At 41.1% G+C, this 71,174-nt stretch overlaps 1 long non-coding RNA gene and 19 other non-coding genes across 41 annotated transcripts; all 20 read right to left on the bottom strand.

Moving 5' to 3' along the window:
* Window positions 1-43,639: 43,639 nt before the first annotated feature.
* LOC134608810 (uncharacterized) lies at window positions 43,640-50,551 on the bottom strand. 22 transcript variants are annotated; one of them, XR_010090763.1, is made up of 14 exons: window positions 50,504-50,551; window positions 49,519-49,582; window positions 48,527-48,587; window positions 48,200-48,275; window positions 47,902-47,963; window positions 47,258-47,328; window positions 46,961-47,021; window positions 46,641-46,709; window positions 46,343-46,403; window positions 46,024-46,091; window positions 45,395-45,455; window positions 45,076-45,143; window positions 44,446-44,506; window positions 43,951-44,195 (listed from the first exon to the last, which is right to left on the bottom strand). It is a non-coding gene; the product is annotated as an uncharacterized LOC134608810 (long non-coding RNA). The 22 variants fall into 22 exon arrangements; XR_010090760.1 differs by having other exon boundaries at window positions 47,909-47,963; XR_010090755.1 differs by lacking the exon at window positions 47,258-47,328 and adding an exon at window positions 47,590-47,657 and having other exon boundaries at window positions 47,909-47,969; window positions 48,207-48,275.
* On the bottom strand, window positions 43,672-43,739 carry LOC134609541 (small nucleolar RNA SNORD123). Its single transcript, XR_010090822.1, has one exon. It is a non-coding gene; the product is annotated as a small nucleolar RNA SNORD123 (small nucleolar RNA).
* LOC134609553 (small nucleolar RNA SNORD123) lies at window positions 43,972-44,039 on the bottom strand. Its single transcript, XR_010090833.1, has one exon. It is a non-coding gene; the product is annotated as a small nucleolar RNA SNORD123 (small nucleolar RNA).
* Window positions 44,266-44,333, bottom strand: LOC134609550 (small nucleolar RNA SNORD123). Its single transcript, XR_010090831.1, has one exon. It is a non-coding gene; the product is annotated as a small nucleolar RNA SNORD123 (small nucleolar RNA).
* Window positions 44,585-44,652, bottom strand: LOC134609538 (small nucleolar RNA SNORD123). Its single transcript, XR_010090820.1, has one exon. It is a non-coding gene; the product is annotated as a small nucleolar RNA SNORD123 (small nucleolar RNA).
* On the bottom strand, window positions 44,884-44,951 carry LOC134609549 (small nucleolar RNA SNORD123). The gene has a single exon (XR_010090830.1). It is a non-coding gene; the product is annotated as a small nucleolar RNA SNORD123 (small nucleolar RNA).
* Window positions 45,215-45,282, bottom strand: LOC134609537 (small nucleolar RNA SNORD123). Its single transcript, XR_010090819.1, has one exon. It is a non-coding gene; the product is annotated as a small nucleolar RNA SNORD123 (small nucleolar RNA).
* On the bottom strand, window positions 45,530-45,600 carry LOC134609548 (small nucleolar RNA SNORD123). Its single transcript, XR_010090829.1, has one exon. It is a non-coding gene; the product is annotated as a small nucleolar RNA SNORD123 (small nucleolar RNA).
* Window positions 45,834-45,901, bottom strand: LOC134609545 (small nucleolar RNA SNORD123). The gene has a single exon (XR_010090826.1). It is a non-coding gene; the product is annotated as a small nucleolar RNA SNORD123 (small nucleolar RNA).
* Window positions 46,163-46,230, bottom strand: LOC134609536 (small nucleolar RNA SNORD123). The gene has a single exon (XR_010090818.1). It is a non-coding gene; the product is annotated as a small nucleolar RNA SNORD123 (small nucleolar RNA).
* Window positions 46,482-46,549, bottom strand: LOC134609543 (small nucleolar RNA SNORD123). Its single transcript, XR_010090824.1, has one exon. It is a non-coding gene; the product is annotated as a small nucleolar RNA SNORD123 (small nucleolar RNA).
* Window positions 46,781-46,848, bottom strand: LOC134609535 (small nucleolar RNA SNORD123). Its single transcript, XR_010090817.1, has one exon. It is a non-coding gene; the product is annotated as a small nucleolar RNA SNORD123 (small nucleolar RNA).
* On the bottom strand, window positions 47,096-47,166 carry LOC134609547 (small nucleolar RNA SNORD123). Its single transcript, XR_010090828.1, has one exon. It is a non-coding gene; the product is annotated as a small nucleolar RNA SNORD123 (small nucleolar RNA).
* On the bottom strand, window positions 47,400-47,467 carry LOC134609544 (small nucleolar RNA SNORD123). The gene has a single exon (XR_010090825.1). It is a non-coding gene; the product is annotated as a small nucleolar RNA SNORD123 (small nucleolar RNA).
* On the bottom strand, window positions 47,729-47,796 carry LOC134609534 (small nucleolar RNA SNORD123). Its single transcript, XR_010090816.1, has one exon. It is a non-coding gene; the product is annotated as a small nucleolar RNA SNORD123 (small nucleolar RNA).
* LOC134609542 (small nucleolar RNA SNORD123) lies at window positions 48,048-48,115 on the bottom strand. The gene has a single exon (XR_010090823.1). It is a non-coding gene; the product is annotated as a small nucleolar RNA SNORD123 (small nucleolar RNA).
* On the bottom strand, window positions 48,347-48,414 carry LOC134609533 (small nucleolar RNA SNORD123). Its single transcript, XR_010090815.1, has one exon. It is a non-coding gene; the product is annotated as a small nucleolar RNA SNORD123 (small nucleolar RNA).
* On the bottom strand, window positions 48,666-48,733 carry LOC134609539 (small nucleolar RNA SNORD123). The gene has a single exon (XR_010090821.1). It is a non-coding gene; the product is annotated as a small nucleolar RNA SNORD123 (small nucleolar RNA).
* LOC134609552 (small nucleolar RNA SNORD123) lies at window positions 49,331-49,398 on the bottom strand. Its single transcript, XR_010090832.1, has one exon. It is a non-coding gene; the product is annotated as a small nucleolar RNA SNORD123 (small nucleolar RNA).
* Window positions 49,664-49,732, bottom strand: LOC134609546 (small nucleolar RNA SNORD123). The gene has a single exon (XR_010090827.1). It is a non-coding gene; the product is annotated as a small nucleolar RNA SNORD123 (small nucleolar RNA).
* Window positions 50,552-71,174: the final 20,623 nt, after the last annotated feature.

Here is a 71,174-nt window from a genome sequence, read left to right as displayed (position 1 = left end):
TACAATTTTTATTCAGGTCCCTACCCACTGCCAGAGGGTGGAGGCCAGGGAATGGCCACTGGGCCTTTCCCCCTTGAATACTATATTTAGGGCTTCCAGACACCAACAATGATTGAATAATATTAATAGTGTCCCCCACCTATAGGTTAGTAATTCTAAAGGTTTTGAAGAAATGCCCTACATGCTGCAAGGCAATTGAGAGCATAAGGAGGATTTAAACCTCCTTTATAGTAATATGGGGGTCTTATTGACTCCGATTGGGTTTTTATTAAGGGTTCTTGCATAGCAAGACCACTTAATGTTATCTCACATATATATTATTCTTATTATAGCCAAATTTACCACCCTAACTCCTCCCACAGTTTTTACACTACATAGACATAATATACCGAAACGTGCGGATTGTTCCCGATTGGATTGCTATTACTTTGTGGAACAATTCGCCGAATGGTTCACGGAATATCGTCGTTCTTGTGGCGAAATTGGTCCCATAGGAATGAATGGCAAAATGTTCAAAACTAGAGTGGGAGCTGGCAAAAGCAGAAAAACAGGACATGATTTCTAAACTGCCACCACTCCCTCATTTTCAAGCTCACCTACACAAATCTTATATCAGAACGTTCAGCTATCCCTGCTGCCATTACACATGTCCATGGCTAAGCCATAGTCCTGATAGTTTTCACAATATGACCATGTGTTTGCAACTCACGCCGTCCATTGACATTCATTGAAACTCCACTCTAGCCAGCTCAAACCTGAAGGGCAATTTCCAAACTGCGACTGTGCCTTCAATTTTAATACTTCAGAGACATTATATGCATCAAAATGTAGGTCTGGGTCTTGTGATTCTCACAATATAAAGCTCTTTGCGGATGTATATTTTTTAAAGTACGACCGTTTGAAGATGGCAACCGTCAAAATACTCTGACCTGTGCCGGCTGGAGCAGCAAGTGATGTCATAGACAGGGCCTTTTGTACACCTGCTATTGTTTTTATAAATGCATGTTTTAATGTAACTGTGAAGCACTTTGGGCAACAACGTTGCAATTAAATGTGCTATATAAATAAATAATAACAGTTCCTCCGCCCACTCCAGGTGTAGATTACTGGTGGAGGCAAGAACACTTCACACAATTTCCCCAGAAATTGTAGCTTTTCTAGTTTACATTGTTTTACTTTTTTAATTTGGCAGCTGCCTAGCAAGTGCTTGCCAGCCATTGCACAATTAAAGGGACACTATAGTCACCCAGACCACTTCAGCTCAATGAAGTGGTCTGGGTGCCAGGTCCCTGTAGGGTTAACCCTGCCTGCTGTAAACTTAGCAGTTTCAGAGAAACTGCTATGTTTACATTTGGGGTTAAGCCAGCCACTAGAGGCGCATCTGCGACGCTGGAGGCATATTATGCCTCCATCACGCAGAGCGTCCATAGGAAATCATTGAAAAATGCTTTCCTATGGACACTTTGAATGTGCATTCCGCTCCACTGACGTCAGACGGGGGAGCTGATGTCGGCGGGGGAGGAGAGGTAAGGGAGCCCGGCGGTGGAAGAAGGTGAGTAACCGAAAGGGTTTTATCCCCTTCAGTCAGAGGCGTATTAGCCGCAAGGCAAACAAGGCATTTGCCTTCCGCGGCATTTTCCAGGGGGCGGCAAAAAAAGCCGCCCCCAAATGCCCAAGGCAAATGTCTTGTTAGCCTTGTGGCTAACAGACATGCTGGGCTGCCGGCGGGCTGCTGGGCAGTCAGGTGGCGCTGGTGGGCGGCCAGCGAGGGAGCACTTCCTCTGTGCTGTCTGCTCAGCTCCCTCGCGCGCCGCAGAGTGAGGCTGGGAGCCGGAACATGAGCGCGAGGGAGCTGAGCAGGCAGCTCAGAGGAAGTGCTCCCTCGCCAGCCGCCCGCCCACCCGCCAGCCAGTGCCACTCGCCCAGCAGCTACTGGACCACAGGTAAGGAGGCTGGGGGGTGGGTGTTTAAATAAATTTCAAAAATGTGTTAATGTGGGTGGGTGAGTGTGTGTGTGTGTGTCTGTTAGTGTGTGTGTCTGTGTCTGTTTAGTGTGTGTCTGTTAGTGTGTGTGTCTGTGTCTGTTGAGTGTGTGTCTGTTAGTGTGTGTCTGTGTCTGTTAGTGTGTGTCTGTTAGTGTGTGTGTCTGTGTCTGTTAGTGTGTTTCTGTTAGTGTGTGTCTGTAAGTGTGTGTCTGTTAGTGTGTGTGTCTGTTAGTGTGTGTGTCTGTTAGTGTGTGTATATGTTAGTGTGTGTGTCTGTTAGTGTGTTTGCCTGTGAGTGTGTGTGTCTGTTAGTGAGTGTGTGTGTGTCTGTTAGTGTGTGTGTCTGACTGTGTGTGTCTGTTAGTGTGTGTGTTTACCTGTGAGTGTGTGTGTGTATGTTAGTGAGTGTGTGTGTCTGCTAGCTTGTGTCTGCTAGTGAGTGAGTGTGTGTCTGTTAGTGAGTGTGTTTGTTAGTGAGTGTGAGTGTGTCTGTTAGTGTGTGTGTGTGTTTCTGTTAGCGAGTGTGTGTTTCTGTTAGCTAGTGTATGCGTATCTGTCAGTGAATGTGTGTGTGTGTATTTAGAATGCGGGGCGGGGGAAAGGTTGGGTGGGGGTGGCGCCGGGGGGGGGGGGTGCCTAAGTTTTGTCCTGCCTAGGGCAGCACAAAACCAGGATACACCACTGCCTTCAGCACCACGGGAGGGGACCCTGAGGGTGGGGGCACCCTCAGGGTACTATAGTGTTGCGGCTTGCGGCTAACAGACATGCTGGGCTGCCGGCGGGCTGCTGGGCTGCCGGCGGGCTGCTGGGCGGTCAGGTGGCGCTGGTGGGCTGCCAGCGAGGGAGCACTTCCTCTGTGCTGTCTGCTCAGCTCCCTCGCGCGCCGCAGAGTGAGGCTGGGAGCCGGAACATGAGCGCGAGGGAGCTGAGCAGGCAGCTCAGAGGAAGTGCTCCCTCGCCAGCCGCCCGCCCACCCACCAGCCAGTGCCACTCGCCCAGCAGCTACTGGACCACAGGTAAGGAGGCTGGGGGGTGGGTGTTTAAATAAATTTTACAAATGTGTTAATGTGGGTGGGTGAGTGTGTGTGTGTGTGTGTGTGTGTGTCTGTTAGTGTGTGTGTCTGTGTCTGTTTAGTGTGTGTCTGTTAGTGTGTGTGTCTGTGTCTGTTGAGTGTGTGTCTGTTAGTGTGTGTCTGTGTCTGTTAGTGTGTGTCTGTTAGTGTGTGTGTCTGTGTCTGTTAGTGTGTTTCTGTTAGTGTGTGTGTCTGTAAGTGTGTGTCTGTTAGTGTGTGTGTCTGTTAGTGTGTGTATATGTTAGTGTGTGTGTCTGTTAGTGTGTTTCTGTTAGTGTGTTTGCCTGTGAGTGTGTGTGTCTGTTAGTGAGTGTGTGTGTGTCTGTTAGTGTGTGTGTCTGACTGTGTGTGTCTGTTAGTGTGTGTGTTTACCTGTGAGTGTATGTGTGTATGTTAGTGAGTGTGTGTGTCTGCTAGTTTGTGTCTGCTAGTGAGTGAGTGTGTGTCTGTTAGTGAGTGTGTTTGTTACTGAGTGTGAGTGTGTCTGTTAGTGTGTGTGTGTGTGTTTCTGTTAGCGAGTGTGTGTTTCTGTTAGCTAGTGTATGCGTATCTGTCAGTGAATGTGTGTGTGTATTTAGAATGCGGGGCGGGGGAAAGGTTGGGTGGGGGTGGCGCGGGGGGGGAGGGGTGCCTAAGTTTTTTCCTGCCTAGGGCAGCACAAAACCAGGATACACCACTGCCTTCAGCACCACGGGAGGGGACCCTGAGGGTGGGGGCACCCTCAGGGTACTATAGTGTTGCGGCTTGCGGCTAACAGACATGCTGGGCTGCCGGCGGGCTGCTGGGCTGCCGGCGGGCTGCTGGGCGGTCAGGTGGCGCTGGTGGGCGGCCAGCGAGGGAGCACTTCCTCTGTGCTGTCTGCTCAGCTCCCTCGCGCGCCGCAGAGTGAGGCTGGGAGCCGGAACATGAGCGCGAGGGAGCTGAGCAGGCAGCTCAGAGGAAGTGCTCCCTCGCCAGCCGCCCGCCCACCCGCCAGCCAGTGCCACTCGCCCAGCAGCTACTGGACCACAGGTAAGGAGGCTGGGGGGTGGGTGTTTAAATAAATTTTACAAATGTGTTAATGTGGGTGGGTGAGTGTGTGTGTGTGTGTGTCTGTTAGTGTGTGTGTCTGTGTCTGTTTAGTGTGTGTCTGTTAGTGTGTGTGTCTGTGTCTGTTGAGTGTGTGTCTGTTAGTGTGTGTCTGTGTCTGTTAGTGTGTGTCTGTTAGTGTGTGTGTCTGTGTCTGTTAGTGTGTTTCTGTATGTGTGTGTGTCTGTAAGTGTGTGTCTGTTAGTGTGTGTATATGTTAGTGTGTGTCTGTTAGTGTGTTTCTGTTAGTGTGTTTGCCTGTGAGTGTGTGTGTCTGTTAGTGAGTGTGTGTGTGTCTGTTAGTGTGTGTGTCTGACTGTGTGTGTCTGTTAGTGTGTGTGTTTACCTGTGAGTGTGTGTCTGCTAGTTTGTGTCTGCTAGTGAGTGAGTGTGTGTCTGTTAGTGAGTGTGTTTGTTACTGAGTGTGAGTGTGTCTGTTAGTGTGTGTGTGTTTCTGTTAGTGAGTGTGTGTTTCTGTTAGCTAGTGTATGCGTATCTGTCAGTGAATGTGTGTGTGTGTATTTAGAATGCGGGGCGGGGGAAAGGTTGGGTGGGGGTGGCGCGGGGGGGAAGGGGGGTGCCTAAGTTTTGTCCTGCCTAGGGCAGCACAAAACCAGGATACACCACTGCCTTCAGCACCACGGGAGGGGACCCTGAGGGTGGGGGCACCCTCAGGGTACTATAGTGTCACGAAAACCGATTTGTTTTCCTGACACTATAGTGATCCTTTAATGCTCTCATTGCTAAGGGTTATTTAACTACAAATAGAAAATTTGCAAATGTACATCCTACTGCATGTAATCGATTTTGAATTCTTGTAAAAATGGCGTTTTGTAATTCTTCCAAAACCTATACTGTGACAGAAGCTCTCCTGCCATGGCCTTTTGGAAAGGCTTGAATTGCAGCCTCTTGTCCATGTACTATGGGCTTGGTTTGAAGAATCTCGGAAAGAGGCTTATGACGGTAGCAACTGATATACATATTATGCATTGTTAGTTTGATAACTCTGCACCACCTTCTACTGACTAAATAGAAATGTGCATATTTACATTATACTAGTATGCAAATTAGGGCTCCCAAATAAGTAGTAAAATGTATATATTGCCTTTTATTGTGCTTGAAAATGTTACTTGTGTGGAGTATGGATCATTATTTAATGTGCAGTTTGCAATATATATGTATATATATTTAATACTAATGTACAATAGGTGTATGAAATATTGCAGGCCCTTTTGCTTAGATTTGAAAACGTTACACTTTCAATGACATTTCCACAAGGTTAAAGTTAAATTAGAACAAACACATGTACTGTCAGTCAAATGTATACAAAACTCGTCGTAAGCTAATTGTAGATTATGCTAGCTTTAGTGTACTGATAATCTTAATTTTATTAATGACAGGAGGCGAGTATTTGCTTAAGACTTTCTTTACTTAAGCTTCACAGCAGCACTTTTTTACTTAGTAACAGGATAACCAATCAGAAAAATTTAACATGGTATAAAAGTCCCTCCCTGTGACGTCACTTCCTCTTTCTGGCTGCGAACAAAAGGAACGGGAAAACTGTAAAGGGAACCGATGAGAAATCCGGAAAAGCCAGACGAGAAAGTTGATGCTTGAGAGGGAACAGGAACGAAAACATGACTTCTAGTAGAGCTGAGATGAAGCTTGAGATGAGACAGCAGCTAGACTTGTCCTCTTGAGGGGCTTTACGCTGAAACGAGAGAGCAGAGTCGAAACCAAGGATTAATCCGAGAATTGGACTTCTAAAATTATGGTGTCCAGTAATTAGAAAAAATCATATATAATAGACCACCTCCCCTAAAGTGTTAATTTATATAACCATGGAGAAAAATCCTTAGCCCCCCCCTGGTAGAATATACATAGCGTGTTACTCATATCTTAGATAAACTTACCTAAAGAGGTAACCTAAGGGGGGGAAGAAACGAAGGTGAATGGGTGGGAAATACTCGCCTCCTGTCATTAATAAAATTAAGATTATCAGTACACTAAAGCTAGCATAATCTACAATTTTATAACATGACAGGAGGCTTCGTATTTGCTGTTTTAACGCTCCCCCAGGAGGGCTAAGGAAGCGTGCACAGCTGGACGAAAGTAGAAGTTGCGGAACGTCTGTTCCCTGGACCAGTCTGCTGAGTGAAGGATGTCCCGAAGAGAGGCTCCAGCGTTGAATGCTCCTGATGCCGCCGCACCCCTGATGGAGTGGGCTCCGAAGGAAGTTTCAATCCCGGCTAGGGAGAGCAACCACCTAAGCCATCTGGCAAGGGTTGTGGTTGATACGGGATGATGGGGTCGGACGTATGAGATCAATAGTTGGCTGGAGGAGGTTGAACGTAGGGAGGAGGTGACTGATAAATAACGAGAGAGAAGAGAGACCACACACAATTTTGGATGGTTAGGAAAATAAGGGTAAAAAACTGAAGAGGAGTTTGATTTTGTCCGTCTGGATACGGAAAAGGTGACACCTTCTGGGGAGAAGTTGATAGCGTTATGGTCGAATGCTCGAACGTCTGATACTCTTCGGAAGGAGATGAGGCAAAGTAACAGAGTGAATTTTGCTGAGAGTTGACGTAGGGTTAGATCCTCGTTGTTCGGCCAAGTTTCAAGGAAGCGAATCATGACATTAACGTCCCATAGGTGGGAGTATTTCGGTGTTGGGGGGCGAGCTAGTTTAATGCCCCGCAATAGTCTACAAACCAAAGGGTCCTGGCCAACCGGAGCTCCCTCTAAAGGCACGTGGGCCGCTGAAATTGCTGACCGGGCAACGTTGATGGAACGGTATGAGCGGCCTAAGTCGAATAGATGTGAGAGGAAATTCAAAATGAACTGTCTAGGGGCTGTAAGGGGATCGGTATTCCGTTCCAGGCACCAATTGCACCAAGCACCCCAGGAGGAAAGGTAGCATCTTCTGGTTCCAGGTGCCCAAGAATCCCAGAGGAGTTCCTTAGTTCTCTGCGATAATTCTCCGAAATTCCAGGATCCCCTGAAAGAGTCCAAGCCACTAGTTGGAGGTGGCCCTGAATTATCATCGGATGAGGGTTTCCTTGGGGGTCCTCTAGCAGGTTGGGCCATGGAGGTAGAAGGAGGGGATGTTGGCAGGATAGGTCCAGGAGATCTGGGAACCATGCTTGGCCCTGCCAGAGCGGGGTGAGCAGTACCAGCGTGACTTGTTGTCTGCGGATCTGGAGGAGGACTCTCGGGATCATTGCGAAGGGAGGGAAGGCGTAGGCTCCCGTTGTCGGCCACTTTTGAAGGAAGGCATCTACCGCCAAGCATTCTGGGTCTGGTAGCCAGCTGAAGAAATGTGGGACTTGAAAATTCGTTCGGGAGGCGAAAAGGTCCAGAGTAAACGGTCCTCGGAGTTTGGAGATGTGGAAGAAAACTGATTCGTGCAGGCGCCAGTCGCTGACGTCCCTCCAATGCCGGGAGAACCAATCCGCAGTAATGTTCGTTTCTCCCGGGAGATATTCTGCTCGAATTGTTATGTTGCGTTGGAAGCAAAAATTGTAGATGTCCTTTGTCACTTCGGATAGGGTACGTGATCTGGCCCCTCCCAGTTTGTTGATGTATTGGACAGCTGAGATATTGTCCATTCGAAGGAGGATACAGCAGTCTGAGAGGTGGTTGGCCAGACTGCGGATTGCGAATGAACCTGCAATTAACTCCAGACAGTTGATGTGGAGAGAGTGTTCTGCCGCGGTCCATGGTCCCCCGGTGGAAGTTGCATGACAAGTTGCGCCCCAGCCTTGGAGGCTCGCGTCTGATTCCACCACGAAGTCTGGAGTGGGGCCGAAAATTGCTTTGCCATTCCAGGCAGACATGTGGCGGAGCCACCAGTTGAGTTCCTCCCTCACCTCGGTAGTGATCGGGACCCTCTGGTCGTATGATGGATGGGTCTGGAGGAACTGAGCCTTCAGACGTTGCATGGCCCGATAGTGGAGGGGACCTGGGTAGATCGCCTGAATGGAAGCCGAAAGTAGGCCTACAATCCGAGCTAAACCTCGGAGGGGGATATCCACTTGTCGAAGCGTCTTGCGTAGTTCCTTCCTGATCGCAGTTAGTTTGGCTTGAGGTAGGCGGAGAACACAGGTAGAGGAGTCGATCTCGAAGCCGAGAAATTGAATAATTTGGGATGGAGTCAGTGAGGATTTCGCCTTGTTGATGACGAATCCCAAGGATTCGATCAATGAAGATGCGTAGTTCGTTTGTGACTGTAGACTGGATGCGTCGTCGCAGAGTAGTAAGAGGTCGTCGAGGTAGATTAGGCAGCGAATGCCTCTTGCTCGAAGATGCGCGGTAACTGGTTTGAGTAGTTTGGTGAAGCACCATGGAGCGGAACTCAGGCCGAATGGAAGGCAGGTGAATTGGAAGACCCGGTGGTGCCAAAGAAAGCGGAGGAAACGTCGGCTGGATGTATGTACCGGTACGGAGAGGTAGGCATCCTTGAGGTCGAGTCTGGTGAACCAATCTCCTGGTCGGAGGATGTCCCTGAGTAGATGAATCCCTTCCATTTTGAAATGCCTGTATATCACGAAAGTATATTGATTTCTTCTTGACTAGGAAGATGGAACTTAGGAAGCCTTTGTCGTGTGGAGCTGGTTGAATAGCTCCTTTTGTTAGTAAGGAGCGTAGTTCCGAATCGAGGAGGGTGGTTTGAGCTCTTGACATTATCGGGTAATGGGGAAAGCCTGTTTGAGTAGGAAGAGAATAAAATTCTATCAAATAACCCCGGACTGTGTTTAGAACCCAGGTATCTGAAGACAGCGTCTTCCACATATCTAGACAATGTAATAACCTGCCCGCATGATAAATCGTAGTAAGATGAAAGGTAGGAAGTCTCACCTGTAGGGTATCTGTTGCGTCCACGGGCTCTGCTTCCTCTTCCCCTGTCTGCTCTTTGGGTGTAGAAACCCCTTGACTGGTAGTTGGGGAAGAAGGATGAGGTGGGGGGTCGCTGGCGTTGGCCTGAGGCCCAGAAGCGGCTGACTGTACGACCCCTTGAACGGCCAGCCCTTCCAAAAACCCGAGAGGGTTGTTGGTGGAATACTCTTTTCATGGATGATTGTGCTTTGTTCAAAGTAGTGTATAAGTTTACATGCTTGTGTAACTCTTTGATATAGGGTTCTCCAAATAATAGACCCTTAGCCTTGGGGCCCAATTCTTTGGTGCCCAGATCAGTTAATTTGGCATCCATACGCAGCAGCACTGCTTTTCTACGCTCCGTACATAGGGAAGTATTTGCATTGCCCAGCAGGCAAATGGAGCGTAGTGCCCATTCTCTTATGACCGATGGGTCTAAGGGGCCCTCGTTAGTGAGGGCTTCATCAGCCAATAGTAGAATTCTTGCCAGGGGCCCCAGGACATCCAACATCTTGTCCTGGGTGAGGCGTAGGCTGCGCTCAATGCCCTTTTTAGGGTCACGGCCAGTTCTGGCTAGGTATGTGCAGAGCATTGGATCGAACTCCGGGGTCATGGCTACCTTGTCCGGCAAGGTCGGCCTAGGGCATTCCGCTCTTAGGCGCTTGCGGACCTCTCGGTCTAGTGGTCTCCTGATCCAGAAATGGATATATTGGGAGAGATGAAATGGGAGTGACCATTCCGAAGACCGAGGATATCTGATATGCCGTGGGTCAAATAGGGGTTGACCCAGTGTATCCATAAAGGTTTCGGCGTCTTCCGAAGGGTTCTGTTCGGGTACAGAATCCGCTGTTGTGAGATCTCTATTAAAATCTTGAGGGAAAGGTGCCCCTTTAAAAGAAGCCACAGGCCAGTCTTCTTCATCTTCAGAAGAGTGGTCGGCTTGCCACTCATCTAGGATGGCCAAGGGGTGTAAATCAAAGGAGTCGTCCTCTTCCTCTGACAGAGTAGGTTGCACGGGATGTTTAGTTTTGGTGTCAGTCTGTTTCGGGCGTTTTGCCGGTTCTTTCCCCTTGCGTTTGAGGGGTTCTGGCCCATCCCCTTTCCAATATCTTTTATTGGGTTTGGAAGGGTTCCTTCTTGTGGAATCTGAATCATCCGCCTCTTCCTCAGAAGGCGGGGGCTCAGAAGTTTTTGGGTCTTTAGGCTCAATGGGCAGCACCCGAGCCAGGGCCTTTTCCAGTGAAGCGGCAACAGCCGCATTTATAACAGCTTGTAAGTTTTGGTCTTGGATTGAAGCCTCCATAGCAATAGTGATGATACCTATGGGGCAGAATAGGCCAGCATTAGAATGTATTTGAGGCCGTCCGAAATAACACAAAACTTTATTAAAATGTTTTAAAACAGTGCAAGCTGTAGCTGGGGGTCACCCAGACTTAATAACCTCAGGGAGTAATATTTCAAACCCGTATAGAGGTATAGCGGCACAGACAAAGCGGGCCAATCATGGGCTGTATATCATAACAGCAATCATAAATATATTTAGGGATTTAACCTTACAATAAATCAGTATAAATGTGATGAAAAACTCAGGTTGAATGGTAATGGGGTAATCCCAACAGTAATGAGATGTTGAATATAAAACCGAAATATAAATATTTGGTTCCAAGTAGTACTTTCAATTCACCGCCAGGGGGAGTAGTATGAGCTAGTAACTCATCAAATTGAAATTACAGAGTGAGGTATTTCCAAGGGGAGTGAAATCAAGCCTACTCTGAGGTAATATTATTATTATCTGAAAAATAGTAGTGTAAAATATATATATATCTTTATCCAGGTGTTAGAAATAAAGGAACTGCTGAAGTGCAGTTAAAATGGCCGCCGTGCGGCTATTTGGGCTCCGATCGCGGCTCCAAGAAAATGGCCGCCGCGATCGTGCTCATGCGCACAAGGAAGAGAAGCGGCCGTTTGGATCTCGCAGAGGTGTGCGAGATCCAAGATGGCCGCCGTGCGCGCTCGGGGCCGCTGGAGGCGTTCTCCACGGCCCAGAAAGCCCGGGAAAACGGGGCAAAATATGCCGACCGCAACCCGGACTGTTAAAAACGGTATATTTGAAAATTTAAATATAATACATTCGATAGATATACAAAACAGAAATGTAACTGTAAGAATGAGAAAAGAAAAATAAGGTGGTAATAAGAACTAAGTTAAGAGAAACTTAGGGAAAAAATAAGATAGGGTAGGAAACAAACGCCTAGGAATAAAAACCATATATAAAGTGAAATTATGACAGAAACGGATAGGTAAAAAATAAAGAATAAAGAATAAAGAATAAACCACAGAACCCACAGAAAAGTAGGAGACAGTGGCACTCTGACCTGTACTGGTGTGAAGCAGCAAAGAAAGAGGAAGTGACGTCACAGGGAGGGACTTTTATACCATGTTAAATTTTTCTGATTGGTTATCCTGTTACTAAGTAAAAAAGTGCTGCTGTGAAGCTTAAGTAAAGAAAGTCTTAAGCAAATACGAAGCCTCCTGTCATGTTATAAAATTACAGGCAAGAGCCTTCTAGAGAATATTCCAAAACACATGTGCTGTCAGTTAAATGTATACAAAAACACTTCGTAAGCTAATTACAAGCTCGAGCCATTTAGGGAATATCCCAAACTTAGATATGAAATACATTACATCATGTAACAAGTTAGAAAACCTTTTTGGGAAAATCACACAGGTGGGGGCTGCTTTATAGAGGACAAAATGCCTATTTAACTGAAGGAGAAAGGATAGGATGTTGTCATTCAAACATTATTCCATTCTCACTTGCACGCAGAGCATCATACACAAGGACATATGCTGTAATACTTTGGTAAGATTAATTATTTACTGACTATTTTTGCATTCTGTTACATTCATCCAATACACTTTTATCTTATATTTATTTGAGTCATTGTTTCATTTATTACAATATTATTACAGTGCCTTTTGGGTCTGCAGACACTGAATTATTTTAGTGATAAATCAAAAATTATCATCTAGAATGGTTAAGGAAAACAGTATTTATAAGTAATTTGGGAATGGAAGGGTCTACTCCGTATATAGCTATAGATTGCATAAAGACACGCTAAGCTTAGAATGACCCGGAGTGACCTTTTGTCGGTAAAGGTCCACATCATACCTGAAGCGAGCCATAACTATCAAAATTGAAGTATCACCGAAACCGACATTCTGGGGGCCTCGTCCTTGGGAGGTTTAGTCGTGTCTTTTGCAGTGGAGAACACGGTGTACTCAGTTGCCGGGAGGATTCTCGTTTTGTAAGTATGTCTTTCTTTAAGTTTCCAAATAGGATAGGTAATCTTGAAACTAGTTCAAGTGACCCTATTGATTTAAATACTGAACACAGATCCGTTGATTCCCCTGTTTTGTTTTCTTTCCCTTCTGTGTTTCAAGAATTTATAAAATGTTGGATTAAAAAATATGGAGGTCCATTTAAGTTGGGCGAAAATATAAGTGATGCACTGTTTCTAGAGGACATTTTTCAAGTATTACCCTCATTAATGCAGCTTAAAGATGACAAAGTAAAAAAGGGTAGAAGTTTGCAAGCTTTACTAGATATGCTATTAATGTCCCTTCAAATGATTGAACAGTTGCAAGTGAGTTTTAATCTGCAAGCTTCTCTTATTAATACGCTGCATGTACAAATAGAAGATTACCGCACCCAGGCACAAAATGCAGCTCACACTGCTGGATTCTTACAAGATAAAGTTCATAAGTTAGAATCCAAAAATATAATTCTTGATCAAGCTGTAGACACCTTACAATGCCTGCGTACTAAGCACTCTCCTTCTTTAAAACTAGGAGGTAAAGCACGGGGAAGTGCTATATTTAAAAAATCCCCTGTTGCTCATGAAAACAAATGGTATCAGATTGCCACCTTGTCAGTCGATCTTCCTTCTGCTTTAATTAATGAAGACGACAATGCAATATGGATGGAGCATAAAAATGAAAATATTGAGTTTCCTTCACAAGTAACTTCTGTCCCCACTGCTCCTCCCACGTATACACATTTGTATCCAGAATTGCCAATTGAACATTCTAAAACTGATCTTGTTCCTTGTAATCCTATAACACGTGGTCCTCAATTAGAGGCTAACGAAGTGTTATCAGATGACAAATTGAAGGAAATTTCTGCACATCATGCTAGAATAGAAAAAGAATATAATGATATGGAAATGACTTTACATAATGTAAAACAATCGTTTTCGCAAGAAAACCAGCAGAGACGAAACTTAGAAGCAGAGTTGTCTGAGGCTGCACGACTATTAAATGAGACTAAAACTAACCTTGAACGTTTTAGGCTTGACAATGACGAGTTACAACGTGTAAATGACAAACTTAAGGCTACTACTAGAAAACAGGAAAAAACTGCTAGCATATTGCATGATACTACGCAAGACCTTAAGTCTACTAACAAACAGCTGCAAAGTGACCTTAACGAGGCTAAATCTAAACGACATGTTGTGATTTCTGATCCCGTTAACGTACACATGTCCCCTACTACATCTATCAAAGCTACGGAAGCCAGAGCTGTTTTATCTGAGATCGGACAAGCTCCTGTAAATAAGGGTACTGTTGAGGATTTCAATAGATTCACACATTGGATCGGAAAACTCCTTCGCTGGGGTTCTTCGGATTCACAATTAATAGAGATTTTTCTAAAAGGTCTGGGATCCTGTTCAGCTGTTATAGAAGGTTTTGCACAAACTTTTCCTCAGCTGTTAGAACGGTGTTGCCATAAGCTATTTCATTTGTCTAGTCCGTTCCAGATTAACAAAGCTTTTATCTCACTTCCTAATGAGTCAATCACAGAAACTGCTAACAGAGTAATTGTTTCCTGGCTGCTCTTACTAATGGGGCTACTTCTTCAGAAAAACGTTCTGAAATACAAGCTGACCTTAAATTGGATCCAGCAGTGCGGGAGTTAATTTTCACTCTTGTACCAAGTAACATTTCTCATGTTATGACCATCTGTTACAGTGACATGAGGAATGTGGACTTTAATTCATGGCTTGACCGTTTGCAAATTGAAATGGATAGATATTTTAAACCCTCTCCGATTTCTGAAATAACATATCAGGCTCAAAGATCTTGGAGAGATGGACAGCAATTAAATAATGCCTCTAATACTTGGCAGACTGAAGGTCCACAGTACCGTGGACGGGGTGGCTTTAGAGGTAGATTTAATACTACAAGACGTGGCATAGGAAAAGATGGTGAGTGGATTCCCTTGAGGGATATTATTGCCTCTCAGAAAGCGTTACAACATTCTGTTGAGCTACTTAGAAAACAAGTAGAGCAAGCTAATTTAACGCCTGTTGCAGCTCTAACACCTTCCCTTCCCCCCCTGTCCTCCTGCTAGGGATGTGTTTTCTCCTCTCCTCTTTGTCTCGACTGGCCTCTGAATCTAGATAAATGGGGACGACCAATGTGTACTATATTGGTAGATGGGGAGAAAATTAACACTCTAATCGATACAGGGGCAGCTGCTACACTAATATCTGGTACACCTAAAACTGACAAATTTACTACTGCTTGCATTGTGGGGGTTACTAGAATGCCAAAAACAGTGTATGTTGAACCTAGGACATTGACGATTGGCTCTAAGACTATACGTTCTGATGTGTTTTTGGAAAAAGATGCGTTATCTCTGTTGGGAGCTCCGGATATTGTAAAGTTTGGGTTTATCATTGATTTAATAAATCACATGCTTTGGAATATTGTAGAGAGTCCTAGCCCTTCTGAGCATACTCTGATCGGTTTAGACTCCAATTTGCCTCCTGTGCATGTTGTCTATCCACATGAGGATGTTGGGGCCGTAAAGGGTATTAAAATCAAACACCCTCCTGCTCCTCCTGTGGATACAGAATCTTGGTGGCATGAATATGCCGATGTATGGGCTAAAGATAGTCTGGATTGTGGTAAATCACAATTAATGGTTTCTTTGGATGGTTCACACCACCCATATGTTAAACAGTATCCAATTCCACGTGAGGCAGAAAAAGATTTAGAGGTTATCATTGACCAATTGCTACAGAGAGGGTTAATTCGACCATGCCAAACTGCAGGATCGAGTCCTGTGTGGCCTATTCGTAAAAAAGACAACACTTGGCGTTTAACCATTGACTACAGACGACTAAATGAGACAGTTTTTAGAACAGCACCTGTTGTGGCCTCTTACCCTGAACTGATTGCTAAATTAACTCCTGAAATGCAGTATTATACCGTGTTAGATCTTGCAAATGGGTTTTATAGTGTACAAGTCACTCCTGAAACTCAGTATCGTACTGCATTTTCTTTTCAATCTAAACAGTATTGCTGGACAGTTCTTCCTCAAGGTTACTGTGATAGCCCTGCAATTTTTCACAGCATGTTAGCACAAGCTCTAAAGTCTCATAATTTGCATAACAAAGTTGTTCAGTATGTTGATGACTTGTTAATCGCAAATGATACCCGAGAAAGCAACATTCATCTGTTAAAAAAGGTTTTGGACTGCCTTAGAAAGCATGGCTTGAAACTTAACCCTGACAAGTGTCAGCTGGTCCAACAGAAGGTTAATTACCTTGGATTGGAACTTAGTCCAACAGGCAGAAGTATTCTTGAGGATAGGGTTAAACATATTCTCTCCCTACCAAGACCAGTAGATGTGAAATCTTTACAGCAGTTTCTTGGGCTTACCGGATTCTGCAGAGAATTTGTTGCTAATTATGCTTTGCTTGCAGAACCATTATATGACCTACTGAAACAAAACAAATTTGAATGGAATGATTCTCACACACAGACATTTTCGTCTCTCAAATCTGCATTAGCTAGTGCACCCGTTTTGGGCACTCCAGCATCAGACAAACCATTTTATTTATACTCTAGTGTGTCTGATACAACACTTGGTGCAGTAGTGGCCCAATACCATGGTGATATACTAGCCCCTATTGCATACTTGAGTCGCAAAATGACACCACCTGAACTGAAATTTGGTCCTTGTGAAAAAATTGCCCTAGCTACATACTGGACCATACAAAGACTGAGATATCTTCTCAGCGGTCAGCACATTGTGATTCGTTCACATCATAATCCCCTGCTTTTGCTGAAAAAACATAATTTGGCTTTAAGTGACATTCGGAATGAACGTGTGGTGAGATGGATGACTACGCTGCTCACTGAACACATTACAGTGGAACCATTAAAGGAACCTTCTGTACATGTGTTGGGTGTTCTTATTCAAGGTCAGGATCATGTATGTCATCCTATGCTTGCTCCTAAAGCACATTCTGTTTTTAAAGAAGGCAGCCCTGCTGATGTGGGAAATAACCCTGTTTGGTACATTGATGCTAGTTCATCAGTCATCGATGGTAAGCGCATGACAGGTTTTGCAGGTGTACTTCTTGAAGGTAGAACAATTCTTGATATGTTTCAGTATGCTTGTAAAAGGGCAGGAGCACAGTTTGCTGAATTAGCTGCACTACTGACTTTGATCAGAGACAAAATTGGGAAAGGTGGTACACACTTTGTAGTCACTGACTCTATGTATGTTTTCAGAGGTGCTTTGATTCTTCTTACATTTTGGGTCAACAATAAATGGCAGTCCACTGATGGCAGTATAGTACAGCACAAAGGCTTATGGGAACGCATACAGGATTTGTCTAAAGATCATATAGGCTTTATCAAACTCATCAAGGTAAAGGCACATAGATCTAAGGGCCCATTGGCATACGGGAATAGTCTTGCAGATAAATTTGCAAAAGAGGCTGCATGTCTTCCTGATATTCCACTATGGGAAGAGGAAGATGCATTGTATCATACACCACTTGCACCAGTACAGTTGTATGCCCCTGACGATGATAGCACACAATGGTCTGTACTTAGAGAACATCAAGAGTACGATTTAGTACTCGCTCCTCTTTTTGATGACCCTGCACCTAAGTTAGGTAAAGAAAAATTGTACATTCTGCATGACATTTTAGTCAAAGACACTGAACATGGTCCTGTCTGGGTTATTCCCTCTCATTTGGTAAAATGTTTGCTAGCATGGGTACATGGTTCCATTGCAGGGGGACATCCCAAATTACAAGAATGTATGGATAGGATGTCTAAACTGGGATGGTGGCCTACTATGAGAAGAGATATTCAAGATCACATTGACAGATGTATTGTTTGTGCACACCAAGACCCAGCAAGACAACTAACACGTGGAGCACTAATGCGACATGCTCCTACTGGACCTTGGGACAGACTGCAGGTTGACTATGTAGGTACACTGCCATTGACAGCCCGTAAAAATCGTTACATATTGGTTGTCATTGACTCGTTTAGTCGATGGATTGAAGCTTTTGCTACCCCTAACAAAACAGCTGGCACAACTGCCAAAATCCTAGTGCAAAATGTTTTCTGTCACTTTGGGATTCCAAAACAAATGGATTCAGATAATGGCGGTGAATTTGTCAATACTATCCTGAAAGAGATCACAAGTTGGTTAGATCTCCCTTGGGATTTCCATATTGCTTATCACCCTCAAAGCGGAGGCATGGTTGAAAGGATGAATGGCCAGATAAAAAAGGAACTTAGTAAAATCTGTAATGCCAATGGTAAAAATTGGGATATTTTACTGCCTTTTGTCCTTGCTCGGATGAGATCTAGAGTTAACAGGCATATCCAGATGTCTCCTTATGAAGTTCTTTTTGGACGCAGTATGCCTTCCTGGGAACGCCTTTTGCTTCCTATGGATTTATCTACCTCGGTAGCATTATGCAATGAAGAATGGGCCAAAGAACATTCTCTATGGCTCACCACTGTACAAGGACAGGCTCTGCACACAGATGCGGTGTCCGCCTTAAAAAGTAAAAGTGATTTTGATAAAAAATCTGACCTCACTGAATACCAAGTGGGAGATTCTGTGTGCATGCTTAAACAAGGACAGAAACACCCTAGGAAATTTCCTAAAGATTGCTGGGAAGGTCCATATCTTATTGTGGACAAAGTGGGACCCTCAGTTTATCTTATTCAAAAATCAGATGGTTTAAATGTCTACAAGCATGCAATGCAGCTTAAATTGTTTAAGGGCTCTTAAAGCCCTGTGTTTGTTATTCTATATTTACTTTGTTTTTCAGAAAGTGTACAAAGGGACTGAGACTCTAGAACGGCTGTTCCAGACTCTACTGTTCATTATGAATGATCGGCGCCTTTACATCTAATCTTCATATGGACAAAGAAAAATAAAAACAGTCCTACCGGATGTACAAAACTAGCTTTGGTTAGACTACTTTCTGCACGTGTTGCATGTTAGCATGGTGTGATACTTTTATGTATTTACTAATAATAAATAGTAACGTTGTGTAATAATCTCCTTATCCATATTTTTCATGTTATATTTGAAGTTTGGTGTCCGTAACTTACAGTTTGATCATAACTAATTATTTTATTGGTTTTCATAACCTACAAATTAGACTATGGCATCTTGGACATGTTGCTTGATGGGATGCGTTACAGTGATATGTTTGCTCTATACCTTTACTAACATTTGGCATCCAGATAATCATAATCTGCAGAAGCGTCTTGTCACTTCTTCTGAAGTACTTGCTCCTTTTAAACCTATATATTTAGTCTCACACCCTACTACCAGCATTGACCTTATCTTTTCCTTATTGTCTAACTTTCAGCGTAATAGTGTTAAATCTAACCGTCCCATATATCATATTTCTCATAGTTCTGCATCCCCACAATTTGTTGCACTTTTTATTGCAAGTGTTCCAAAATTTGACTATGCTCAGCTATGGTTTATTAATAAAACACATCTTCTGATTCCAGAATATGGTGCACTTCCGCATCTTGATAAAAATATTTGTTTGATATGCAGTATTGATTTGCAATCTACTACTTCTGGCATTTTTCATAATTCTAACCGCCGCCCTATGGCTAACATGGATAATATTAATACCTGTGGAAGTCCAGAAGTCCAGGACTCTACTTCGGTTGCAATGCCTGCGACTATTTTGGTTGATACTTCCAACCCCTCTGATTCTGTAGGTGAATGGCAATGTACAGACAATGGTATTCCACAGTTTATAGTTAGAATTGATGAAATAGCTCAACCTTCTACTCCTATAGCTTCTGTATCTCCCTCTACTCCTATACCAGAATCTACCACACCTCCATTTAAGGAAGGTGACCCTATTCAAGTTCGTTTAGACTCTGCTACACAAGTAGCATATGATGTTTCATATCGTTTGGTTACCTGGCACTTACAATTAAATAAATGGTTGGTTTCCACACAATATTCCAATTGTACGCCATTCGTATCAGTACAGGAAAGAGCTTTTCAGTGGTGGTTTCATGAAAGCATGTTATATAATGTATCACTTCGATCACACCATCGCTCTAGACGAGATATTTTAGCTACTGGGTTAGGTACATATGGTAGTGTCGTGGGATCAGCTGCACAAATTAATTCAGAAATTCTAAGATATAAACTTGCTTCTTTAGCCTCTCATACTTCTACAGGTCTGGATACCCAATATGGTATTAATACTAATATTGTTAAGCTTCAACAGCATCAAACTCATGTTATGGTAGATACAACTGAGATTATTTCTGATAAGTTTCACACTCTGGTCGACTCAGTTTACAATGTTACGCATGATACTGCATGGGCAATGCTATGTTCACAGGTTCAGGCTGATCTGTCTGCCGATCTTAAACTTCAGTTGCAAAGTTTATGGTCTGGTAGATGGCCTGCTTCGTTGAGTCTTGCTGCTTCAAAATCTGTGACTGACTTTGCGATGACTCATCTTTTGTGGTGGGAAGTTCTTCTATCTGACTGCTCACTTGAAAGATGTGCCATTCAAACATTAATACCATGGGCAGGCAAAGATGCTATTATTTATCGTTTAGCTACAATTGGCCTACCATCTAATGGTTCATTATTGTTGCCTGAACTTTCACATCAATGGGTAGCCCAGGGTACGGATAGTTCCAACTGGACCCTTGTAGACATTTCCTTGTGTCACTCGAATGCTAATTCTTATATATGTTCTCCATCCCAATATAAAACTACTACTGAAACATGTTGGGTTAATCAGGATGAATGTAGTTTTCATGGTCAATTTAATGTTACAAATCCTGTCTACTACTTGGGGTTAGATCGTGTTTGTTTTCACTTATTTCAGCCTGATCAAATTATTTTTAAAACAATGGATGAATCCCTTCTCAGCACTCACTTATTGCCTGGCACGTGGTGTAATTCCATTCCTGTGTCTTATATTGCTTCTTCAGTATGGAACTTCACTATGCCTCAACTTACTAACATAAGTTTGGATTTATCATGGGAACGTATTGTTGATTTTTCCATGTCAGATTTGCCCTTGGGTATGGGTTCTGAGATGAAAAAATGGTTAACTGACTCAACATCAATTACGACATTGCTTAATTCATTAAAGAGTGTTTCGCACCAAGCTCAAATTACTGTCACACATAAACAAGGGATTCTTAAACAGGTCTCTGCTGCTGTTAAACAAGATGGTCAGACCTCATGGTGGGAATCTGTTTTGGGATACAGTAATACTGCTACACATTTTTTTAATATAATGTTGCATCCAGTTGTAGTTATTTCTCTCTTACAACTGATTTTATTTTTATTCATCTGTATCAGTGGTTGCTATTTCAAACGTTTACATCGTAATCTGTGTAGAAAGGTGGCTGTGTTGGAGGACTTAGAGTCTAAGCATAAACGTCTTCTCCCATTATATACACTAAATGGTTATTCTGTATCTTTGGATCCCTCTCAGCTTCCCACTCCTCATTGATTTTGAATTTTATTCTGTGTCTATGTTCTTACATTATTTTTGTTTTCTTTTAGATCTCCATTTTGCTTTTCTTCTATGACATGACTGGTTCCTTACTTTTATTTTTAAACAGCACTTGGGCGTTTCTGTATCTTTAAGTTAAATACTAAGTGGTACATTCTGATGACAGGTTTACCAGCTACACTCTATTATCAGTAACTTTCTCTGTCAACGTACATCCAGCTGCTTTTATTACACTTATCTGTGAAGAATTTCTATTTCTAAGAAGAATTCCTACTGACTGCTATACTGTCTATGGGTACGATCGGTACTAGGATGAAGACTTTGCATACTACCTCGGACGGAGATTTCCTAAACTTTGCATACACCTAAGGAGTTGAGGAGCTATCATGGTTATCCTACTTCTCAAACTTCCTGTTTGGTTGCTGTGAATGTCTATTGTTGCTATTTTATGGGTGAATCTCATGCTGCAAATTGCCATTTCATTCTGCGGCCTGGACTCTAATTCTGAACTCTCCATGAACTATATTTCTTGCTACGTCGCTGATATTCCTTCTATTGGACTTCCAGATTTGATACTGGTATTTGACATCTTCAATCAAATCTCTAAAGAACTTTAATGTAGCTTTAACACAGTTTACTACGCCACTCTGTGTTATATTTATTATTCCTGTGTTTCTGCTGGTACCACTTGTATGCAATTTATTTTTCTCTTTCTCTCTTTCTCTTCTCTTTGGCACAAGTGTTGTTTTGTTTTAGATTTTTCACAGTTTTTCTCTTGTTTTTTCTTTTTGGTTTTGTCATAGAAGAAAAACAAGTGGGGGAGTGTGGAGTATGGATCATTATTTAATGTGCAGTTTGCAATATATATGTATATATATTTAATACTAATGTACAATAGGTGTATGAAATATTGCAGGCCCTTTTGCTTAGATTTGAAAACGTTACACTTTCAATGACATTTCCACAAGGTTAAAGTTAAATTAGAACAAACACATGTACTGTCAGTCAAATGTATACAAAACTCGTCGTAAGCTAATTACAGGCAAGAGCCTTCTAGAGAATATTCCAAAACACATGTGCTGTCAGTTAAATGTATACAAAAACACTTCGTAAGCTAATTACAAGCTCGAGCCATTTAGGGAATATCCCAAACTTAGATATGAAATACATTACATCATGTAACAAGTTAGAAAACCTTTTTGGGAAAATCACACAGGTGGGGGCTGCTTTATAGAGGACAAAATGCCTATTTAACTGAAGGAGAAAGGATAGGATGTTGTCATTCAAACATTATTCCATTCTCACTTGCACGCAGAGCATCATACACAAGGACATATGCTGTAATACTTTGGTAAGATTAATTATTTACTGACTATTTTTGCATTCTGTTACATTCATCCAATACACTTTTATCTTATATTTATTTGAGTCATTGTTTCATTTATTACAATATTATTACAGTGCCTTTTGGGTCTGCAGACACTGAATTATTTTAGTGATAAATCAAAAATTATCATCTAGAATGGTTAAGGAAAACAGTATTTATAAGTAATTTGGGAACGGAAGGGTCTACTCCGTATATAGCTATAGATTGCATAAAGACACGCTAAGCTTAGAATGACCCGGAGTGACCTTTTGTCGGTAAAGGTCCACATCATACCTGAAGCGAGCCATAACTATCAAAATTGAAGTATCACCGAAACCGACAACTTGTATTAAACAGTTTATTCATTCAGTTATAATTGCTCGTTCTCCAAAGTTCTCTATATTTGTATTTTGCATGCTGTTCACCACATGTTTAACCCCTGAAGGACACATGGATGGGGGACCTATCATGCCACAATCTGAAAACAAGGGATAAACGTACCCAGAGAGAGAAAATTACATTCAAATCTCAGAGACTGAGAGCAAGTTACAAGGCTCTGCAGGTATTGTAGATTATGCTAGCTTTAGTGTACCTATAATCTTAATTTTATTAATGACAGGAGGCGAGTATTTGCTTAAGTCTCTCTTTACTAGAACTCCACAGCAGCACAGAAAAACAACCAATCAGAAAAAAGTTAGGTACTATAAAATTCCCCTCACCATGCATCATTTCCTCTTTCGAGCTGCGACAAAACAGAACAAAAGACAGAAAAAATAATGGGGAAGAAACACAGTCCTAGATATAATGAATATGACAATGTCCACCATCCAAGAAACTGCCAAACCAGATAGTGTTGATGGACTGTAAACTGAAGCAAGAGAAAAAACAGAATCGAACAGGTTGGTTAGCCAATGAATTGTACTCTGAACAAACATGTAGGTACCCAAAGTAGCAACCAAAATTACCGTAACCTGCATAGATCCCAACCCTACTACTACTACCCTACTTATGAAAAACAGACATAAGAACAAGTGACAGGTAGCAGAGACAACAAGCAGAGTTGCATACGACCTGATGAATTCAAATGATAAATTTAAACAAGGGAGGGATAAGAATGGGTGGGAAATACTCGCCTCCTGTCATTAATAAAATTAAGATTATAGGTACACTAAAGCTAGCATAATCTACAATTTTATAACATGACAGGAGGCTTTGTATTTTCTGTTTTAACGCTAAGCCAACAAATCCAACGCTGTTTGTTTCGCTGGTACCCATTCCGTGCGATATTACAGCAATCCTAAATGCACCTTCCAACTGCAAGAAGTGACAGTAAACGGATCGATGAAGATGCCAGCTGACGAAGCATCCCAAATACGGAAAAACACCATCCGCAGATAGATCTATTGTACGTGGGGTTTTGACCTGTTTCCTAGCAGCCGGTCCATGAGCTGCCAAGCTGACCTATTAGCCATTTTCCTGTAGGTGTAAACTGCCGAAGGTCATTTGCGGACTTAGGGCCGTGAGAAAAAAACGCCACCATGTCTCAACTCTTGATGTGGAAGGTGACTCCTCTGATCGTACCAGGATCACCACGCGATGTGGCCTTGCAGCCAAACTCCAACCTCAAGGAATGTGCCTAAGTCCACCACAAATTCCATAATAGAACCGAGTAGGGTCTTTTCGTTCCCTCATGACCTACCCGGTGAGTTGTCTCATCCGAGAATAAATTTATTATGCAGGCAAGCGTGTGGTCAAAACTAGACGTATCCTAAGTGATTCCAGTATTCCAAATGGACTGTGTAATCTGCGGCTGCGGTATAGCAAGGACTCCCAAAGGACATACTGAACTTGTGTGGTGAAAACGGTAGTCGATTATTCTGGGAATTGTGAATCCCAGAAATATTCAAAAGGATGGGAACGTAAACCGGGTTGAGATTTCCATTCAGATATATCATCGTCTAAGATTGATAAGATGTCCGGATCCAATGGTGATTGGGACCTGTATAACAAAGAAGAGTCCTCACGTGTTGTAGTGAGAGAGTGAAATAATCCGATCACTTGTTTGTACGATCCTGTTCCATGCCCAACCTATCAAAATTTGTGTAGGGGTTCCTGGTCTACACACCACCTACAAGATAAGGTAAAATATAGTGGGACCCTTAGATCCCTGTACCCCTGACTATCCGGGCACGTATCTACCAGAGTAGGCCCTAGGTCAAAGGACCCAGGAATGAGAATTCGAGAACGGAAGTCAAGGCCTCCCTGAAGAGGAATACCTCCCTTCTTAGCTTGGAGTCCCGCAAACACCTAGCATTCTCTAATATGCAGGCAAGATGTAAAGTCCCTTCACTCACGACAGGTGACTACAGAGAGTAGATTTAATGAAAAAACAAGGGTGAAGTTTCAACCATCCTAAACAGGTGTAGTCTCATTTGAGAACGTCGACAGCCCTATCTGAGCCCGCTACACATCCTAAACAGTACTCCAATGGTAGGTTGCGTTCCGACTTGTGACGTCTGTGTAGGAGCTGGGATACACAGGGTTACTCCATAGAGTCCAATTGCACGCGACGACCCGAGCGATAGGCAGGGCCGGTGCAAGGATTTTTGCCGCCCTAGGCAAAAAAAAATTTGCCGCCCCCCCATATGTCCAGCCCACCATGTGACATCACAATGCCCCGCCCATATGCTCTGCCATATGGGCCAACGCCAGTCTTCACAAAGTGTCTTATCTGAAAAGACAGTGTGTTTACATTAAAAAGCCTACAGGCACAGGCTATAGACACCAGAACCACTACATTATGCTGTAGTGCTTCTGGTGACTATAGTATCCATTTAATAATATATTGGATTGCCTACTTACCACCAGATGAGGACAAGAGGCTGATGATGGGCTCAGTCTGGCTCCACAGGTCTGGTGTAGAAGAGGCTCTCTGGAGACTGTTTTTAACAGTGCTCACAACAATTAACGAACAGGAAGCAGCTCCATTTTTTAGGGTCCCTTACACAGCTCAAGGTCTGGGCCCCCAGGGGGCATACGCCTACAATGCCCACCCATAAATCCACCTACATGGCCCATCCATGAGTTGGGGATGTTTTATGTGTGCAATTTGTGTAAGGGATGTAGTGTGTTTATAGGGGATGTAGTGTGTGTTTGCGTGTAAGGAATGCATTGTATGTTTCTGGGTGTGTGTGTGTGTGTGTGTGAGTAGGAATGCATTGTATGTAATTGAATGCAGTGTGTGTCTGTAAGGGGTGCATTAATTATGTAAGAGAACGTAAGGGATGCATTGTGTGTTTCGGGTGTGTCTGTGTGTGAGTAGGAATGCATTGTATGTTTCTGTGTGGGGGGGGTGCATTGTGTATGTGTGTAGTGTAAAAGAGAGGGTTTGTGGGGTAGGATAGAGACTGGGAGGGGAACAGCTCTTTCTTTTTTTTAAAAAATTCATAGTGCTCTCCCCTCAATTATTGATTTCCCCTTCCCTTCTGTCCCTCCGTGTTCTCCCCTTCTGTCACTTAGTGCTCTCCCTTGGCCCCCTGTCCCTCTGCAGTCCCCCTTGGTGGTCTTCTCACTCCCCCCTCCTTAGTGGTCCTCCCTCTCCCAAACCCCTTAGTGGTCCTCCCTCTCTCAAACCCCTTAGTAGACCTTCCCCTACTCCCCCCACCCCCTTAGTGGTAATCACCCTCCTCCCCTCTCCTTAGTAGTCCTCCCTCCTTACCCCCCTTTGGTGGTCCTTCCCCCCCTTAGTGGCCCTTATCCCCCCTCCCCTACTGGTCCTTATCCCCCTCCCCTAGTGGTCCTTATCCCCCCTCCCCTAGTGGTCCTTATCCCCCCCAACCTCCCATAGTGGTCCTTATCCCCCCTCCCTCCCTCCCCTAGTGGTCCTTATCCCCCCTTCCCTCCCATAGGGGTCCTTATCCCCCCCCTCCCTCCCATAGTGGTCCTTATCCCCCCCTCCCCTAGTGGTCCTTATCCCCCCCAACCTCCCATAGTGGTCCTTATCCCCCCTCCCTCCCATAGTGGTCCTTATCCCCCCTCCCTCCCATAGTGGTCCTTATCCCCCCCCTCCCTCCCATAGTGGTCCTTATCCCCCCCTCCCTCCCATAGTGGTCCTTATCCCCCCCCCTCCCTCCCATAGTGGTCCTTATCCCCCCCCTCCCTCCCATAGTGGTCCTTATCCCCCCTCCCTCCCATAGTGGTCCTTATCCCCCCCCTCCCTCCCATAGTGGTCCTTATCCCCCCCTCCCTCCCATAGTGGTCCTTATCCCCCCTCCCTCCCATAGTGGTCCTTATCCCCCCCTCCCTCCCATAGTGGTCCTTATCCCCCCCTCCCTCCCATAGTGGTCCTTATCCCCCCCTCCCTCCCATAGTGGTCCTTATGCCCCCCCTCCCTCCCATAGTGGTCCTTATCCCCCCCCTCCCTCCCATAGTGGTCCTTATCCCCCCTCCCTCCCATAGTGGTCCTTATCCCCCCCTCCCTCCCATAGTGGTCCTTATCCCCCCCTCCCTCCCATAGTGGTCCTTATCCCCCCCTCCCTCCCATAGTGGTCCTTATCCCCCCCATCACTCCCCTAGTGGTCCTTATACCCCCCCTCCCTTAGTGGTCCTTATACCCCCCCTCCCTTAGTGGTCCTTATACCCCACCTCCCCCTTAGTGGTCCTTATACCCCCCTCCCCCTTAGTGGTCCTTATACCCCCCCACTTAGTGGTCCTTACAACCCCCCCCCTTCTTAGTGGTCCTTACAAACCCCCCCCCCTTAGTGGTCCTTACAACCCCCCCCCCCCCTTAGTGGTCCTTACCCTTCCCTCCTGCCCATGTAGCGTGGCCGGGCGGCGCGGAACGCGGGACAGGAACCTCTGTTTCCTGTACCCGGTATCAGTGAGCACTTCCTGTCATTCCGCCGGCGGCCGGGTACAGGAAACAAAGGTTCCTGTCCCGCGTTCCGCGCCGCCCGGCCACGCTACATGGAGAGACCGGCAGGAGGGAGCGCTCTGCGCTTCCCTCCTGCCGGTCACTCAAACCCGGCCGCCCTCCGTGCAGCAGTGCTGCGCTGCCTGGGGCTTGTTAAAGCGCTCAGGCGGCGCAGCATGAGGAGGCGCAGCGGGGACAGGGATCCGGCGCCCCCTGGTAAGTTGCGCCCTAGGCGGCTGCCTAGGTCGCCTTACAGGTGGCTCCGGCCCTGGCGATAGGACAATAGAAAGGTACAAAAACAAGAAATGACAATGTAGATAAAGGAAAATACGTACCTCGGAGAGATGTTAAATAGCCGATCGGAAAAGCAAGTCAAGTAAACCCAACTGAAGGGGTCAGGAGCTAACATGACGTAGGAAATAACTACCAATACCTAAGATGAATACCGGAAAAGTAGCTAAAGTGTTAGTTGCTGAAGGCAATGAAAACGTTCTCCCCTGTTGTCGTCTGAGCACTGGTCCCTGTTTGTGCTAAATTCCCCTTGAAGATGATCCGCCGCCGGGTTGGTGTAAACCGTGGTTGCATACCTGGGAATCTTCATAAAAGCTTTGCCCCTCAGGGCATGAGGTGTAGGGCCTTCACCTTTCCAATCAGATTTAGGTGCCCGTATCCTGGTGTCCTCTTGGATAGTATGGCAGCAGTGCTTGTCTGGACACCCACCTATCTCCATGTAAATAATGGGTACTGAGCTTACCTCAGTGATATTTCCCCAGGCCTGCGGCCAAAAGGGGGGTTCAGGCACAAATAGATCAGGCCACCAATGGACTCAGGTAGATCAGGCCAGACAGAAAGGCACAGACATAGCAGGCCAATCAAATGGGCACAGACATAGCAGGCCAATCAATGGGGCACAGACATAGAAGGCCAATTAATGGGGCACAGACATAGCAGGCCAATCAGTGGGGCACAGACATAGCAGGCCAATCAATGGGGCACAGACATAGCAGGCCAATCCTGGGTTGTGTATAAAATGAGTAATGGGGACCCTTGAGCTTGGGCAGAGTCCCCAAATATCTGAAAATCTTCAGGGTCTCCTGTGACATAGGACCTCTAGACACCAACCCTTTTAGACAGTGTAATACTGTGTGAATAAACCCAAACCGGGACTGGCAGTCCCTAAATGCCCAGCAGGCAAAAGGTGGTATTTCAGCTGTATTGGGTATAAGTTGAAGTTGATCCAGTGATTATAGTGTCAATTAAATCAACATATACTGAGCGAAACAGTCCTTAGACTGAATGGGTATGCACCTGCACATACAGATCTGTTTGAGAATTCTTATCTTTATATGGATCGTCAACATCATATCACCTGAAGAGTCTTGTACCCATGGTCTCTTTCAGGAGTAGGGCTAAACAATAGCCAACCTAATGAATCTCCATATAGAATAGTATCAGCATAGACTGGTCTCCCATACCAGTTTGAGCCAGAGCCAGGTCTGCTTAGCTTTTAACCTATGCCATGGACAGTGAATTCATACCAGAGTAGTCTCATCTCAGACTCCATAGCTGGACCAGCATATATCTACTTTGAAGCACATCAATCCGAGTTAACTAGCACATTGACTCTGCATACACCCTGTACAGAGCCTGTATAACTGCGTTCATATATACTAGTTACTCACAGTAATCTGAGATATACACTGTCAGTAGAAATTGAGAGAAAGCTGTGATATACACTGAAAAAAAAACCTCACTGCAAGTTGTGATATATATATATATATACACTGTCCTTGAAAACTCACAGATACCTGGGATATAAACTGTATATCTATAGCTAAACTACAGAAAACCTGTAAAATCAGCCGGTGAATCCCTGCAGGGCAACCTTGACGAGATCCGACCACCGTGGGTGGAGGAGGGGCCACGAGCAGGCGCGCCTTTCTCCCGCTGGCCAGACGCCCGCGGCTCTGAGAAGAAGCCGGTTGCGGTGAGGCGGCCATGTGCGCAAGCGGATCCGGCCGCTTGGTAATCGCGTCCGACCGCGAGTACCTCTGATGCCAGTATGCATAAAACGGCTAGCCACCTGAAACGGCTAGTCACCGGGAACCTGACAAAAGGGCGGGAAACTGACAGAAAGCCCTGTACGTAAGGAACACATATCGAAACACAAGAATATAATGTGCATATACTGCGTGTCTCCTGTGTGTATGAAATAGGGATAGTTCCATGGCACACTCCCAGAAAAACACGTCAAAGACAACCAACACACTCAATAAAGGTGATTTCTAAAATGGATATTATTCTAATAACAAATAAACATATATAGACAGACTGAAAAAGGGGACAATAGTATGACAAATCTGGAGATTCCAGCAATGAGTTATTTTAAAATAACAGATCTTTAGCACATGGATTTCTGCAAAGTTAGAATCTTATTAGAAACACACTGCAACTTAAATAACAGTAATCAAGAGCCTAAAACAGGGGGAAATTACAGGGGAAGCAAACTGAAAAGGAATCCCCAGGACCAAAAAGACAGATAATCCCAAATAAACTAAATATAAGTAATATAAATCATAAATAAATCCCAAAGCCACCAACTAGAAGCAGGAGGCAGTGGTACTCTGACATGTACTGTCTGCAGAGCAGCAAAGAAAGAGGAAATAATGCATGGGGAGGGGAGTTTTATAGTACCTAACTTTTTTTCTGATTGGTTGTTTTTTCTATGCTGCTGTGGAGTTCTAGTAAAGAGAGACTTAAGCAAATACGAAGCCTCCTGTCAAGTTATAAAATTTCTACCCGAGCTTACAAACCCATCGGTGCAAATACACACAGACAACAGAGCAGTGGCATCTTATGTGAATCACCAAGAAGAAACACAAATCAAGAATCTCTTGAAACAATTGTTTCCACTAATAACATTTTCTCAGATTAATCTTCAGGGTCTGAAAGCAGTATATCTACCACATTCAGAGAACTTATTTGCAGATTATCTCAGAAGATTGGAGATTCACCCATGAGAGGGGAAGTTACATCCAGAAGTATTTCAAACAATATCTCTACGGTGGGGAACACCAAAATTTTTGCCTCCATCCAAAATACCCAAGTTCTTGTTTATTTCTCACTTCGACCAGATCCTCTGTCATCAGGACAGGATGCTTTATCTCAAACATGGGAATTTGATCTGGGTTATGCGTTCCCTCCACTACACTGGCTGCTTCCACAAAGACCAGATTTACTTATACAAAGGCCAGCAGTTCATCCCGTTCCCAGCCAGCTGCACTTGGGGGCCTGGCTCTTGAAAGGGCAAGGTACCTAAACCAATGGTGGTTTAAAGCATATGTAGACACTATAGAAATAAATTTACATCTGCCTGATATCCTGGGCTAAGGATAAATATATCCTATGGACTTCCTTCAACCTAATCAATCTAATATATTGTTTTTCCTTCATGCAGGCCTGGAAAATGGATTGAGCCATAGTACTTTACAAGTACAAACTTCGGCTTTATATGCCTTATGTAATGTCTTCAGATCTCCTTATATTGAGATTTTTCAAGACTGCCATGCATATATGACCTTCTATGAGGAACTATATGCCTACTTGAAATCTTTCTATGGTTCTAGGTGTGCTGACTCATCCCCTCTTTACTCCATTAGAAGAGATGGGCATACTTTTATTGACCTACAAAACTCTGTTTCTGGTGGTGGTCACTTCAGCAAAGTGCATATCTGAAAGGCAGGCTTTCTGCATTTCACAACACAGTATATCATGACAGAGTGGTTTTTAGACCTAAGCAGGAATTTTTACCAAAGGTGGTGTCAAATGTCCACCTTCTTTTACAACTAAAAGATAAACTCCATCAATTGCTTATCCTTCTGATGGGCACTAGGAAAAGGGAAGCGGCATCAGCTTCCATGCTAAGTCATTTTATCTCTAAAGTTATATCAAACGCTTATCAAGCTCCCCATTGGCATATTGGGCAAAGCTCCATCTGATGATATCTTCAGGGCAGCCACTTAGTTCTTTCCTATGACCTTAATCAGCTCTTTTAACTGAATTTGACTTTATCTACTACTTATTTAGAAGAGATGTTTGTCTTCTGTTACCTCTCACAATTAAAATTGTGTTTGCAGCATTATTCTTGCTACACATTTCATCTCCACTCTATTTTTGTTAGTCAGACTTATAGCTTGGGTACTTCCTATAAGTGATTTTGCCATGATTAGCCATGAATAGGGAAAATGTATATCATACTTTCTGTATTTTTGTTTTCCTGGCTATGACTCATGGCAGCATCAGCAACCCACCTAATTTTGATGTCTTCTCAACGTTTTATACTAGACTGTGGAAAAGAAGGAGAAGGGACCTTTTATACCTAAAACCTCTCTCTAATTATTATTTGTTTCCTGTCCTGTTCCTGCTGGGGCGGAGGTGCCGTGTAAGTGAAACTGTCATGAGTAACAGCCAGGAAAAAAATATCACGGTAAGTATGATATACATTTACCTATTTCTTAACAAAAAGTGCTTAGTGGGCTAGGAGTTAAATAGAAAAAGGTGTCTGTCTATTATATTGATATATCTCCGTTTTTTTTTTTTTTTTATGGAGATTAAATTGCAAAACAGTTTTTTTCACCCTTGTTTTTTTTCAACCTTGTTTGATTGCTCAGTTGAGACTTAACAACACTCTTTAAAGCTGTTTCTCATTTTTTTTCTAAGACTGCTCCCCATTTATTGTATTTGTTAGTGGGATTTTCAGTAATGGTTGAGGTATACTAATGCATGTCCTATCCAAACAGAGTTTAACATATGACAAGCATTATGGTATTTCCTATAATTATTAACTTTTATAAAGAGCTAAATGCTAGTAGCTATGTGCTTTTATGTACATATAATTGCACAGTGAGATGAAATGTCGGCAAGCATTCCATCTGTGTTGCAGTGTTTTACTAATGCGTATATACCCAACCAAATCGATTAACTCATTTAAGAGCTCATTAGAGTTGAAAATGTATTTTACCCTTGAATGCCAGATAGAATTTCTTCAGAATATTATTACTATATTTTGTGCAATATCTTGAGATTAGCACTGTGTTAAATTTGTGAATTGTTATATGTCACCATGTTTTCATCACAGCAATTACAGCTTTATTATTTTAATTGTGTTTTACTTTGTAGAGATTATGAAAAAATAAACCATCATTAAATATATTTGTATGCATTATTTCTCTTTGAACGCTCATATTTTCATTGAATGTATTGAATGTAAATAAATCTTGAAATTTTATTGTGCAATTATACTCCGAAAATGTGTCGACGTTTCAGTCCTCTATGGGACTTTTCTCATATATACACTATCTCACAAAAGTGAGTACAACCCTCACATTTTTGTAAATATTTTATTATATCTTTTTGTGACAACACTGAAGAAATGACACTCTGCTACAATGTAAAGTAGTAAGTGTACAGCCTGTATAACAGTGTGAATTTGCTATACCCTCAAAACAACTCAACACACAGCCATTATAGGGACACTTCATGCACCCAGACCACTTCTGCCCATTGGAGTGGTCTGGGTGCCAACTCCCACTACCCTTATTTTCATAAACTGCAATAATTACCTTGCAGGGTTAACTCCACCTACTAGACAGCCACTAGAGGGCACTTCCTGCTTCATAGCAAAGATTTTCTTTGCTAGAGCGTCGCTGTGTGAGGACCTCCAGCGTCGCTCAATTCCCCATAGGTTTCCTCAGCTGGCGGGCGGGATCAGTCTCGCCCACCGGCTGACGTAATTACTGGGAGGAGCAAGGCCGACCCGAAACCACCACCAAGGGACATCGGGTGTTTTCACCCCTTCAGCTATCTGGGATGGGAGGTGGGAGGGAGAGGGTACCTGCAATGCCAGGAAAATTGATTGTTTTCCAGGCACTGGAGTTTCCCTTTAATGTCTAAACCATTGGCAACAAAAGTGAGTACACCCCTAAGTGGAAATGTCCAAATTGAAACCAAAGTGTCAATATTTTGTGTGGCCACCATTGTTTTCCAGCACTGCCTTAACCCTCATGTGCATGGAGTTCACCAGAGCTTCACAGGTTGCCACTGGAGTCCTCTTCCACTCCTCCATGACGACATCACAGAGCTGGTGGATGTTAGAGACTTTGCACTGCCCCACCTTCCATTTGGGGATGTCCAACAGATGCTCAATAGGGTTTAGGTCTGGAGACATGCTTGGCTAGTCCATCACCTTTACCTTCAGCTTCTTTAGCAAGGCAGTGGCTATCTTGGAGGTGTGTTTGTGGTCATTGTCATGTTGGATTACTGCCCTGTGGCCCTGTCTCCGAATGGAGGGGCTCATGCTCTGCTTCAGTATGTCACAGTACATGTTGGCATTCATGGTTCTCTCAATGAACTGTAGCTCCTCAGTGCCGGCAGCACTCATGCAGGCCCACACCATGACACTCCCACCACCATGCTTGACTCTAGGCAAGACACACTTGCTTTCAAATCTCTGGTTGCTGGTTCTTGCTTTCAAATCTCTGCATAATGCTTCTCCCACCTATCTATCCTCCTCAATACAAAAGTATTTCCCATCTAAGCCCTATGCTCTGCCAAAGACCTACGTCTATCCTCTGATCGTACTCCCACCTCTGATGCTCACCTTCAAGACTTCTCTAGGGCTGGACCGTTCCTGTGGAACTCCTTTCCCTTTTCTGTTAGACGCTCAGCCAGTCTCCACTCCTTCAAAAAAATCAATAAAAACTAATTTTTTCACAAAAGCATATCAATTTAACTGTTAATGTCTTCCAACTGATTCATCTCCTACAACTTTAATTTAAAATATTTTTTAAACCACATTAAGCCTTAAGTGAATACTATTCTACCAATTTACTTCCCTAATGCTTCCCTTACCTTTTGTGTCACTTTACCCCACTCCCTTTAGCATGTAAGATCCTTGAGCAGGACCCTCAACCCCTCTGTTCCTGTGCGTCCAACTTGTCTGGTTACATTTACATGTTTGTTAGTCCACCCATTGTAAAACGCTATGGAATTTGTTGGCGCTATAAAAATTTTATAATAATAATAATAATAATAATAAAATAATAATAATAATAATAATAATTCGAGTTTTAGAGGAACAGAGAGAATTATAGTGTAAGGGGGCAGAGTATACTATAGAATCCCTTTAACATCAATAATATAGCTAAAAAAAGTTCTCCAATCATCCACTTTTCCTATTATGTACTATGTCATAGTCAGTTGTGTGGTTACCGCAATTCAGTGAAAAGACCTCCATATGCTGGAAAAAAACAGAATAATCAATAAAACAAAAGTTTTGTGAGAAACATAGCATAGTTCATTATTTATTTAACTTTAAGAGCTTTACTATGTGTTATCGAAAACACAGAATATAACCTCCATTAGGATAGCAAAGTGAATTGTACATGAATGATTTATTAGCCTCTATTGATGAAACATTAGCGCAATGTTCCTCAGAGTCACTGAATTTTTTTTTTCAAATTAATAAAGCATTATTGGAAATCTTAATAATGCCCAATGTCCCCAAGTGGTCAAAACATTTTTGCAGGACTAATTTTCTTCTTGGATGTAAATCTCTTTCACCTTTTTGCCCTGTGAATATCCTTGTACTCTTCCCCATTTGCTCACATGTGATTTATTAAACCACTTGAAGGGACACTACAGTCACCTAAACAACTTTAGCTTAATTAAGCAGTTTTCGTGTATAGATTATTGCGGAGTCTTGCTGCTTATTTTTCTGCCATTTAGGAGTTACATTGACACACCTCCCCTGCCCGTGACTGACACAGCCTGCATATCAAATGGTTTAATTTTCAATCAAGCTATTGACAGAGCAGGAAATAAGAAATTCTAAATTAAACAGAATATGCAATAAAAGTGTTAACATTAGATCTCACTTTACAGGAAGTGTTTAGGAAGGCTGTGCAAGTCACAGACAAGGAGGTGTGAATTGGGTGCATAAACAAAGTGATTTGACTCCTAAATGGCAAATAAATTGAGCAGTGAGACTACAGGGGCATGATCTATACACCAAAACTGCTTCATTAAGCGAAAGTTGTTTTGGTGACTATAATGTCTCTTTAAGTAGTTATACCTTACTCCTTTTGTCTGTTAATTCATATTTGTTGAGGCTGGCATCTATAGTGTTTGTTTGGTATTCTGCCTTTGTATGTATATTCTATTATTAGCCCGTATTTTCCTAACCTGTCTAATACTGAATGTTTTCTAGTCTGTTTTCCTTTTTACTGGTGTGGCTCAAACATTCATTTTATTTTACTTTTTTCTGTGCAACTTATACTTTTCGTTCCTTACAATTTTACTTTACCCAGCTTAAGTATAAGTTCCTTTTTGAATTGATAATGTAAGAATTCTACTGTGTGTCTTGCTGTTTTTTTTTTTCATTTCAGTTTTGAGCACTCCGTTGTCCATTTCAAGGTTCCTTCTATTTTATTTGTATCTCTCTTTATCAAATGTTTCCACTAATGCAACTTGAATCCAGATAGTTACTCTATAAAGACATGACAGTTATAGAAAACAGGGAAAACAAGCAATGGGATGTGCAGCTGGAAAAACATCCACTCCAGTATCTACAAGCAATTGTAGCATTCAGATTATTCAGCCAAACCATATATAAGCAATCCCCTATAACTTTTTTTTTTTACTATTATTATATTACTTAACACACATATGTTTGATGAATATAAAAAATCAAACAAACAAGTTAATCCCCAAAAACAGGGTTTTTATGGATGCACTATTTGTTTGGTGTTTTGCCTTCTTTCTTTTGTCAAAGTGGAATGGAAAGGACATCATGTTCTGTCTTATATTAATCTTTGTATTTCTTTAACCCCTTAAGGACACATGACATGTGTGACATGTCATGATTCCCTTTTATTCAAGATGTTTGGTCCTTAAGGGGTTAAAGACAGAAGCTGTCTTTGAAAATAAGGAAAGCCTTAGAGATTTGTTTTGAACCGAACTGCAATTTGGACAAATTTGAGTTGAATGGGTAATTAACTGATTGACTGAAATCCCTGTTTGAACTGCCAAATGCCAGGATCTCAGGGGTACCGACTTGCACAAGCCTGAACATTTTCACTTTGGTTCTTGATTTAGAGTGCCTTTCCTGCCACCAGAAAAAAGGGGGATGGGATGGAGAAGAGGCTGTTTTTGGGAGGATGCAATAAGCAGCCTAAATTGCTATAATGGACAATAGGTCTGTCCAATCATGTGGGTTGGATATCCTCTCAAATCAAAAGGTAACAAAGAAATCGATAACAAAGAAAATGCTCCTATTGCTTTCTGAGGGCTCCTAGCACTCCACCAGACACCATAAGCACTGTAGACCCCACTTTCAGCGATGCAGCTGCGCTGGGGTCTTGTCGGCATCCACCCACCCTGGACCCAAGACCAAGATCCAGCTCCCGGTGGGCAGACCTCTCCTACTAAGGAGAGCATAGCAATAACAAGCTCTTATAAGAACTAGTGATTATACCTTGGATAGTATAGTGATAATAGCAATCCCCAAAGTGTAGCTTTCCAATCCCCCAAACATGAAACATGACTTCATGAAGGGGTATAGCAGGTCTGTTTAATGCAAGCCAGCACTTACAATTAATACACACATTTAAACCCCCAACAGCCTCACTTATATACAGTAGGTTACAAAGAGCACTATAGTCCAAGGAAGGGTGGGGTCAGACAATAGCAAGGGCTGATGGGAGATTGAGGAGGGACAAAGCAGCCAGTTTAAACTGGTCAAGCAGTGTCCCTGGGACAACACCCTGCTGGGGAAACAATGGGACAGGAAAAAGGGGGAGGGGGAGGGGAAGAGGCACAGACAAGCAATACATTCAACATACTCCTCCTCTGTGTCTGAGAAATAATTATTAACTTCAGGTACAAAAAAACACACAATTTACAAACACCCCAAAAGTACCCCCAAGATCCATGAAAACCCCACAAGAGTCACATTCTCGGATAGCCCGGATCTGGGTGACCAACATATCCAAAAATCACCCAGATCGGTTCAGTGGTTTGGTTTTTCCATGGAAGTCACTTTTTAACATGTCTTTTTGCAGGGCCCATAATCCTGGGGCAAGAGGCTGGAAAGCAGGCCCCCCAAAGTACCAGTGGCGAGGTTACTTTCGCCACACCGCTACACTAAGTAAACAAGGATACATGGTCATTTAGCACTTTGTGTTTTTTCATTGTTAATTTTTTATTTCTTACACACACAGAAAAAACAACACAAGCCATAAACAACACAAAACACAATAACATAAAACTAAATAAAATAAAAATAAAAATACATAACAAAATAAATTCAATTTTACTTTTCTTTGCTATTACCTTGATTTAATTTACAATCCTTATATTCAACTTATACCAGTATGCAAAGTAAAAATAATTGACATTGACAATTAGTTCTTACTCACAAGCGGAATGCTCAGCATATTCGTCCTGTTTTAACAGTTTTAATACTATTTTACCTAAATCTTTCAGCTTTGCAGTCATACCCTATCAATTATTCATTAATATGCAATAATGTACATGCTTTAACCTCATATCTGTTTTAGGCTATTCCTCCTTTTGCTATAACCTCTATTTATACCTTACACCTATATGCTAACCAATCTTGCCATGTTTTTTCATGGCCACCTTCTCTTCCTTTCTTTTATTTACTATTCTCTCATATTCATACGTCTTGTCTACTCTTTCCTGCACTTCCAAAATATATGGTGGGATTGTTTTTTTCCAATTTTGAGCAATGCTTATTTTTGCAGCGATTAATATATGAATAATAACTACCTTATTTTTTATTCGACTCCACTCTTGGTATATATGTAAAAGATAGAACTCAGGGAAATTTGGTATCACTGTATCCATTAAAATTTGAATTACTAATTTAACATCGTTCCAAAACTGTACAAGACGAGAGCATCCCCAAAAAATATGTAATAAAGTTCCCTTCTCCCTTTGACACCTCCAGCACCTGTCAGAGGCAGCTTCATACATTCGAGACACTTTTGCGGGAACTAAGTACCAACGCATTAATATTTTGCTATAAGCTTCCCAATATGTAAGGCTGTGAGATATTTGTTTAGTAATTTTTATAGTTTGATACCAATGGGATAGATCAAAGGTTTTTGATAGGTCTCGTTCCCATAATATCATATAAGGCAACTTTTCTTCCCCATTTACATATAAAAGGCTTTTGTAGCATATTGAAAGAGGTTTACTCTCCATATTAGGGTTCAAACAGAATTTACCCAACCAAGTCACTAAGGCCATATCTAATTTTAACAGCTTATTTTCTAACAAAAAATTCTTGATCCTTAAATACGAAAATACCTCTTTATTCGGAAGGGCAAACTCTGCCTGCAAACTAGGATATGATTTGAGCCCTGCCTCATTATATAACATATGCACTTTACTAATGCCATTAGTTTCCCAAGTATTCAAATTTAAATCTTGTATAAAGTACTTTATTACATATAATGGTGCTAAGACTAATAGCTTTACACCTTTTAGCAATTTAGGAGTCCATTTTGACCAATGATAGAGCATTAATTTTGTCGTAGAAAGCATGTTTTTGCCTATTGACCCATTCATTAAGGTCTCCCATAAGAGCTTTTCTATTAAATAGGGTTTAGCGCAAGCTTGTTCCAGTTTTAACCATACTGGTGAATTTAAACGGAAAAGTACTGCCAAAGCATAGGACAACATAGATGCCTGATAATATTTAATAATGTTAGGAATACCCAATCCGCCTTGTAGATATGGAAGCTCTGTAAGCCTAGCTGCCACCCTTGGCGGTTTTTTTTTCCATATGTATGAGTTAAACATAAGTTGAAATTTTTTTAATAAATTTTTTGGCACAGCCATAGGAATAGTTCGAAAAAGATACAATATATGGGGTAAGGCCATCATTTTAATTGTGTGTACACGCCCTAACCAAGATGTCTCCAAAGTCCCCCAATTTTCTAACTGATCTTTTAATTTATGTAATACAGGAATATGATTATGCTTAATTAAAAGAGAGCTCGTTTTAGTAAGTTTTATGCCCAGGTATGTTAGAAAATCTTTGCGCCAATCGAACGAGTAAGTACCTGCTAATTGATTTATCTCCGTTTTAGGTACACCCAACGGTAACGCCTGTTTTTTTTTAACATTATTTTTATAATAGGAGATCATACTAAATCTTTCCAACAGTTTAACTAAATACGGTAATGATTCTTTAGGTTTTGATACAAATAAAAGTGCATCATCAGCAAAAAGAGCTAATTTTTGTTCCCCAACCGGGGTAGTTAACCCACATATACCAGCATGTTGTTTTATGTGTCTAATCAAGGGCTCTAAGGTTATTATAAAAATTATTGGGGAAAGTGGGCACCCCTGGCGTGTTCCATTTGAGATCTCAAATTTAGAGGATATAAAGCCAGTATTCATAACCTTCGCTGATGGTTTTGAGTATAATGCCATAATATTGTTCACAAAGGATTGTGGAAAATTGTATTTCTGGAGGACATGCTCCATATAACCCCAATTCAAACGATCAAACGCTTTTTCAGCGTCCAAAGCAAGCAAAATCCCCTGATAATTATTAATACTTGCCCATTCTATAAGATTAATATAATGTCTTGTATTGTCCTCTACTTGTCTACCTGAAACAAAACCAGCTTGCTCCTCTGAACTAAGCCCCAATAGGATCGGTTTTATTCTAGATGCCAATACTTTAGCATATATTTTTATATCTACATTTAAGAGTGAAATGGGCCTGAGGTTAGCGCATTCTGTTGGTGGTTTACCAGGCTTAGGAAGGGTTACTATAAATGCCTCTAACATTTCCGGCGGTATCGCATTTGGTGTTTTAAAGCTATTAAAAAGCTTCGTAATAAATGGTGTCAAGATCGGTTCCATTTTGATATAATAATAGTTAGAAAAACCATCTGGCCCTGGTGCTTTATGTTTGGGAAGAGCCAATATAGCTTTGCTTATTTCATCTTCTATAAATGGTTCCACCAACATCTGTTGTTGACTCACTGAAATTTTAGGAAGATCTATTTCCTCCAAAAATTTCTCTATTTCAGAGCCAGAAGGCTGTAATATATTTGAGTCTTCCGTTAAATTATACAGTTTCCTATAATAACCTGCTAATTCAGCTACAATATCTTTTGGGTTAAATAATTTACAATTATTCGTCGAGATCATATAGGGGATTTTTGTTTGAAGATACTTTGTTTTTAGCATATTAGCTAACATTTTTCCTGCTTTATTGCCATGAATATAAAATTTCAATTTTAATGCTCTCATATATTTTTCTGTTTCTGCTAATGCCAATACATCGAGTTCCTTTCTTACTTTAGCTATTTGACTACCATACAATCTATTTGGTTTAATTTTATTTTCCTCTTCCAATTTGGATAGTACCTGAAGTAATCTTAAACGTTCAGCATCCATTTTCTTTTTACTACTAGCCCCTGATTTTATAAAAAAAGCCCCTCATTACAGCCTTTTGTGCCAACCATAACGAGGAGGCTGCTATATCATCCTTGTCATTTTCCTGAAAATATTTAATGAGAGCCTCCTTAGCTTCTAAAAAAAATTTTTCATCGTCCAACACTGCCTCATTCATTCTCCACGACCCCATTCCCCGTCCCGGGTATTTAGCTTGAAATGTAACTATAACCGGTGAATGGTCTGACCAAGTTCTAAGGCCGATGTGCACTTCTAATATATTATTCAAAGTAGGTTTATCTACTATGCACATATCTAACCTTGAGTATGTCATATGTGCAGAAGAATAAAACGTATAATCTTTACCCGATGGATACAGACATCGCCAGGTGTCATATAGGTCGTAATTATTGATCAATTTCCTTAATTTCTCACTATTACTAACGGCCAAGGGATGAGGGCTTTTTTCTTCTGTTCTAGAGATATCCAGTGTTGGATCAAGGGTTGTGTTATAATCGCCACATATTATCAAATGGCCCACACGCAACTCCAAAATTTTTTTTAATGCTGCCTTTATAAATTTTATCTGGAAAGTATTTGGGGCATATAAAGAAACCAATGTAATTTCAATCCCGTTCAAGGAGCCTACTAATATTAATAACCGTCCCGCCTCATCTGTATATTGTATATTCACTTGAAAACCCCAATCTGCATGAACTAAAATTGCTACTCCTTTAGTTTTATTGGCTGAATATGCATGAAATTCCTGTGGGTATTGTCTTATTTTTAATCTAAAGGCCTCTTGAGATCTGAAGTGTGTTTCCTGTAAACATATTACAGCTGCCTTAGATTTCCTCAATTCCTGATTCACCAACCGTCTCTTATGTGGACTAAAGCACTTTGTGTTTTAATGTTTTCATTTTTTTAACTGTGCTAGGTTAGAGCAAAGGGAAATTGTGCAAGTGGTGTTTCAAGGTGTACCCAAACACATCATAGTCCAGCGCTTAATTGTCCAGTGGTGCAAGTAGGGTTTCAAGGTGTACCAAAACACATTATAGTCCAGCGCACCAATTTAAGTCCTTACCTGCACTTAACTACCAATTTGAAATAGAACAGTTTGTCAAAGATAAAATTTGTTTTATCTTTATGAATTATATTTATCACTAAGTCAAATTTTTTTTTTATTAAATTCTGTTACAAGTGTTTAGCTGGTAATATTAAAATGATTTTATAGTTTAGCTAAATTTTGCTTGTTTGAGGAATAGAAATTAACCTTATGATGGTTCAGTTTGTTGAATTTATTCTTATTAAAAATAATGTTCTAGGTTCTCACCCAAATTAAATGGGCAGCATCTATAAAGTTTGGGCACTCAAAGATGAAGTATTGGCATGTTGTAAAGTTCTAGATATAGACCCTCCTTAAGCTATCTTCTTTCAAAGTACGATTTCCTTTTTTCACAATGACAATATAAGTGTAGCTTACTATATCAGCCTTGTCTCCCAGTGGAAGTGTGGCTCATTTCTGCATATATTCACCAGCATTTAACCATAATATCTCTGAAATATGTACTTTAACACATACATTCAATATCAATGATATGAGCATACATCAACTCCTAACAATGTCCTGTGTCATGATTATGTCTCCCTCGTCTTCAGCTTACACCAATGTTGTGAATGTGTAGGTGCATTTAAGTGTGTTTAGTTATGAGTGTGTGTTTGCACTAATAAAGGATATTTGCCCTTGAAGAGAACATGCTAGGGATTGATAACGATGAACTCCCATGATATATGTTTTGGTACTGTGCTGCATCACAGGAGTCTGTAGCAGATTTTAAATGTATTAAATGTTTTTCTCTTAAGTAGTTGTGTTGTCTTTGATTTGGGAGGCATTATCACAGACTCTGTAGACAGATTCTGTAGACTTGTGTGCAGAGGGCTTAATGTCCTGCTATGAAAAGGTAGCAGGCAGAGATGATGATACCAGCCTGGAAGAAAGATTGAGCACAGGGAACAACCCCTGCCCATCCAGTAGGTAGAGTGCTTTACCGTGAGGATTCGCTGTGGATGTCACATGCAGACAAGAAGGAATGAATGTCAGGGTTTTTGAATCGCAAGCTGGGGACCAATCACCCCTGTTCCCGTTACAGAAAACAAATTGGAAAACAAGTTTAACTTGCAAATACAAATGAATCTGTAGCTGTAGTTTTGATAACTTCGTAATAACAAGGTAGACTGGTGAATTAAGAAATGAATTGCAAGTGTAAATCAAAAGCCACATTTTTCACCTTTTCACCAGTACACGCAATGGTATAAACCACTCTTTTAATATCTGGGGACAATCAACACTTCCAGTTAGTAATATGACGTGTTTATTAATACTTTGTAATGATATAACAATACTTTATTCAAATGTTTACACTTAGGTTTACAGAAAAACAAGATTCATGATGAATTATAACAGCAATTATTAATACTGATGGCATTTTCAAATTTTCAAATGCATTGCAGTTTCAAATACCTTAATAATTTTCACTAAAAAACACATAACATATATCTACTTTTATTATTAGTAGCATTCCATTAAAATATATATTCACTATTTAAGCCCTATCAATATACTCTCTTCCTCTATACTTCTTCTTATACTGCAGTTCCATTCTTCACTTGGCCAGCTAAAATTATAGTAAAAAATAAAGTCACCCAATAATCTGATCAATAAACCAAGTTAACTATTGAATACAAAACACACTAGCAAATCAGGAAGTGGATGGCATTTTCGGAAATAAAATCTTTTGCCAATTTTCCATAATTTTCACCATTTACACAGTAGTTACATAAATTCTCATTACTAGTAACATTGCAAACCTATATATTAAATGAGCTATTTGACATGTTTACATCATACCAAAAAAAATTTCTTTTTTTACGATACTTCTTCTGTCATTGTTCCATCCATCACTTGCCCAGCTAAAATTGTAAAACACGGGACAAGGTAAACCTATCAGTCTGACCCAGTTAACTCTTGAATGAAAAGTGCAGTGGCAAATCAGGAAATGGATGGCATTTTCAGAAAATTTAATCCGTACCCCATTTTTCATCATTTTCACAATTTACACAGTAGTTATACAATGTTTCATTAATAGTAGTAGTTTTATGTATCAAAATATTACATGAGCTATTTAAGTTGTTTACATCTTACCAATAAATCCTCTTTTTTTTAAAAAGCTTCTTGTGTCATAGTTCCGTTCTCCACTTGTCTGGCTAAAATTCTACAAAAAACTAAAAAGTTAAAATCACCCATCAGTCTGATATATGTTAATTATTGAATGAAAAGCACACTGGAAAATCAGGAAATGGATGGCATTTTCAGGAAATTTAATCTGTACCCTCTTTTTCAACATTTTCACAATTTACACAGTAGTTATACAATGTTTCATTAATAGTAGTTTTATGTACCAATATATTACATGAGCTATTTAAGTTGTTTACATCTTACCAATAAATCCCCTTTTTTAAAATGCTTCTTGTGTCATAGTTCCGTTCTCCACTTGTCTGGCTAAAATTCTACAAAAACAAAAAAAGTTAAACTCACCTATCAGTCTGATATATGTTAATTATTGAATGAAAAGCGCACTGGAAAATAAGAAATGGATGGCATTTTCAGGAACTTTAATCCGTACCCCATTTTTCATCATTTTCACAATTTACACAACAGTTGACACTTTAGCGATAGTTTGGCAAATCTTAAATACTTCTTATTTTATTATTAATAGTATTACATTTCAATATATTGTATAAAATATTTACATCTCACCAACACATTCTCTTCTTTCTTCATGTATTTTGTAATGCACTTCTACTTTCAATTTCTCCAGCTAGAGTTACAGAAAAATAGGAAAAGTTAAATTCACCAATCAATCTGATCCAGTTAACTCTTGAATGAAAAGTGCAGTGGCAAATCAGGAAATGGATGGCATTTTCAGGAAATTAAATCCGTACCCCATTTTTCATCATTTTCACAATTTACACAGTAGTTATACAATGTTTCATTAATAATAGTAGTTTTATGTATCAAAATATTACATGAGCTATTTAAGTTGTTTACATCTTACCAATAAATCCTCTTTTTTTAAAAAGCTTCTTGTGTCATAGTTCCGTTCTCCACTTGTCTGAATAAAATTCTCCAAAAAACGAAAAAGTTAAACTCACCCATCAGTCTGATATATGATAATTATTGAATGAAAAGCGCACTGGAAAATCAGGAAATGGATGGCATTTTCAGGAAATTTAATCCGTACCCCATTTTTTATCATTTTCACAATTTACACAGTAGTTCTACAATGTTTCATTAAAGGGAAACTCCAGTGCCAGGAAAAAAAAATCAGTTTTCCTAGTTTTATGTACCAGTATATTACATGAGCTATTTAAGTTGTTTATATCTTACCAATAAATCCCCATTTTTAAAATGCTTCTTGTGTCATAGTTCTGTTCTCCACTTGTCTGGCTAAAATTCTACAAAAAACGAAAAAGTTAAACTCACCCATCAGTCTGATATATGTTAATTATTGAATGAAAAGCACACTGGAAAATCAGGAAATGGATGTCATTTTCAGGAAATTAAATCCGTACCCCATTTTTCATCATTTTCACCATTTACACAACAGTTGACACTTTAGCGATAGTTGGGCAAATCTTAAATACTTCTTATTTTATTATTAATAGTATTACATTTCAATATATTGTATAAAATATTTACATCTCACCAACACATTCTCTTCTTTCTTCATGTATTTTGTAATGCACTTCTACTTTCAATTTCTCCAGCTAGAGTTACAGAAAATAGAAAAAGATAAACTCACCAATCAATCTGATCCAGTTAACTCTTGAATGAAACGTGCAGTGACAAATCAGGAAATGGATGGCATTTTCAGGAAATTAAATCCGTTCCCCATTTTTCATCATTTTCACAATTTACACAGTAGTTAAACAATGTTACATTAATAGTAGTAGTTTTATGTATCAAAATATTACATGAGCTATTTAAGTTGTTTACATCTTACCAATAAATCCTCTTTTTTTTTTAAATGCTTCTTGTGTCATAGTTCCGTTCTCCACTTGTCTGGATAAAATTCTACAAAAAACAAAAAAGTTAAACTCACCCATCAGTCTGATATATATTAATTATTGAATAAAAAGCGCACTGGAAAATCAGGAAATGGATGGCATTTTCAGGAAATTTAATCCGTACCCCATTTTTCATCATTTTCACAATTTACACAGTAGTTCTACAATGTTTCATTAAAGGGAAACCCCAGTGCCAGGAAAACAATCCGTTTTCCTAGTTCTATGCACCAGTATATTACATGAGCTATTTAAGTTGTTTATATCTTACCAATAAATCCCCCCTTTTTAAATGCTTCTTGTGTCATAGTTCTGTTCTCCACTTGTCTGGCTAAAATTCTACAAAAAACGAAAAAGTTAAACTCACCCATCAGTCTAATATATGTTAATTATTGAATGAAAAGCGCACTGGAAAATCAGGAAATGGATGGCATTTTCAGGAAATTAAATCCGTACCCCATTTTTCATCATTTTCACCATTTACACAACAGTTGACACTTTAGCGATAGTTTGGCAAATCTTAAATACTTCTTATTTTATTATTAATAGTATTACATTTCAATATATTGTATAAAATATTTACATCTCACCAACACATTCTCTTCTTTCTTCATGTTTTTTGTAATGCACTTCTACTTTCAATTTCTCCAGCTAGAGTTACAGAAAAATAGGAAAAGTTAAACTCACCAATAAATCTGATCCAGTTAACTCTTGAATGAAAAGCGCACTGGAAAATCAGGAAATGGATGGCATTTTCAGGAAATTAAATCCGTACCCCATTTTTCATCATTTTCACAATTTACACAGTAGTTATACAATGTTTCATTAATAGTAGTAGTTTTATGTATCAAAATATTACATGAGCTATTTAAGTTGTTTACATCTTACCAATAAATCCTCTTTTTTTTAAATGCTTCTTGTGTCATAGTTCCGTTCTCCACTTGTCTGGCTAAAATTCTACAAAAAACGAAAAAGTTAAACTCACCCATCAGTCTGATATATGTTAATTATTGAATGAAAAGCACACTGGAAAATCAGGAAATGGATGGCATTTTCAGGAAATTAAATCCGTACCCCATTTTTCATCATTTTCACCATTTACACAACAGTTGACACTTTAGCGATAGTTGGGCAAATCTTAAATACTTCTTATTTTATTATTAATAGTATTACATTTCAATATATTGTATAAAATATTTACATCTCACCAACACATTCTCTTCTTTCTTCATGTATTTTGTAATGCACTTCTACTTTCAATTTCTCCAGCTAGAGTTACAGAAAATAGAAAAAGATAAACTCACCAATCAATCTGATCCAGTTAACTCTTGAATGAAACGTGCAGTGACAAATCAGGAAATGGATGGCATTTTCAGGAAATTAAATCCGTTCCCCATTTTTCATCATTTTCACAATTTACACAGTAGTTAAACAATGTTTCATTAATAGTAGTAGTTTTATGTATCAAAATATTACATGAGCTATTTAAGTTGTTTACATCTTACCAATAAATCCTCTTTTTTTTTTAAATGCTTCTTGTGTCATAGTTCCGTTCTCCACTTGTCTGGATAAAATTCTACAAAAAACAAAAAAGTTAAACTCACCCATCAGTCTGATATATATTAATTATTGAATAAAAAGCGCACTGGAAAATCAGGAAATGGATGGCATTTTCAGGAAATTTAATCCGTACCCCATTTTTCATCATTTTCACAATTTACACAGTAGTTCTACAATGTTTCATTAAAGGGAAACCCCAGTGCCAGGAAAACAATCCGTTTTCCTAGTTCTATGCACCAGTATATTACATGAGCTATTTAAGTTGTTTATATCTTACCAATAAATCCCCCCTTTTTAAATGCTTCTTGTGTCATAGTTCTGTTCTCCACTTGTCTGGCTAAAATTCTACAAAAAACGAAAAAGTTAAACTCACCCATCAGTCTAATATATGTTAATTATTGAATGAAAAGCGTACTGGAAAATCAGGAAATGGATGGCATTTTCAGGAAATTAAATCCGTACCCCATTTTTCATCATTTTCACCATTTACACAACAGTTGACACTTTAGCGATAGTTGGGCAAATCTTAAATACTTCTTATTTTATTATTAATAGTATTACATTTCAATATATTGTATAAAATATTTACATCTCACCAACACATTCTCTTCTTTCTTCATGTTTTTTGTAATGCACTTCTACTTTCAATTTCTCCAGCTAGAGTTACAGAAAAATAGGAAAAGTTAAACTCACCAATAAATCTGATCCAGTTAACTCTTGAATGAAAAGCGCACTGGAAAATCAGGAAATGGATGGCATTTTCAGGAAATTAAATCCGTACCCCATTTTTCATCATTTTCACAATTTACACAGTAGTTATACAATGTTTCATTAATAGTAGTAGTTTTATGTATCAAAATATTACATGAGCTATTTAAGTTGTTTACATCTTACCAATAAATCCTCTTTTTTTTAAATGCTTCTTGTGTCATAGTTCCGTTCTCCACTTGTCTGGATAAAATTCTACAAAAAACGAAAAAGTTAAACTCACCCATCAGTCTAATATATGTTAATTATTGAATGAAAAGCGTACTGGAAAATCAGGAAATGGATGGCATTTTCAGGAAATTAAATCCGTACCCCATTTTTCATCATTTTCACCATTTACACAACAGTTAACACTTTAGCGATAGTTTGGCAAATCTTAAATACTTCTTATTTTATTATTAATAGTATTACATTTCAATATATAGTATAAAATATTTACATCTCACCAACACATTCTCTTCTTTATTCATGTATTTTGTAATGCACTTCTACTTTCAATTTCTCCAGCTAGAGTTACAGAAAAATAGGAAAAGTTAAACTCACCAATCAATCTGATCCAGTTAACTCTTGAATGAAAAGCACACTGGAAAATCAGGAAATGAATGGCATTTTCGGGAAATTAAATCCGTACCCCATTTTTCATCATTTTCACCATTTACACATTAGTTATACAATGTTTCATTATTAGTAGTTTTATGTACCAATTTATTACATGAGTTATTTAAGTTGTTTACATCTTACCAATAAATCCTCATGTCATAGTTTCGTTCTCCACTTGTCTGGTTAAAATTAGAGAAAACCAGAAAAAGTTAAAGGATCACTATAGTGTCAGGAAAACTAAGCGGTTTTCCTGACACTATAGTGCCCTGACGGTGCCCTCACCCTCAGGTTCCCCCTCCCGCTGGGCTGAAGGGGTTAAAACCCCTTCAGCAGCTTACCTTTTTCCAGCGCCGGGCTCCCACTGGTGACCTCTCCTCCCCCGCTGACGTCAGCTCCCCCGTCTGACGTCAGCGGAGCCGAATGCGCATGCACGGCATGTGCCGCACGCGCATTCAAGCTGTCAATAGGAAAGCATTTTTCAATGCTTTTCTATGGATGCTCTGCGTGATGAAGGCATCTGCAGGGTTAAAACCTGAGGGACCTGGCACCCAGACCACTTCATTGAGCTGAAGTGGTCTGGGTGACTATAGTATCCCTTTAAACTCACCTATCAGTCTGATACATGTTAATTCTTAAATGAAAAGTACACTGGAATATCAGGAAATGGATGGCATTTTCGGGAAATGAAATCTGTATCCAATTTTTCATCATTTTCCCCATTTACACAGCAGTTGACACTTTAGCGATAGTTTTGCAAATTTTAAAAAATTCTGATTTTATTATTAACAGTATTACATCCCAATATATTGTGCAAGATATTTACATATTTACATCTCACCAGCACGTTCTCTTCTTTCTTCATTTTTTTTTTTGTAATGCACTTCTACTTTCAACTTCTCCAGCTACAATTACAGAAAATAAAATAAAAAAGGTAAACTCACCCATCAATCTGATCCAGTTAACTCTTGAATGTAAAGAACACTGGCAAATCAGGAAATGGATGGCATTTTCGGGAAATGAAAGACCGTACCCCTTTTTTCATCCTTTTTACCAGTGATATTCTAACTATCATAAACTTTTTGTTAGTAGTATTACTTTCATGTACCTACCTAAAGTGAATCTGCCTGTTCTTTCAAAATGTGCCTGTAATATTTAATATTTTAAGCTAGCTCAAGTAAAATTTCATAAGAATCGGATTTCAAGTGCTCACTGTGTATAATTTGATTAGCTCTGCAAAGTATCCACAGTGCATGTTTTCAAATATGAAAAGCTAACATAAGGTTAACTGATTTATGGAATCCATGCTGATAGATAATAAATATTGCCCTACATTTTATGGTACAAATAAAAACACAGAAAGTCTAGGATCACATAAGTTAATTAGTATCAGCTAAACATGACATGTGGAAGTTAATAAAGTCCCTAAAGAAATTAATATTGATTTAAGTGCAGCAAAAAAAATCAAATCTATATGTCTAACTCCAGTGAGGCATGGTAAACACTTCACACTAATAAGTACAATGCTTATAGCAAGCAGGGTGCAAGATAAAAACAAAAAAAACTTCAGAGCAACATTATTACTGTACAGTGAGGATATGATGGTGATGTCAAATTGCATTTACTAATGAGTGAACTAAATACACCTGAAATTAATTTGTATTGTATTTTTATTAACATTTTACTGAATGGTTAATTTAACATACATGTTTCTTCAAATTAATGTAAGTCAAAAATGCACAAGTCATTATGAATTGTATTCATAATAAATAATAAACTAGGCTAAAGCGTTTTTTGTTTTTTTCATTATGCTAAAATATACTCACCTACTGACTTGCTGCTGGAAGCCAGAATTAGATTCTAGAAGTGCCACGTCTTACCCATCCAGAGACTACCTAAATAAAAAAAAACTTTTTTTTGAAGCCCACGTAGTAAGGAGGTGGAGCCTGTGTAACTGTGAGCTGTCACAAATCGTATGCTGCAGCATTCATAGCATTAAACTGAAATTATAATGAGGTTTATATCTCTGCAAAAAAAAAAAAGAAAGAAAGAAAAACTTCCAGCATTTTCCTTAACATGTTGTGAGCAGATGATGGCTGCTTTGTGGCTGCAGGGAATGTGAGTCAGTAAAGCAAACCAGATAATAGGCAGATGTGGAAGTGGTACCATAGGTCAGTGCAACACGAACTCTGTAATCAGACTGGGGAAGAAGAATTAAAGTTATTGAGACTTAATTCAGAAAATAATCACAAGAAAAAAAAAAAGAAAACAGCAATGAAAGTATTGAAATGTTTGGACTGTAACAAATAAAGCACGTGAGAAAACGTGGAATGATAACATCAGGGTCTTTAAGTATGTGAACTAGAGAGTAACATGCCAGGTGTACTTGGTAATTAACAAGTACTGATTAATGCCAGGAAGGCAGTGGCAAGTTAGGGGAGTGAAAAAAATATACCAACTGTGAGACTAAGAGCTGCACTTCAGGTGATAAGTGAAACGATATATAATTATATCATATTGTGGAACTCTGCACCAGCTCCTCCTTATTAAGAGTGCATTACTACAGAGACAAGAAATTCAGCAGATGTCTTTAAAGAAAAAGTTGTACATGAACCTGAAAATGTTCATATCTGCTTAACTCCTTCACTGCCATGTTCTTAAGAAAAGAAAAAGATAACAAGGTAACATGTATTTAAATCTAGGGATACATTGCTAGAATAGGATGGCTAGATGTAGCTATTACATGCAAAGGTTGCTGTTCAGGGAAGCCTAAAATAAAGTTAGGTAAATTTACATTGTTTTTCTTTTTTATATATATATGTATCTTCTGCAAATACAATGGGGATTATAAATGATTATAAATGACATGGTATCCTTTATCTTGCAATACTTCTAACAGGGTCAGAAAAAAATGGCAAACAAAAATCAGAAAAGCAAAAATAGAAATAAAAGTGATAAATTCGTTGAATATAATGTTGTCATGGTAATAGTATTGTAATGGTATTTTTATGAAATGTGTACCAATAAATACATTAGTTGATCTGCTGAGGAGCACAAGGTAAATGTTATTTTTTAATTAACAGGTGGGGGTCCAGCAGTACTCTATCTCCCACAGTGGTCCAGCTTAATTGTCCTTCCATCCTCTCACCCATGTTCTGCAGGTGATGGATGCAGGTGTACCTGCTCAATCCCACCCCCTATCTCCTTATGTGCTCTGGGAAATGGTTTAAATAAATTCCCATACCCCATGTCTATTGGAGAACTGTTCTTTATCCACCACCTTATCCTAATATTTCACTATTTAAAGGTAGATCTCTGGTTGCTTGGTGCCTTTACATTTGGTTCTGCTTGTTATAATCCAGTTGATGTTATACCACTCTGTTTGATTGATTGATTACCTGTTTGTATGAGCTCTAAAGGCACTGGGCATCTTTATGGCAAGATAAATGCAGCATGTTATCAGAAAATACTGACAGACAATTTGCATTCTTCTGCAAGAAGGCTGCACATGGGATGCTCTTGGACTTTCCAGCATGACAATGACCCTAAACACAAGGCCAAGTTGAAGTAAATCTAATATATAGGTGCGCAATCGAAATTTAAACCCAACAGTGTGAGTGTAGATTAAAAGTCAAGTGACCAAATGTTTCCAACTAAAAAGGAAACAATCTTGCTACCTATGAGTGTCACAAAACACACTGTTGTAAAGTGAGTAGTATAAAATAAACTTGCACAGATATTGATATGATGATCTTAATGATCTAAAATACATATAAAAAACAGAGAGAAATCTAGTGCAGCGTTGTTGTACACAGAAATTATATATAAAATCCTGTTGAAAATAAACTCACAAATGTGGAGTGGTTGAAGTTCACTCCAAGCTATTGAGCCTAGGGATGATCAGACCCTCATGTGTGCTGGATGATGAAAATATGTGGATTCACCACCAGCTAATCAATAAATCGATACTTTATTCCAAATGTATAAAAAATGAAAAAGCATGGAAGCTAGGCTCTCAGTACTGTGGTGTATATAGTCTCTGGCTCTGTATGATGCCTTCCGAGTGCGCTCTTTCTTCACTGCATCAGCCAGGATATCTCCAAATCCACACAATGTGTCTCCAAGTATACTTCTGTGTTCAGCACACTACGCACATTTTGCCCCACCTCTCTGAGCTTTTTCAAGCCAGAGACTATATACACCACAGTACTGAGAGCTTAATTTCCATGCTATTTAATACATTTGGAATAAAGTATTGATTTATCATTCATGAGTCCACATATTTTCATCATTTGGATCCAGCGCACACGAGGGTCAGATCACCCCTAGGCTCAATAGTTTGGAGTGGTATTTCAACAGGAGTTTTATATATAATTTCTGTGTACTACAATGCTGCACTAGATTTCTCTCTGTTATTATGTATTTTAGATCATTAAAGTGGCACTGTCATGTCCGCATCTGTTTTTTTTACCCCCCTCCCGACTCCACTACATCTAATTGCCCCCCTAGTCATCACCAAATGCCCCTAGACCCACTTTTTATCTTTGTGTGGGCAGATTAAGTCCCTGTGGGATACGCTATCTGCCCACACTAGTTAGTGCTATGAAATTCCCATGCATGACCAGTTAAACACTTGGGCATTTGCTATTGTCTGAAATTCAGACGGGAATTTCATCCATTCATTCATTTGTCAGAAAGACAAATTAATGAAAATAAATTTCAGACAAACAAACACAGAATGTAGGATTGTGTTTGTTTAGTTTATTACAAGGAGGGAGCTACGGGCACGCAGCTCTCTCCTTGTAATATGTAAAAATAGAAGCAACAGGAAGCAGTGCTCCCCGCCACTTCCTAAGCCCCCTATGTCCTCCCTCACTCTAAGGGGGTCAAAATCGCCCCTATATTAACATAAGGGAGATTGAGATCTCCGGAATTCCCCTACTCGCTATGCCGCACGTAGAGGCATGTATACTATACAGTAAGCAGCCCTTCTAGTGAATGGCCCATTGGTGGGGCACCTATTAACTAGTGCGGGGGACATAGTGTCCCACCCTGATCCCCGTGAGTGGGGGCTATTTAACTAAAAAAGGTACATAGGGTCCCCCTTGGCCCCCACCCATGAGCTGCGGGTGGGGGCCCTAACAGACAATGGGGGGGACCTATTGTCTTCCCCTCCACAGCCCCCACCCATGAGCGGTGGGTGGGGGCACTAGAAGGCAATGGGGGGGGACCTATTGTCTTCCCCTGGCCCGTACCTATGGGCGACAGGTGGGACTATATGAAAAAGCACCTCCCCTGCCCAGATGACTAGGGGTCCCCAAGCCCCTAGTCACGTCCCACACAAAAAAAAAAATTAAAGCCCTACCTACCCCACTCACCCTAACAATAGTGAATGGAGAAAAATAAAACTAAATACCTTTCTAAAACTATTTTCTAAAACCAAATTAAAATCCATAAAGCCTGTCGAATTTATAAAATAAAAAAGACCCGAGTGCAAAAAAAAAAAACATGCCGAAAAAAAAGAACCTGACGTAAAAAAATAATAATCCATCTTTACCCAGGGAGGGCGCCACGTAAACTGAGCCTAAAGCCTTCCCACGCCCTGCAATTTGACTAAGAGCGCTCTGATTGGTTGGTTTAAGCCAACTAATAGGAGTGCTCTCATAGGTAAATAGTGAGCCTTACCTGATTGGTCACCTGTAAGGCTCACTATTTACCTATCAGAGCATTCCTATTGGTTTGCTAAAACTAACCAATCAGAGCGCTATTATTTTTTTAAGCGTCAGGTTGGGTTTTTTTTGGCATGTTTTTTTTTGCGCTCAGGTCTTTTTTTATTTTATAAGTTCGACAGGATTTATGGATTTTAATCTGGCCTTTTTGGGGGCTAAAAAATAGAAGACATCAAATGGTAGGGTTTTTTTTGTATTTACAGGCATTTAGTTTTATTGTTCCCCCCTCATTACTTTTATGGTGAGGGGGGTAGGTAGAGCTTTAGTTTTCTTTTTAGGTGGGGGTGACTAGGGTGACTAGGGGCTTGGGGACCCCTAGTCACCTGGGGATGAGGGTATTTTTTCATTTAGCCCCCACCCGTTGCCAATGGTGGGGGCCGGGGAGGAAACAATAGTCATTTAGGGCCCCCACCATTGGCAACGGGTGGGGGCTAAATGAAAAAATACCCTCATCCCCAGGTGACTAGGGGTCCCCAAGCCCCTAGTCACCCTGACCCTGAGGCCGGGGGGATCCTATGTCCCTCGTTTAATTTAATAGTAATTTCTTACCCCCTGCTAGGTAATAGATGCCACCATAGGGCCATTTATGAGAAGGGGGCTGCTCAAAAAAAAACTTTTTCTAACTTTGACTCCCTCTGTTAAAATCTGTTAAGCATCTACAACCGCCAAAAAACACCCGTATTAAATAGTTTCAAAATTTTGTCCTGAGTTTAGAAATACCCAATGTTAACATGTTCTTTTTTTGGAAAGTTGTAGGGCTATAAGTACAAGTAGCACTTTGCTATTTCCAAACCATTTTTTTAAAATTAATTGTAACACTGATATATGTCAGGAATCCCTGAATAACCCTTCACATGTATATATTTTTTAAAAGAAGACAACATAAGATATTAAACTTGGGGTATTTTGATTCTTTTCATGCAACCATTTTACCACCAATCTATGCCAAATTAAAAAAATAAAATTATAATTAATGATTTTTTTGACACAAATAGCAATTTAAGAATACATCTGCGGAGAACTTTAAGGGTTACTTCCAAAGAACACCCCAATATGGGTTCAGCAACATCTCCTGAGTACAGTGATACACCCCATGTATAGGTGTTTTGGGTTTTCCAACTTGTCATCATGCACCCATGTCCTTTTTGGGACATTTTTGAAGCCAGCCAATGTAATTTATCCCATCAATCCATATATTTTTCAAAAGTAGACCCCTAGGGTATTTCAAATGGTGGTATAATACTTTCCATGCAGTAATTATACCACCAGTCTTTGTCAAACCTTTGGTTAGTCATTCTTTTGTGTTATTTTTCTCTCACATTGTACTTTAGGCCTGGATTCTCAGTTTATGTTATGTGTTACTGACAAAGAACACCCCAATATGTGTTCAGCAACATCTCCCGAGTACAACAGTGCCCCCAATGTAAAGGTTTTATGGGTTTTTGCAAACTTGCAGGGGTCAAATATAGGGCTTTCCCCTTTTTTATGTTTGCACATTGAAATTTGCTAGATTGGTTTGCTGGGGCTATGTTGCCTTTGAGGCCATATAGCAGCCCAGGAATCAAAAGTTACAGTACAGCCCATGTGGCCACAACAGCCTTCCGGGTTTCATGGTTTACTTATGACATCACAGAGTAGTTAGGCATATGTCTATCCTATAGATACAGCATGTGGTATCTGCAAATTCTGAATTTTTTTTATTTAAACAAGAGTCAACTGGGGTCGAACTAAGGAAAGGTTGTGGTACATATTAGGTTTGAAACTATATCCACTGATTCCTAGGGTTGTAGTGGTGTGGGGGGTGGGCAACCCTTGTGGTTGTCAGTGATTTGTCTGTCGTGGATTGGCCGATTGTATGCATGAGCCCCCTTGTATGTCCCGTGGTGGTACTGGTTGTGCGTGTGAATGTCATTGCTTAGTTATGTTTACGTCTGTGGGTTAGCAGTGTTTAGTCCGCGAGTTCTCGTCTTTCTGCAAGTGGGTGTTTGTCACCCTTTAAGCCCTATAGTGTTGCCGTGTCCGTCCGGTAGGGTGAATGTTGACCCCTTACCGTGGAGGTCGCGGGGGGGGGAGGATGTAGTCTCCGGGAGCCTGCTGCCTTCCTGTGGGGAACAAGGGCTCCTGTTATGGTAGTGATACCGGCTAAGACTGGGTCTACGTGCCAAAGTGTACCTGCTCTAGTGAAGGAACATTAATGCGTATGGTGTATCTTAGCTTATCAGTTAAGTTAAATGTATAAAGGAAACATCAGAGAACAACATGCAATAAAATAAAATAATGTAGTGGATGCTGGCTGAGACGTTGCAGTTCAAGTCAGATCTCCACGATTCCACGTGTTCCTGGGGACGAAAGGAGTCGTTCTGTCAGGGTCCCAGGCGTGTGATAACGTGGGGGTTGCTTGTGCTGCGGTTCGTGTGGGGATTACCAATGTTTGCAGGAACTGTCCAGCCTCTTGAAGCAATGAGAGACTGTAAGTGGTACCCTCATTGGATATGGTCAAAGTCCTTGGTAAAGTCCATTTGTATTCAATTTTGGCTTCGCGCAGTTGGCTTGTCACTTGATCCAGGGACCTGCACCACAGCAGCGTGTTTTGAGTTAAGTCCTGATAAAAGGTGATATGGGATGATTATAATGCAAGTGGAGTCTTTCCTCTGACTGCTGTGAGGATCTTGAGTTTGTCCGCCACAGAGTGGCCCTGGATAATGACATCTTGAGGAGCGCTGTCTGGTGCTTGTCTGGCCTTTCGGATCCGAGAGAAGCCATCTAGTGTGAACTTTTTGGCTTGGGAGTACGGTAGGAGTGTGGCTGTGAGGCGTCTGAGGTAGTGGGGCAATTCAGTAGAGTCCACGCTATCCGGTATCCCCCTTATTTTTAAATTAGTGCGTCTGTTGCGGTCCTCTGACAGATATATTCTCATGGTGAGGGTGGACTGAGATGCCTGTATGTGTAGGAGGTGTTCCTTTAGCCCCTTCACCTCCTGTTTCAGGTCTGGTATGTCCTCTTCAGAGGCCTGAGTACATGCAGTTACCGCCTGTATTTCCGTCCTCAGCAGTTCCATGTCTGCTGCGTGCATTTGCCTCATTTCCATTAACAAGTCGGCTATGTCTTGTTTGGTAGCCGGGGTGTGATTGTCCCTGTTTGCCAGTGTCCCCTTGGTTAGGTGTGTGGCTGGCAGATCATGTTCAGCCCCAGACTGCTCACTTTCATCTTGAGGGACCATCTTGGGTGCCATCGGTTGCTGCAGCAGGTCGCCTATGTCTTGTGTTCTTCTGCTGGTAGTCTGTGGGGGTCTCTGGGACCTTCGTCCCATGTTGTGACTGTCCGGTTCAGCGGTACTAGTCAGCAGGCGTGTGTCTTGGTATGTTCCCTGTACCGTAATTTCCGGTGCAAGCCTTGTGGTGTGGTAGGAGATGTAGGCCCCAGTTCCCTCTACTGAATTGCCCCACTACCTCAGACGCCTCACAGGTCTTCTTACCCATTAGTGGGAACAAAAAAGGCATCAGCCTGTGGCTTGTCCTGTAGAGTAGCCCAGAAGGGTGGTTTGTGCTTCCGATGGTACCATGAGGCCTCGGTTTGGCATAGATTATTTGTCGATTGCCCGGAGCTCTGTAGTATTGCATCCGTTCGTGTCTAGCGCTAGGCTCCGCCCCCAAGTTTTACTGTTTTAAATGCTCATATTTGTGTTCAGCGAAGTCCCCCGAGTATAACAATACCCTCCATGTACAGGTCTTATGGTGTTTTGGAAAGTACAGGGTTAATATAGGGCTTGCCCAATTCAGTTTCCCAGATTGGTTTGCTGGGTCTGTGTTGCCTGTTGAGACCATATGGTAGCCCAGGAATGTGAAATAACCCCACCATGGCATACCATTTTCAAATGTTGGCAACCCACGGTAATCCAAATGGGGTATTTCCAGTCTTGTGTAGTAGCCACTTAGTCACAAACGCTGGCCAAAGTTAGCATTTTTATTTGTTTTTTGCATTTTTTTACCCAAAAACTGCACTTTTACTGGTGATTTCATAGTCGTGACAAGTTTTTCTGTTTAAAATACTCATATTTGTGTTCAGTGAAGTCTTCCGAGTATAACAATACCCCATGTACAGGTTTTATGCTGTTTAAGAAAGTTACAGGGCCAATATAGGGCTTGCCCAATTCAGTTTGACATATTGGTTGCTGGGTCTGTGTTGCCTTTTGAGACCATATGGTAGCCCAGGAATGTGAAATAACCCCATCATGGCACACCATTTTCAAATAAAGACAACCCATGGTATTCGAAATGGGGTATTTCCAGTCTTTTTTTTTTTTTTTTTTTAAGATTTTTTTTACAATTTATATATTATATATAAATATTATATATATTATATATATATATATATATATATATATATATATATATATTATATATATAATACGTGTTTGTGTGTGTATATATGTGTGTATATACACACACACACACATATAATAAGTGTGTATGTATGTATATATGCGTATATATATATATATATATATATATATATATATATATATATATATACAGTCAGGTCCATAAATACTGGGACATCGACACAATTCTAATCTTTTTGGCTCTATACACCACCACAATGGATTTGAAATGAACTGAACAAGATGTGCTTTAACTGCAGACTTTCAGCTTTAATTTGAGGGTATTTACATCCAAATCAGATGAACGGTGTAGGAATTACAGCAGTTTGTATATCTGCCTTCCACTTTTCAAGGGACCAAAAGTAATGGGACAATTGGCTGCTCAGCTGTTCCATGGCCAGGTGTGTGTTATTCCCTCATTATCCCATTTACAAGGAGCAGATAAAAGGTCCAGAGTTCATTTCAAGTGTGCTATTTGCATTTAGAATCTGTTGCTGTCAACTCTCAATATGAGATCCAAAGAGCTGTCACTATCAGTGAAGCAAGCCATCATTAGGCTGAAAAAACAAAACAAACCCATCAGAGAGATAGCAAAAACATTAGGTGTGGCCAAATCAACTGTTTGGAACATCCTTAAAAAGAAAGAACGCACAGGTGAGCTCAGCAACACCAAAAGACCGGGAAGACCACGGAAAACAACTGTGGTGGATGACCGAAGAATTCTTTCCCTGGTGAAGAAAACACCCTTCACAACAGTTGGCCAGATCAAGAACACTCTCCAGGAGGTAGGTGAATGTGTGTCAAAGTGTAGCGGTACTTATCCTTTCCAGGTGCTGGCCGGGGTCCTCTGTTCAAGCCGCGCGTGGCTCTGCTGCTGCACGATCCGCGCGCGGCTCATCCGACGGCTGGAACTGGAAGGCGGGCAGTGACCGCGAGAAGCGGTCACGTGTCCCGCCTGACTCTAAGATCGCGCCGCGAGTCTCGGGCGCGCTCTTAAAGGGACAGTGGGAGCCTAAATTAGAAAAGGCCTCCCATTGGTCCCTGTCATGCCACACTCCCCATACAATTACCTTTTGGGGGCGTGGATATGACAGGGACCAATCAAAATAGATGTTTAGTTATATATTCATACCTCTTTCCCTTAGTTCCTTGCCCTATCGTGGTTTCTGTTGCAGTTCCTTTTAGCGCTTGTGTTCAGTTGTGTTCTTTCGTATTGACCTTGGCTTTGTTTCTGACTATGTTATCTCTTTATCCTTATCTGTTCTGTTTGCCGGCTTGCTGTTTACTGTGTACCAGACCCCGGCTAGTCCTAGTTTTCGCTGTCTCTTTGTGCCCTTAACCTCGGATCGTTCCTGACTCTGTACTTCTCCTAGATACATCGAGTCCGGCCACTCTAAGGTCCGGTAGACGTATCTCCCCTCTGTGTTGTCTTCTGTTTAGCTGTATCCTGCGTGTTGGGGTATATTCTCGTTACACAAAGTCAACAATCAAGAGAAGACTTCACCAGAGTGGATACAGAGGGTTCACCACAAGATGTAAACCATTGGTGAGCCTCAAAAACAGGAAGGCCAGATTAGAGTTTGCCAAACAACATCTAAAAAAGCCTTCACAGTTCTGGAACAACATCCTATGGACAGATGAGACCAAGATCAACTTGTACCAGAGTGATTGGAAGAGAAGAGTATGGAGAAGGAAAGGAACTGCTCATGATCCAAAGCATACCACCTCATCAGTGAAGCATGGTGGTGGTAGTGTCATGGCGTGGGCATGTATGGCTGCCAATGGAACTGGTTCTCTTGAATTTATTGATGATGTTACTGCTGACAACAGCAGCAGGATGAATTCTGAAGTGTTTCGGGCAATATTATCTGCTCATATTCAGCCAGATGGACAATGACCCGAAGCATACTGCAAAAGCAACCAAAGAGTTTTTTAAGGGAAAGAAGTGGAATTTTATGCAATGGCCAAGTCAATCACCTGACCTGAATCCGATTGAGCATGCATTTCACTTAATGAAGACAAAACTGAAGGGAAAATGCCCCAAGAACAAGCAGGAACTGAAGACAGTTGCAGTAGAGGCCTGGTAGAGCATCACCAGGGATGAAACCCAGCGTCTGGTGATGTCTATGCGTTCCAGACTTCAGGCTGTAATTGACTGCAAAGGATTTGCAACCATCTATTAAAAAGTGAAAGTTTGATTTATGACTGTTAATCTGTCCCATTACTTTTGGTCCCTTAAAAAGTGGGAGGCAAATATACAAACTGTTGTAATTCCTACACCGTTCACCTGATTTGGATGTAAATACTCAAATAAAGCTGAAACTCTGCAGTTAAAGCACATCTTGTTTGTTTCATTTCAAACCCATTGTGTTGGTGTATAGAGCCAAAGAGATTAGAATTGTGTCGATGTCCCAATATTTATGGACCTGACTGTCTATACACACACATATACAGATAATACAAGTGTATATAATAAGTGTGTGTCTGTGTGTGTGTGTGTGTGTGTATATATACATACACACTTTTATTTCCTATATATGCATAATATATTATAATTAGTGATGTCGCGAACATAAAATTTTCCACAAATGTTCGCAAACGGGCGAACCCGGCGAACCGCCATAGACTTCAACAAACAATCTCTACAAACCTCTAAAACTAATCAAACTACTCATCCATCCGCTATACCACTTTATCCCACCTAGAACTAGTGCCCAGTTAAAATACTTGACTCTTACTTACCCACACTCAGTCATGCCACTCACATTTCACCGCTACTCTCACTGAATCCCTCTGACTACGGCTAAATTCATCTTCTACATCAGAACACTACTCCTAAGATTGGGTTGTATCCATGTCTCAGGTCTTTCATTTAGAATAGGGGCAGCTTCGGTCTCCTTCAACACTGACACTCCAGTGCATATTATTAAAAGATTGGGCAGATGGAAATCCTCAGTCTACAACCGATATATTCCTCATCACGAGAAAGAAATGAGGAAAGCTTTTAAAAGTTTGGCTTTGTAAATTTGATGCAATAAGTGTGTTTTTCTTTAATACCTTTTCACCCTCTTTGCATGAACCCGATTTACATATATTACTAATATGCTTCTGAACATATATATTATATTATTCACTCACTCACTCACTCTCTGGGCCGGCCTAAGACATCATGCTGCCCAGGTCCAACGATAAATGACTATGGGGGATAATGTATAATGAACACAGGTTACTGGCTATGGGAGGGATAATGTATAATAAACACAGGTTACTGGCTATGGGAGGATAATGTATAATAAGCACAGGTTACTGGCTATGGGGGGATAATGTATAATAAACACAGGTTACTGGCTATGGGAGGATAATGTATAATAAACACAGGTTACTGGCTATAGGGGGGGATAATGTATAATAAACACAGGTTACTGGCTATGAGGGGTAATGTATAATAAACACAGGTTACTGGCTATGGGGGGATAATGTATAATAAACACAGGTTACTGGCTATGGGGGGATAATGTATAATAAACACAGGTTACTGGCTATGGGGGATAATGTATAATAAACACAGGTTACTGGCTATGGGGAGGATAATATATAATAAACACAAACACACAAAAAAATAATAATAATAAAAATACAAAAAAAATGAATGCAGCTTCAGAATTAATCTAAATTGTATGCTGTCTAGGAGGTGGGAGGGTCTGGGAGGGAGGGTCTGCTGCTGATTGGCTGGAATGTGTCTGTTGACTGTGAGGTACAGGGTCAAAGTTTACTCAATTATGACGAATAGGGGGCGGACCGAACATCGCATATGTTCGCCATCCGTGGCGAACGCGAACAAGCTATGTTTGCCAGGAACTATTCGCCAGCGAACCGTTCGGGACATCACTAATTATAATTAAAGTATTTTAGAATATATTATACATATATAAGGCATATATATGATTTATTTATAAGTGTATTTTGAGATATATGTGTATATATCTCAAAGTACACTTATAATGAAATCATATATGTAAAAGGCCATAGGCCTGAATTTGTGGGAGGAGCTTTTCCTATGCTGGCTCCTGTTAGAACACTTCCAGCATTTCCATTTTTCTCGGCCTTCCATTTGTTCCAGCAGCAGCCACGGACTCGACTTTAGCCTTTCTGACCCGGCTTGCAGCTCCCCAAACCTGGCTTGAAGCTTTATTTGGGGCTCCATCCGCCCGCAGGGCCTCCAACCCGGTTCTCGACTCTGTAACCGGCTTCCGGCCACAAGACGTGGCACGCACACGTATGTACACGTGGGAACCCATTCGCGGCGTTCCCGCGTTTGGGCTTAACAAATGCAAGGATTGGCTCCCTCTGTTTCGCATAATTTATGCCGTTCGTGAAACTCTGTTCGTTTATATTCTGTTAGGTTAATCCATTTGTTAAAATGGTAATTTGTTTAATCTTTTTGATCAATCCTTTTTGTTTATATCAATTAGTTTAAATCAATTCGTATGAATCCATTTAGTTTAAATCATTTCGTTTAAAGCATTCGTTTAAAGCCTTTTGTTTAATTTCATTCATTTAATACCATTAGTTTAATTCCATTTGTTTAATATTCCATTTAGTTTAAAGCTATTTGTTAATATATATTTAGTTTAAATCACTGTTAAAGCTGTTCCTCTGTCTCTTACACTCAGTGCATTCGGTCAATTAAGCCGTACGGTTGCACACTCTATCATTTGTACTTTGGCTATATCATATATCATATAATTTTGCATAAAGTCACGATTCATGTTGGGTAATTCACAATTAGAACAGTTTAACTGTTCGGTCTAAGCAGTTCCTAGATATTACTTAAATATCACAGACACTTCAGTTTTGTTCTTGCACATATTTGTAGATTAGTTCCCTAGATCTAATGAGCCCTGCACATAACTTTCCTCACTATCCCCTGCTACATGGTTTATTTAACTTGTGCACCAGCCTACCCGGGTTACTAACATAATAAACTCCACCCGCACGGTAATGATGTTTCTCACTAATTGTCTGGATTCTGTCTCACGGGATACTATTTCAAATAAATCTTTCACTATTGCTATTTAGTACATTTGTTAGATAGCTTAAACACAATTATATACTAGTCTTTATATACAGATTTCCTTTGCACGGTACTTATATTGTCCTTATATCATACGTGTATCTTAGGTGCCTATTTCTATTATTAGCAAGCTCCTGGTAAAACCTGGGACAGCGTTGTTCTTCTGGACAATTTGTTTCAGGTATTTCCATTTCCTTACGCCCACAATCAATCATAACTGGTACATCAAGGCCTCGTACTGCCTTTTTACGTTTACACGTTAAGCTCAATTAAGGGGCTTGTCTTATTACATCCAATGTTCGGGAACCTCTATACGATATCTTACAAATCTTCTGTTGTGCTATCTGTTTCCAGCTTTGGCAAACAATACCTTTGACAAACTTAAGACACATAGAGTTACTACTACACAATTAGGTAAAGAAATAAAATAATATTTTTTTCATTCTGTAATTACATTTATACATTCCTACTTATTACACATATCCCCTATTTTTCTTTCAGGTGCCCATAAGCGACTCGTATACTGTAAGAGTTCTCTCTCTTAGGCTCAATTAAGGGTACGTTTATATATACATATATACACTAGGATATAACCATTACTCCACTTATCATTAGTTAATAATTGATCCTCTTTTAAATAGGCATCTTTAAACCTGCATCATCCCTCCAGCTTTCTACTCAGGGTCTATCTCATCCGGTTATTGGTTATATACGGTTAAATTTACGCTGCTTTTTCATAAGACAAGCCTCAGCCAGGGATAGAGAACTGGCTGCAAGGGACAGGAGCTGCCCCTAATACTTTTAAGTTCTAGTTCCTATTAGGGCCACTTTCAAGACACTTTGTCATCCATCTTGTCAACCCTTCAGTTACTTAACGAGAGAATGACCAATATAGAAGCCCTAATCCCTATGGTTACCAGCGCACCTCACACTCCAGGCCCAGCACCTGCACCTTCAAACACGAAAGGTAGGGAAATTACTATCACTTGCCCCCCCCTTGATTTTTCAGCTTGTTCTGCTATTTTTCGTGTGATTGAATATACAGTGCAATACCGGCGCTGGCCATTAGGCGCTGTGTATGGAGAGAGACAGGGATAGGAAACTACATCTTATCCCTGATTCTCTCTCCTGACTGAATCCGCAGGGGAGCAGCACATGCAGACAGCAACTTCCAGACTGCAGAGACAGCCTACAGATCAGGTAAGTGAGAGATGGGGGGGCAGCCTACAGATCAGGTAAGTGAGGAATAGGGAGGGGAGAGACAGCCTATATGTCAGGTAAGTGAGGGATGAGGGGAGAGGGGGGGGAGACAGCCTATAGATCAGGTAGATAAGGGGTAGACAACCTATAGATAAGGAAAGTGAGGGATGGGGGGGAGGAAGGAACACAAATGTAAAGTAGGAGAAGGAGCAGAAATTAGCAGGAAGGGTCAGCAAGGAGCAGGAAAGGTCCTCAAGGATCAGGAAGGGGCATCAAGGAGCAGGAAGGGTCTGCAAGGAGAAGGTAGGGTCTGCAAAGAGCAGAAAGGGACAGAAGGAGCACAAAGTTAAAGGAGCAGAAATAATAAGAAGGAGCACAAAGGTAAAGTAGGCAAAAGAGCAGAAAGGTGCAGAAAGGGGCAGCAAGGAGTGCAAAAGGTTAAGTAGGAGAAGGAGCAGAAAGGAATATAAATGAGCAGGAAGGGTAAGCAAGGAGCAGGAAGGGCCTGCAATGAACAGTAAGGGTCTGCAAGGAAGGGACAGAGGGAGCACAAAGGTAAAGGAGCAGAAATAATCAGAAGGAGCACAAAGGTGAAGTAGGAGAAGAAGCAGCAAGGAGCAGAAAGTGTCAGCAATGAGCTGGAAGGGTCAGCATGGAGCAGGAAGGGGCAGCAAGGAGTAGGAAGGGTCTGCAAGGAGAAGGAATGGTCTGCAAATAGCAGAAAGTGACAGAAGGAGCACAAAGGTAAAGGAACAGAAAGATTCAGAAGGAGTACAAAGGTAAAGTGGGAGAATGAGCAGAAATGAATAGAAATGAGCAGGAAGGGTCAGCAAGGAGCAGAAAGGGGCAACGGAAGCAGGGAAAGACAGAAGGATCACAAAGCTGAAAGAGCAGAAAATATCAGAAGGAGCACAAAGGTAAAGCAGGAGAAGGAGCAGAAAGAAACAGGAAGGCACAGCAAGGAGCAGAAGGGGGCAGCAAGGAGCAGAAAGGGGCAGCAAGGTGCAGAAGGAGCACAACGGTAAAGGAGGAGAAGGTGCAGAACGGGGCAGCAAAGAGTAGGAAGGGACAGCAAGGAGCACAAAGGTAAAGTAGGAGAAGGAGCAGAAAGAAACAGGAAGGGACAGCAAGGAGCAGAAAGGGCAGCAAGGAGCAGAAGGGGGCAGCAAGGAGCAGAAAGGGGCAGCAAGGTGCAGAAGGAGCACAACGGTAAAGGAGGAGAAGGTGCAGAACGGTGCAGCAAAGAGCAAGGAGGGACAGCAAGGAGCAGAAAGGGTCAGCATGGAGCTGGAAATGGCAGTAAGGAGCAGGAAGGGAAATAAGGAGCACAAAGGTAAAGTAGGAGAAGGAGCAGAAAGAAACGGGAAGGGACAGCAAAGAGCAGAAAGGGCAGCAAGGAGCAGAAGGGGGCAGCAAGGAGCAGAAAGGGGCAGCAAGGTGCAGAAGGAGCACAACGGTATAGGAGGAGAAGGTGCAGAACGGAGCCGCAAAGAGCAAGGAGGGACAGCAAGGAGCAGAAAGGGTCAGCAAGGAGCTGGAAATGGCAGTAAGGAGCAGGAAGGGGAATAAGGAGCACAAAGGGTCACAAAGTAGGAGAAGGAGCAGAAAGGAGAAGGAACAGAAATGAGCAGGATGGGACATCAAGGAGCAGAAAGGGTCAGCAATGAGCTGTAAGGGGCAGAAGGAGCACAAAGATAAAGTAGGATAAGAAGCAGAAATGAGCAGGAAGGGTAAGCAAAGAGCAGGAAGGGTCAGCAAGAAGCAGGAATTGTCAGCAAGAAGGAGGAAGGGTCTGCAAGAAGAAGGAAGGGTCTGCAAGGGGCAGGAAGGATCTGCAGGGAGCAGAAAGGGGCACCAAGGAGCTGGAAGGGACAGAAGGAGACAGAAGTAGCAGAAATAATCAGAAGGAGCACAAAGGTAAAATATGAGAAGGAGCAGAATAAAGGTAGTAAGGAGCTCGAAGGGGCAGAAGGAGCGTAAAGGTAAAGTAGGAGAGGGAGCAAAAAGGGTCTGCAAGGAGCAGAAATAGATCAGAAAGAGAAAGGAGCAGAAGGGCGCACAATAAGCAGAAAATAGCAGAAAGGAAAAGGAGCAGAAGGAGTCAAGGAGGAGAGAAGACAGTGTCAGAAAAAAGAGAAGACTGTGTCAAATGAAGGAGATGACAAGGAGCAGGAAGGACAAGTTGTCACGGTAATATACCCCAACACGCAGGAATAGTTCAATAGTCAAGAGACAAGAAACCAGGGTTCGTCTTACCGGACCTTAGAATGGCCGGACTAGGACGAGTAAGAAAGACAGAGTCTAGAACAAGCCGAGGTCAAGGGAACTGAGAGACAGCGTAACGTAGAACAAGCCGAGGACTGGTACACAGAGGACAAAACAGCGGATAAGCAAGCAAGGATAAGGAGAGAGCGGAGTCAGGAACAAAGCCAAGGTCAAGCACCAAAAAACCAACTGAACGATACAAGCACTAAAGGGAACTGGAAGAAACCACGATAGGGCAAGGAGCAAGGGAAACAGGTGAGTATAAATACCCTAAAGTTCACTTTGATTGGCCCTTGTCATATCCACGCCCCCAAAACGTGAGTGTATGGGGAACGTGGCATGACAGGGGCCAATGGGAGACTGATTCTAATTTAGTCTCCCACTGTCCCTTTAAGAGCGCGCCCGAGACGCGCGGCGCGCTCTTAGTGTCGGGCGGGACACGTGACCGCTTCTCGCGGTCACTGCCCGCCTGACTGATCTTATCGTTGGCTGAGCCTCGCGCGGCTCGTGCAGGAGCAGGACCGCGCGCGGCGAGAAGAGAGGACCCCGGCCGGCCCCTGGAGAGGGTAAGTACCGCTACACAAGTGAAGTGAACCCTCCACTTTATTCTGGACACCACATCATAAGGCCTCTGATTGGCTAGAGCGGTTAGCTGGCACTTTAAGCCAATCAGTAACTTCCCATTCATAAAAAAGTAAACATTTTTATGAACCGGGAACTAGCGATTGGCTTAGAGCGTCAACTGACCACTCTAGCCAATCTGCAGCATACATGCCTGACATCAATCTGCACTTCCTGACACTCCATTTCAGAAGCTGAATACCACTGTGCGACCTGGAGATCTGGAGCTGGAGGAAGTCTTTGGGGTTAAACCATGTGGGATACCTAAATTTTGCGATGTGTATCATGCCACAAGGGAGATCCTTCATTTCCAGGCTACACTAACTCCTACCCGGCGTGCCTGATTATGACACCATAGTCCCAGCCATAGCTGATTTTAATCATGTGGAAGCACTTCCTAGCAGAGTAGAACAGCTCCCCATGTTCATTCCCCCACTGACCGAGCACTCTCCTGTTATTGTGACTTAGATGATGATCAGATCACATTGTATGACCAATTTGTGCAGAAATCCATATAATTCCAAAGGGTTCACATACTTTTTCTTGCAACTGTATGTGTGTGTCTGTTTCAGTATATGTGTGTCAGTATGCCTGTATGTGTGTATGTTTGTTTCAGTATTTGTGTATCTTTCTGTGTGTGTGTCTGTGTCCTTTTGTGTCTGTGTGTGTGTATTCCTGTGGGCGGGATTTGGAGGCGTGGTTTGGAGGCGGGCCCCTGGGGGCCCAGACCTTGAGCTGTGTTAGAGGCCCCAGAATTTCTGATGGCGGCCCTGCCGGTAAGGCAAGTGCTTCTTGAGGCCACACGTCCCTGAACCAGTGACTAACAAAAATTGCAGCAGCCCACTCGTGGAGTTCAATCAATGAGATGAGATTGGAGGTGTTGGTTACAGCTGCCCTTCCCTACACACACCAGTTCTGGGTTTGCTTTTCACAAGAAGCATTGCCTGATGTAACTGATGCCTCGCACAAAAGAGGTCTCAGAAGACCTACGATTAAGAATTGTTGACTTGCATAAAGCTGGAAAGGGTTATAAAAGTATCTCCAAAAGCCTTGCTGTTCATCAGTCCACAGTAGGACAAATTGTCTATAAATGGAGAAAGTTCAGCACTGCTGCTACTCTCCATAGGAGTGGCCGTCCTGTAAAGATGACTGCAAGAGCACAGCGCAGACTGCTCAATGAGGTGAAGAAGAATCCTAGAGTGTCAGCTAAAGACTTACAAAAGTCACTGGCAAATGCTAACATCCCTGTTAGCGAATCTACAATGCGTAAAACACTAAACAAGAATGGATTTCATGGGAGGATACCACAGAGGAAGCCACTGCTGTCCAAACAAAACATTGCTGCATGTTTACAGTTTGCACAAGAGCACCTGGATGTTCCACAGCAGTACTGGAAAAATATTCTATGGACAGATGAAACCAAAGTTGAGTTGTTTGGAAGAATCACACAACACTATGTCTGGCGAAAAAGAGGCACAGCACAGCAACATCAAAACCTCATCCCAACTGTGAAGTATGGTGGTGAGAGCATCATGGTTTGGGGCTGCTTTACTGCATCAGGGCATGGACGGATTGCTATCATCGAAGGAAAAATGAATTCCCAAGTTTATCAAGACATTTTGCAGGAGAACTTAAGGCCATCTGTCTACCAGCTGAAGCTCAACAGAAGAGGGGTGTTGCAATAGGACAATGACCCAAAGCATAGAAGTAAATCAACATCAGAATGGCTTAAACAGAAGAAAATACGTCTTCTGAAGTGGCACAGTCAGAGTCCTGACCTCAACCCGATTGAGATGCTGTGGCATGACCTCAAGAAAGCGATTCAAACCAGACATCGCAAGAATATTGCTGAACTGAAACAGTTCTGTAAAGAGGAATGGTCAAGAATTACTCCTGACCGTTGTGCACGTCTGATCTGCAACTACAGGAAACGTTTGGTTGAAGTTATTGCTGCCAAAGGAGGTTTAACCAGTTACTAAATCCAAGGGTTCACATACTTTTTCCACCTGCACTGTGAATGTTTACATGGTGTGTTCAATAAAAACATGGCAAAATGTCATTCTTTGTGTGTTATTAAATAATATACATACAATGGGTGGAATAGTTCGGTTCAGGGTAAAAGACGATGGTATGGAAACAAATGGAATAACTGTGGAGATAAAAATAGTGTACAAGCACCTAGTGCAATATCATACAGTACAAGTAAAAACAATGTAAACTGAGTTCTTTAGTACTCACAAGGAGGGAGCCAATTGGAAATGGCTCAATCCAGATGCCTGTGGGATAGTTAGAAGGGATCCCACTCCCTTCCAAAGTGCAAATAGTGCTTCACCGGTTTCAAGGAGGAATGTCCACACCAACAAAATGTTAGGGACTAAATCCTTTTAATGAAGATGAATAAAATGCAGGTAGTAATGTATAATACAAACAAAAAAGCAAACTCAATAAAAATCCACTAAGATTGTGGTAAAATATAAAAGTCCTCTGTGGGGGTAAAAAAACTTGCAAAACGCGTTTCGCCCAAGTCCTGGGCTTCCTCAGTTGCTGATGGTGTCCTGTTTGGAGGTATCCTTATGTATCTGCTCGAGGAGATGCTTACTGCCGTGTTCGCGCGCTTTCCCCGTTTCCGGTCGCGCGTCTATGACGTGTTTCCGGTCCGCGATCTGTAAACTGGATCGTTGTTGGAACGCATATGCGTTCCACATATTCAACAAACTTTATTGTTCTCGTTTTTCAGTCCGTGAACGGTAGGAATATCGAATAAAATGTCCGTTTTAAATGAAGTGCATAGAGAAGTGAAAAATAGATTAATCGAACAGATACATATATTCATAAATAAAACATATAAATGAATAGAAATGCAAAGTATTATAGAAACCCTTAAAGATAAAGGAAAGTATATTCCTAAGTGTGCCTATTCTTAATTATCTTATCTTAACAATAGTTCAGATCTTCTTTGTAAAAATATTAGTAATTAATAAAAACTTTCTGGGAGATGTAGTCGAGAAGAGAAGGAAGGGCAACTATTGTTAAGATAAGATAATTAAGAATAGGCACACTTAGGAATATACTTTCCTTTATCTTTAAGGGTTTCTATAATACTTTGCATTTCTTTTCATTTATATGTTTTATTTATGAATATATGTATCTGTTCGATTAATCTATTTTTCACTTCTCTATGCACTTCATTTAAAACGGACATTTTATTCGATATTCCTACCGTTCAC

Source organism: Pelobates fuscus, chromosome 4, assembly GCF_036172605.1.
Source record: "Pelobates fuscus isolate aPelFus1 chromosome 4, aPelFus1.pri, whole genome shotgun sequence".
Taxonomy (NCBI): Eukaryota; Metazoa; Chordata; class Amphibia; order Anura; family Pelobatidae; genus Pelobates; species Pelobates fuscus.
The sequence above is the reverse complement of the archived record's forward strand: the minus strand, read 5'-3'. Positions and strand labels throughout refer to the sequence as shown.